Here is a 72,089-nt window from a genome sequence, read left to right on the forward strand (position 1 = left end):
TTGTATCCGTCGGCCTCTCGTTCAACGACGAGCACTGCGCTTACGACTTGATGCGTTGCAGCTATGTACAGCAGCATAGGTTCGTCGATATTCGGCGCTGTTAGTACTGGATTACTGGCCAATAAGGTCTTTATTTCATCCAGTCCGGCCGCGGCTGCATCCGTCCATACGAAGTGTTCGGTGCGCCGAAGAAGGCGGTAAAGCGGTAATGCCTTTTCTCCTAACCTGGAGATAAAGCGGCTGAGAGCAGCCACGCATCCGGCTAGTTTTTGGATGTGCTTGAGGTCTGTTGGTATGGCCAACTGTGACAGAGCTCGGATCTTTGCCGGATTCGTTTCAATTCCTTTGTTGGAAACGATGAAGCCGAGTAGCTTCCCCGAGGGGACGCCAAAATCGCATTTTTCCGGATTCAGCTTGATGTCGTATGTCCGGAGATTGTCGAATGTAAGCCTCAAGTCATCTATTAGGGTTTCGACGTGTCTTGTTTTTATGACCACCTCATCCACGTATGCCTCCACTGTTTTGCTGATTTGTTTTTCCAGGCATGTTTGAATCATGCGTTGATAGGTTGCGCGGACATTCTTGAGCCCGAAGGGCATAGTGTTGAAACAAAAAGGGCCATATGGCGTTATAAAAGCTGTTGCAGCTTGGTCAGACTCTGCCATCTTTATTTGATGGTATCCAGAGTATGCGTCGAGAAAACACAGCGAGTCGTGTCCAGCTGTGGCATCGATGATTTGATCGATGCGAGGGAGGGGAAAGGGATCCTTGGGGCAAGCCTTGTTGAGGTCTTTGAAGTCGACGCATAGGCACCAGGATTTGTCCTTCTTTGGCACCATCACCAAATTTGCCAGCCAATCCGGGTGTTTGATATCTCTGATGAATCCGGCCTCGAGTAACTTGGCTAACTCTTCCCCCATTGCCTGTCGTTTGGGCTCTGAGAATCGCCTTAGGGTCTGCTTGACTGGTTTATATCCTTTTAGAATATTGAGGCTGTGTTCGGCCAGTCTGCGTGGGATGCCTGGCATGTCCGATGGGTGCCAGGCGAAAATGTCCCAATTCTCGCATAAGAAATCTCGTAGTGCGGCATCAATCGCGGGGCTCAGCTGTGTCCCGATGGAAGCTGTCTTCGCGGGGTCCGTTGGATGGACCTAGAATTTGACTATCTCGTTTGTAGGTTTGAATGAGGTGGACTTGGGTCGCTTGTCGAGTATCACATCGTCCCTGTCCATGGTGGCCCGCAGTGTTGTTAATTCTTCGGCTGCTAGGGCCTCGGATAATGCCTCCAGGGCTAGTGCTGCGGTTTTGTTTTCGGCGCGAAGTGCGACGTCCGGATCACTGGCTAGAGTGATGATTCCATTAGGTCCAGGCATTTTAAGCTTCATGTACCCATAATGGGGTACAACTTGAAAGCTTGTAAACGCGTCCCGCCCTAGAAGGGCGTGGTATCCGCTGCTAAAAGGAGCCACCTGGAATGTGATTTCTTCGGACCTATAATTCTCCGGGGTGCCGAATACCACGTCAAGTGTGATTTTTCCCGCAGACCGTGCTTCCCTACTAGGGATAATTCCCCTGAAGGTTGTGCCGCTTTGTTCAATGCGGCCTTTGTCAATTTCCATCTTGTTGAGTGTCTCTTCATAGATCAGATTTAATCCACTTCCACCATCCATGAGCACTTTGGTGAGCCGAAATGCGTCCACGATTGGGCTAAGAACCAGAGCGGCTGGTGCACAGTCCGGGATCGAGGTTCGTCACTGGCATTAAAAGTTATATCAGTGTCGTTCCAAGGGTTTATTTTTGCCACATGGTAAATTTCAGCGGAGCTCCGACGAGCTCGCTTGCGCCTATTGTTCGAGGCAAAAGTCTCAAAGACTGTTAGTACCGTATTGTGTTCACTGGCAGGATGTTGTTCCGCTTTATGGCCCATAAGAAGATCCTCGCCACTTTTTGCCACCTGCCGGAGTATCCAACATGCCTTAAGGCTATGAGTAGGTGTTGTATCCGGAGTACTGTGGAGCTTACATGGCCCGTCGAGCCATCCTTCCAATACGGATCTCCGCCCTGGAGTGGGCTTTGGTTTCTTGGGGGTTGGGTCGGACGACTTACGAGAGTTCGTCCGTTTAGTTTGGACAAAGGTTTTGGTGAGAGCAGTACTATCCCAAAATTCTGTTTGGGTCTTCCAAGCGCTCTCCATCGCACAGTACTTCCGTACTATGGTCGCCAAGTCCGCGAAGCGTACTATGTCGTGGCGGCTTATAGCATTGAGGAGTCCTTCGTCCGTGCAGTTTTTGCAGAAAAGTGAGACCATGTTCTCTTCGCGGCAGTCCCTGACCTTGTTAAGCGCAAGGAGGAATCTGGCCCAGTAGCGATGTACGGTTTCCTGGGGCTCTTGCCTGATGCGGGAGAGACAGTTTAGGTCCAGTTTAGAGTCCGGATTTTGATCCGATCTAACGCCCAAGGGCACGGGCGGTCCCGAGCTAAACAGCTCAGAATCCGGAGTGCCCAATTTCTTCGGCCCAATGCCCGATTCTAAGTCCGGGACCTGGGTCAGGTTTTCCTTTGAGCAGGTCTTTGGCTCAAGGAGTTTGGTGATCCGAACACAACTTGTCCTCAAAGTTGAGGGGCAATCCGCGTGTGGTTCCTCCACTATCGCTATCTCATAGGTGGCCGGCGGGGACCTGATGTCCCTTTGGTCGGGTTTAAGCCCAATCCGGTTGTAGTCTGTAGCGACTCCCAGAGCGGCGATGCGATCCAAGAGTTCGTTAAGGGAGGAGAGCTCCATTCGATCCATCTGTTCGGCGAGTTCCGAACTGACGCGAAGGTTATGATTGATGACCCGAGAAGTCATCGTCGGCGCCACCGCCGATGGGGCGGCCATGATAAAGCCGCCGAGCTGGAGCGTCTGGCCTACCGCCAGAGCCCCCTCCAAGGTAATGTCGTCCTTGACAATGAGGCGAGCCATCGAGCCTGACGGCGACGACACAGAGGAACTCTCAATGAAAGCACCAATATCGGTGTCAAAATCGGCGGATCTCGGGTAGGGGGTCCCGATCTGTGCATCAAGGCTGATGGTATTAGGAAGCAAGGGACACAGATGTTTACCCAGGTTCGGGCCCTCTCGATGGAGGTAAAACCCTACTTCCTGCTTGATTAATATTGATGATATGGGTAGTACAAGAGTAGATCTACCACGAGATAGTAGAGGCTAAACCCTAAGAGCTAGCCTATGATGGTATGATTGTGATTGTGATCGGCCTTCTAAGGACCAACCTCTCCGGTTTATATAGACACCGGAGAGGGCTAGGGTTTACATGGAGTCGGTTACAAGGAAGGAAATATAATATCCGGATCGCCAAGCTTGCCTTCCACGCCAAGGAAAGTCCCATCTGGACACTGGCCGAAGTCTTGAGTCTTGTATCTCCACGCTTCAATACTGCGGACGTTATACACAGTCCGGCTGTCCGGATACCCCCTAATCCAGGACTCCCTCACCAGCCATAGCCAAAGACCCACACTTATTCTCCTCCGGTCCCTTCCTTCTGTCGGCACCACTTCAACCATGGCCTCCTGGCGCTCCGAAGCTCTCTTGGACGTACTGTTGCAGGAGCAGATGAGGGACATCGGCGGCTCCGCTCCGGGCGCGCTCCAAAGCTCTCTTCGACGTACTGTCGCAGGAGCAAACGAAGGAGATCACCGGCACCCCCCCGGCCGCCCTCCGCCGCCACGGCCACGAAGCCGGCGCGCGTGCGCGGGCGCAGCCGGCAGCGAGGAAGAGTAGTACACGGTAGGTCGCTGCCGCTCTGGTCCCGGGAAGGCCACCGCTACTCCACTCAGTCGACGCCAAGCTTGGTGGGGTAAACATCGGCGGCCGATTAGCCGCTTGACGGCGACGTGGAGGCGGAAATCTTTAGAACCTTGTGCTCCAGAGGAGGAGGTTATCGAGGCGGATGAGGAGGAGGCAAAGGCAATGGCCGGCTTTCTCAGGTTCATGGCCGGACATGGCGGTCGGGCGCCGGCGATCGTTTAGATTAGGTTTACAGTAGGTTTTAGTACGGTTTGTGCGAAATATGTAATGAATTTCGTCCAGTTTGTAGGAAAAGTTTTCGAAATGTAATGAATTTCATCCAGTTAATTTGAAATTTGCTTTGTTTGCACGAATTTCGTCCGGTTTGTTCATATAGTTGTCGAAAGGTATGCAGGCAGCATCGGATGGCATCCATCAGTGTCCTCGGACAGATGCCGGTGTAAATTTGTGGGCCAGCGCTGGAGATGCCCTAACTATCATGCTATAATCGCTAACAATCCTCCAATATTTGGCAGGGAACAGTTATCCCTCGATCAAAATCAGATCCGCGGTGTTTCGCACTCCTCCCGCGTAAGAGTGTAAACTCTTGCTTACATAAAAAGGGAGCAAGTGGACGGCACTGTAGCACGTCATATCACTCGAACTAGCCCGCCTAACGAGCGGGAAAGCACCGCCCTCGTCATTTTGTTCTAGATTTCTATCGATCGATCGCGCGAAAATGTTACGCTTCGCAAGTTCTAAAGGAAAAGGCGGCACACTTATGACTCGTACGCGTCGCAACCCCGACAGTCCAGCTCGCACGCCGCTCACCAGAGGGGACACGCGTTGTCTTGCAATTTCACTGACATGTGGGACCGTAATTGAATAAACCGTCGATAGCCGAAATCTAATCGCTCGGCGGGCGTCGGCTGAGAAGAGAGAAACGGGGGAGGGAGAAGAGATCGCTGGCCTGCCGCGCACGGACTCCAAGAAATATATGGTGATAATGTGAGGTGGGCCATGCTGGAGTCCGGACCGCTTCCGGAGCCCGCTCTCACCGCCCTGGCCCCTCAAGACGCCAGCTGCCCGCCGCATGCATGCATAGCAAGTAGTGCTCCTTATGTGGAGGAGAGAGAGGCATTGACAAAGTCAAGGAGTGGGCTCTGCAAGAGCCCGTCTCTACACGTGCTCCTAGGTATAAAAAAATAATTCTAAAAAAGGCATAAAAACAATTGTGTCTTAAAAAAAGAAAGGTAAAAAACATTTGAGAGGAAATAGATAGAGAGAAAGTGAGAAAAAGCTGTAACCTGGGCATTACATGAGGAAGGAGGGAGTGGTGCACATGACAAGTTCACTGGGCTGCCGTGTTTCACACTCCTCCGTCGTAACAGTGGAGACAATAGCTTTCATCAAAAATAAACAATGAATACTCGTTGCTCGTCCTCTATATCGGAAAGAATACTTTCATTCGCCGACATGTGGGACGTCGACCATCCTGGTCCACCTGCCATGCACAAAATTATCCTGGTCTACCCCGGTCGTATCGCAGGCCCAACCTTTCCCACTGTAAGTTGTTCGGACGAAGGAACCATCATGACTTCGTTGAATTCCGCTTCTTCAAGAAAACTTACTGTACCCGCAATACTGCTACCACACGCAAAGACTGGACGACACTGTACCACGTCATATCACAGAAACCCACTAGGCCAAACTAGCCCGCCTAGGTCATCTATTTTGGAACGGAGGGAGTACGTCTCTGCACTGCTATGATTTTGTGTTGCACGTTCTCTGTACTTTTGCTACGATTTTCCTACCCTATGAACCAAATGAGGCTTGAATGTATGTCGACTATTGTCTGATCGATCGCTAAGCCTACAATTTTAGGAGCTAGGGCTATTGGTCAATCGACGAGGGATAAGTATAAGCGTACCACGAGCTCATCAGCCCCAACGTTTCTCTTCGATGAGTGTTTTGCAAGTACTATAGCTCGCAAAGTGGCTAGCCTACTAACACCAAGAATCATCAAACAAGCCCTGCTGATATGATAAACAGTTCAAACTTACATCTAAGCATGCCATATATTACATCAAAAGCTGGTGATGATACATCTGTTTCCATAACTCGGAGAGGGTTCGCATGATCATCGCATGATTCACTATCAAACAAAAGTAGCAAGATCCGCCCACACAAGACAGTGCACTAGCCCTAAGATGGTTTGATAACATGCATCGTTCTGGTAATTAAACACAGGGCAATGCAAACTACCCTGAAGGGTTAGCGCGACCAACTATTTCTTTTCATCGATCTCTCGGGCAATGACCACAGCACGGACAGCGGCATGGGAATCGATTTCTGGGGCGATGTCCACATGACTGACCATGACATTGGAATCGATCTCCAGGGCGATGTCCACAGGATGGACAACGGCATCGGAATCGATCTCCAGGGTGATGCCAACAGGACGGGCCACAACATCGGAATCATCAAGGACGTCCACCGGCACCTGCACAACCCTAACATATTAGCAAGCACATTGCAAATAATCAAAAACCACAACTATGGTAATAAGCTATTATTTTTTACCTTGTGCAGCTCACCGGGGGATCTCATCCCTCCGAGGGCCATCTCTTCGTCCTCGATGGGGGCCATCACCTTGCCAGGGGAATACTGCTTCTCAACGGCGACTATCTCCTCAAACTCGGTCTTGAGCCTCACATAGGTGGCAATCAGAGTTCCTGGGGTAGGCATGGTGGGGCCCTTGCTGTTCTTCCAACTATATTAAGGAGTTCGTCCGCCAACGTCCTCAACTCTTTGGCCAGTGCTTGTTTCTTGGAGTTCTTCGTCTCCATGGGTTGGCCCGCCAACATGGTCAACTCGTTGGTCGGTGCTCGCTTCCTGGAGATCGCTGTCTCCAGTGGGTTGTCCGCCGGCAACTCTTTGCCTAGTGCTCCAGGATCCATCAATGAACTGACAAACAAAAAGCAATTGAAAGGAAACCACAATCGCAATGAAAACGGGAAAAGAATAGGATGTGAGAATCGGTCGGTGCTTCGCAAAAAGAAGATTCTTGGAATGAAAATATAGCAGCATAACTGATTCGCCCACCTTTCCTTCGTCGGTACAGAAGAAAAATGGCAGAAGTGAGTAGCCTGGAGTGAGGTTTTCTTCAAGGAAGGGAAGAAAGGGCTTGAACGAGCGTTCCAGTGAAATGATGGTTGCTTCGTCCAGTCCAACTTGGAGGCCACCTTACCACTGCTGGTAAAGGTGTGGGTTTTGTGATATGACGGGTCATGACGGCCACACCGGGGTGACAGGTGAGTCTCGACTGTAGCACCTCGTTGTGATTTGGTGGATGGCACGCGGGCCCGGATGCTTTGAAATGTCCCGCATGTAGATAGAGCGGCTAGTCATATAGGAGTGCTCAATATTGTGCACCGCGACCAAGGCAGAGAGGAAAACGTAATTAATGCATGAGTTTAATTAGGGTAGTTTTGTAAAGTACGAGATACATTCCTCCAATCGCAAAATGCCTTGGTTCATGAGATTTGAGATTTGAGCCCTATAAACCGGAAGGGAGGGAGTACTGCACATGGTGTAGTCTAGTCACTTGTCGAAATCTCTAGAAAGGCAAATACTCCTTTCCGGTTTACAGGGCTATACTACTCCATCCGTCTAGGTGTGTAAGTCATCTTACAAAAACCAAATAGTCGCAAAACACTTAGGCGCGGTGCATTAACTTCTACCTTGTTTCTTGTTTCTTGACATATCAACCAATAAGAGATGAGAGGTGTGGATGCTTTTAATGACTTGCAATGGCTAGTTCATTGCATGCAATGCTATTAATTAGCAAATAAACATTGGTGACCCCAGGAGGAAACGGTGCTAAGCGCGTGGAACTATGCAGAATAAGTATCAACCAATGGATAATGGAGTTTAATTGTTAAACAATAGCAATTTTGTCTCATGCAAGAGCCTGGCTAGTACTCCAAGGAACCGCACCACGCGAGCGTTCGCAACTGCCACGTTCGGGTTGCGCTTGGCTCTTCGCCTCTTCGAGAAGACGAACAATGATGTTACTCCTACTTCTACAGTATCGAATCCACTGCTGCATGTCCGTCCACCTCGTGTGGGAGGGATAGCGTGTAGCGAAAGCTTCTACTTACTGCTCCTGCCTTTGCGTCTATGACAGGTGGGCCCAACAGGTGGTTCGCCCTCCTATCATGCAGCCAAAGGCAGGTGCAGTGAAGGCACCGGAGCTCAGTCCGCGAGGGAGAGGGCGTTGTAGTAATCAAATTTCTCGGTCTTGTACGAGTTGACACGACACATCAAAGCACTGCACTCGATATAAGTCTTTTTACACATTTCAAATGGGCTACTTCGTATGTAGGAGTAGACATATTCTGCTTCGTATGTAGTCACTTGTTGCAATCTCTAAAAAGACTTATATTTGGAAACGGAGGGAGTACAACGCATGCATGCATGCCATGACTTTCCTTTTGATACTTGCATGTGTTGATTGATGCACCTTGCCAAATTTTGACTATAAATTTAACTAACCAAATTTTCATGCATGTCACAAAAAATTACGGGGCTGTTTGGATTGTGACTATGTTTGTCTTATGTTGCCACATTATTTTTCCCACACTTGCCACACTTGCCTAACCTGAGTTGCTCAAATTGTTAGACACACTTTGGCTTGCCTAAGGGAATCTTGCCACAATTTTTGTGTCTATGACATGTGGGGTTCACTGCTAATAAAAACAATTCTTGTCTTAGGTGTGGCTAATAAAAAAGACTTATATTTAGGAACGGAGGGAGTAGAAAATATAAATAATAATGCATGTTGGGGCAACCCACGTTTCCGCTAATTTTAGCCGTGGGCTTGTTCACAATTTTTACGAGGGGGTGGTTGTTCATTTAATGGAGGGACTTGTAGTACCAGACTTGAACGATACAAAGTGCGACCTGGCACACCGTAACACCACTTGGAACAAGCGGGTAGCTATCTCAAAAAACAATCAACAACTAAAAAAACCGCGACCTGGCATGTAGTAGTACACAATTTTAAACGATTGTTTTGATGGAGTGAAAAAGGAAAACTACCCCACTACGTATATATAGGCCGGAGCCTCCGTGCTTGCTTGCTAGGGTTGCTCTATTCACACACTCTCATCCTCTCCAGATCTAAACAAGATAGGGGTAGTTGTTGGGGAACGTAGTAATTTCAAAAAAATTCTACGCACACGCAAGATCATGGTGATGCATAGTAACGAGAGGGGAGAGTGTTGTCCATGTACCCTCGTAGACCGATAGCGGAAGCGTTTAACACAACGCGGTTGATGTAGTCGTACGTCTTCACGATCCGACCGATCAAGTACCGAACGCACGGCACCTCTGAGTTCAGCACACGTTCAGCTCGATGACGTTCCTCGAACTCCGATCCAGCCGAGTGTTGAGGGAGAGTTTCGTCAGCACGACGACGTGGTGACGATTATGATGTTCTACCGACGCAGGGCTTCGCCTAAGCACCGCTACGATATTATCGAGGTGTAATATGGTGGAGGGGGCACCGCACACGGCTAAGAGATCAATGATCAATTGTTGTGTCTATGGGGCGCCCCCCTGCCCCCGTATATAAAGGAGCAAGGGGGGAGGCGGCTGGCCTAGGAGGAGGGCGCGCCAAGGGGGGAGTCCTACTCCCACCGGGAGTAGGACTCCTCCTTTCCTTGTTGGAGTAGGAAAAGGGAAGGGAGAAGGAGAAAGAAGGAAGGGGGCGCCCCCCCTCCCTAGTCCAATTCGGACTAGTCCATGGGGAGGGGTGCGGCCACCCTTTGGGGCCTTTCTCTCCTTTCCCGTATGGCCCATTAAGGCCCAATACGAATTCCCGTAACTCTCCGGTACTCCGAAAAATACCCGAATCACTCGGAACCTTTCCGATGTCCGAATATAGTCGTCCAATATATCGATCTTTACATCTCGACCATTTCGAGACTCCTCGTCAAGTCCCTGATCTCATCCGGGACTCCGAACTCCTTCAGTACATCAAAACACATAAACTCATAATATAACTGTCATCGAACTTTAAGCGTGCGGACCCTACGGGTTCGAGAACTATGTAGACATGACCGAGACACGTCTCCGGTCAATAACCAATAGCGGAACCTGGATGCTCATATTGGCTCCCACATATTCTACGAAGATCTTTATCGGTCAAACCGCATAACAACATACGTTGTTCCCTTTGTCATCGGTATGTTACTTGCCCGAGATTCGATCGTCGGTATCTCAATACCTAGTTCAATCTCGTTACCGGCAAGTCTCTTTACTCGTTCCGTAATACATCATCCCGCAACTAACTCTTTAGTTACAATGCTTGCAAGGCTTATAGTGATGTGCATTACCGAGTGGGCCCAGAGATACCTCTCCGACAATCGGAGTGACAAATCCTAATCTCGAAATACGCCAACCCAACAAGTACCTTTGGAGACACCTGTAGAGCACCTTTATAATCACCCATTTACGTTGTGACGTTTGGTAGCACACAAAGTGTTCCTCCGGTAAACGGGAGTTGCATAATCTCATAGTCATAGGAACATGTATAAGTGATGAAGAAAGCAATAGCAACATACTAAACGATCGAGTGCTAAGCTAACGGAATGGGTCAAGTCAATCATATCATTCTCCTAATGATGTGATCTCGTTAATCAAATGACAACCCATGTCAATGGCTAGGAAACTTAACCATCTTTGATCAACGAGCTAGTCAAGTAGAGTCATACTAGTGACACTCTGTTTGTCTATGTATTCACACATGTATTATGTTTCCGGTTAATACAATTCTAGCATGAATAATAAACATTTATCATGATATAAGGAAATAAATAATAACTTTATTATTGCCTCTAGGGCATATTTCCTTCAGTCTCCCACTTGCACTAGAGTCAATAATCTAGTTCACATCGCCATGTGATTTAACATCAATAATTCACATCACCATGTGATTAACACCCATAGTTCACATTGTCATGTGACCAACACCCAAAGGGTTTACTAGAGTCAATAATCTAGTTCACATCGCTATGTGATTAACACCCAAAGAGTACTAAGGTGTGATCATGTTTTGCTTGTGAGATAATTTTAGTCAACGGGTCTGTCACATTTAGATCCGTAAGTATTTTGCAAATTTCTATGTCTACAATGCTCTGCACGGAGCTACTCTAGCTAATTGCTCCCACTTTCAATATATATCTAGACCGAGACTTAGAGTCATCTAGATTAGTGTCAAAACTTGCATCGACGTAACCCTTTACGACGAACCTTTTGTCACTTCCATAATCGAGAAACATATCCTTATTCCACTAAGGATAATTTTGACCGCTGTCCAGTGATCTACTCCTAGATCACTATTGTAATCCCTTGCCAAAATCAGTGTAGGGTATACAATAGATCTGGTACACAGCATGGCATACTTTATAGAACCTATGGCCAAGGCATAGGGAATGACTTTCATTCTCTTTCTATCTTCTGCCGTGGTCGGGCTTTGAGTCTTACTCAATTTCACACCTTGTAACACAGGCAAGAACTCTTTCTTTGGCTGTTCTATTTTGAACTACTTCAAAATCTTGTTAAGGTATGTACTCATTGAAAAAACTTATCAAGCGTCTTGATCTATCTCTATAGATCTTGATGCTCAATATGTAAGCAGCTTCACCGAGGTCTTTCTTTGAAAAACTCCTTTCAGACACTCCTTTATGCTTTGCAGAATAATTCTACATTATTTCCGATCAACAATATGTCATTCACATATACTTATCAGAAATGCTGTAGTGCTCCCACTCACTTTCTTGTAAATACAGGCTTCACCGCAAGTCTGTATAAAACTATATCCTTTGATCAACTTATCAAAGCGTATATTCCAACTCCGAGATGCTTGCACCAGTCCATAGATGGATCGCTGGAGCTTGCATATTTTGTTAGCACTTTTAGGATTGACAAAACCTTCTGGTTGCATCATATACAACTCTTCTTTAATAAATCCATTAAGGAATGTAGTTTTGTTTATCCATTTGCCATATTTCATAAAATGCGGCAATTGCTATTATGATTCAGACAGACTTAAGCATAGATATGAGTGAGAAACTCTCATCGTAGTCAACACCTTGAACTTGTCGAAAACCTTTTTGCGACAATTCTAGCTTTGTAGACAGTAACACTACTATCACTGTCTGTCTTCCTCTTGAAGATCCATTTAATCTCAATGGCTCGCCGATCATTGGACAAGTCAATCAAAGTCCATACTTTGTTCTCATATATGGATCTCATCTCAGATTTCATGGCCTCAAGCCATTTCGCGGAATCTGGGCTCATCATCGCTTCCTCATAGTTCGTAGGTTCGTCATGGTCAAATAACATGACCTCCAGAACAGGATTACCGTACCACTCTGGTGTGGATCTCACTCTGGTTTACCTACGAGGTTTGGTAGTAACTTGATCTGAAGTTACATGATCATCATCATTAACTTCCTCACTAATTGGTGTAGGAGTCACAGGAACAGATTTCTGTGATAAACTACTTTCCAATAAGGGAGCAGGTACAGTTACCTCATCAAGTTCTACTTTCCTCCCACTCACTTCTTTCGAGAGAAACTCCTTCTCTAGAAAGGATCCATTCTTAGCAACGAATGTCTTGCCTTCGGATCTGTGATAGAAGGTGTACCCAACTGTCTCCTTTGGGTATCCTATGAAGACACATTTCTCCGATTTGGGTTTGAGATTATCAGGATGAAACCTTTTCACATAAGCATCGCAACCCCAAACTTTAAGAAACGACAACTTTGGTTTCTTGCCAAACCATAGTTCATAAGATGTCGTCTCAACGGATTTAGATGGTACCCTATTTAACGTGAATGCAGCTGTCTCTAATGCATAACCCCAAAACGATAGTGGTAGATCGGTAAGAGACATCATATATCGCACCATATCTAATAAAGTACGGTTACAATGTTCGGACACACCATTACACCGTGGTGTTCGAGGTGGCGTGAGTAGTGAAACTATTTTACATTGTTTTAACTGAAGGCCAAACTCGTAACTCAAATACTCTTCTCCACGATCAGATCGTAGAAACTTTATTTTCTTGTTACGATGATTTTCCGCTTCACTCTGAAATTATATGAACTTTTCAAATGTTTCAGACTTCTGTTTCATTAAGTAGATATACCCATATCTGCTCAAATCATCTGTGAAGGTCAGAAAATAATGATACCTGCTACAAGCCTCAATATTCATTGGACCACATACATCTGTATGTATGATTTCCATCAAATCTGTTGCTCTCTCCATAGTTCCGGAGAACGGCGTTTTAGTCATCTTGCCCATGAGGCATGGTTCGCAAGCATCAAGTGATTCATAATCAAGTGTTTCCAAAATCCCATCAGTATGGAGTTTCTTCATGCGCTTTACGTCAATATGACCTAAACGGCAGTGCCACAAATAAGTTGCACTCTCATTATTAACTTTGCATCTTTTGGCTTCATTATTATGAATATGTGTATCACTACGATCGAGATCCAACAAACCATTTTATTGGGTGTATGACCATAGAAGGTTTTATTCATGTAAACAGAACAACAATTATTCTCTAATTTAAATGAATAACCGTATTGCAACAAACATGATCAAATCATATTCATGCTCAACACAAACACCAAATAACACTTATTTAGTTTCAACACTAATCCCGAAAGTATAGGGAGTGTCCGATGATGATCATATCAATCTTGGAACTACTTCCAACACATATCGTCACCTCGCCTTTTACTAGTCTCTGTTTATTCTGCAACTCCCGTTTCGAGTTACTACTCTTAGCAACTGAACCAGTATCAAATACCGAGGGGTTGCTATAAACACTAGTAAAGTACACATCAATAACATGTATATCCAACATACCTTTGTTCACTTTGCCATCCTTCTTGTCCACCAAATAGTTGGGGTAGTTCCACTTCCAGTGACCAGTCCCTTTGCAGTAGAAGCACTTAGTCTCAGGCTTAGGACCAGACTTAGGCTTCTTCACTTGAGCAGCAACTTGCTTGCCGTTCTTCTTGAAGTTTCCCTTCTTCCCTTTGCCCTCTACTTGAAACTAGTGGTCTCGTCAACCATCAACACTTGATGTTTTTCTTGATTTCTACCTTCGTCGATTTCAGCATCACGAAGAGCTCGGGAATTACTTTCGTCATCCCTTGCATACTATAGTTCATCATGAAGTTCTACTAACTTGGTGATGGTGACTAGAGAATTCTGTCAATCACTATTTTATCTGGAAGATTAACTCCCACTTGATTCAAGCGATTGTAGTACCCAGACAATCTAAGCACATGCTCACTGCTTGAGCTATTCTCCTCCATCTTTTAGCTATAGAACTTGTTGGAGACTTCATATCTCTCAACTCGGGTATTTGCTTGAAATATTAACTTCAACTCCTGGAACATCTCATATGGTCCATGACGTTCAAAACGTCTTTGAAGTCCCGATTCTAAGCCATTAAGCATGGTGCACTAAACTATCAAGTAGTCATCATATTGAGCTAGCCAAACGTTCATAACGTCTGCATCTGCTCCTGCAATAGGTCTGTCACCTAGCGGTGCATCAAGGACATAATTTTTCTGTGCAGCAATGAGGATAATCCTCAGATCACGGATCCAATCCGCATCTTTGCTACTAACATTTTTCAACATAACTTTTCTCTAGGAACATATCAAAAATAAACACAGGGAAGCAACAACGCGAGCTATTGATCTACAACATAATTTGCAAAATACTATCAGGACTAAGTTCATGATAAATTTAAGTTCAATTAATCATATTTACTTAAGAACTCCCACTTAGATAGACATCCCTCTAATCATCTAAGTGATTACGTGATCCAAATCAACTAAACCATAACCGATCATCACGTGAAATGGAGTAGTTTTCAATGGTGAACATCACTATGTTGATCATATCTACTATATGATTCACGCTCGACCTTTCGGTCTCAGTGTTCCGAGGCCATATCTGCATATGCTAGGCTCGTCAAGTTTAACCTGAGTATTCTGCGTGTGCAAAAACTGGCTTGCACCCTTTGTAGATGGACGTAGAGCTTATCACACCCGATCATCACGTGGTGTCTGGGCACGACAAACTTTGGCAACGGTGCATACTCAGGGAGAACACTTTTATCTTGAAATTTTGGTGAGAGATCATCTTATAATGCTACCGTCAATCAAAGCAAGATAAGATGCATAAAAGATAAACATCACATGCAATCAATATAAGTGATATGATATGGCCATCATCATCTTGTGCTTGTGATCTCCATCTCCGAAGCACCGTTATGATCACCATCGTCACCGGCGCGACACCTTGATCTCCATCGTAGCATCATTGTCGTCTCGCCAACTATTGCTTTTACGACTATCGCTACCGCTTAGTGATAAAGTAAATCAATTACATGGCGATTGCATTGCATACAATAAAGCGACAACCATATGGCTCCTGCCAGTTGCCGATAACTCGGTTACAAAACATGATCATCTCATACAATAAAATATAGCATCATGTCTTGACCATATCACATCACATCATGCCCTGCAAAAACAAGTTAGACGTCCTCTACTTTGTTGTTGCAAGTTTTACGTGGCTGCTACGGGCTTAGAAAGAACCATTCTTACCTACGCATCAAAACCACAACGATAGTTTGTCAAGTTGGTGCTGTTTTAACCTTCGCAAGGACCGGGCGTAGCCATACTCGGTTCAACTAAAGTGAGAGAGACAGACACCCGCCAGTCACCTTTAAGCAACGAGTGCTCGCAACGGTGAAACCAGTCTCGCGTAAGCGTACGCGTAATGTCGGTCCGGGCCGCTTCATCTCACAATACCGCTGAACCAAAATATGACATGTTGGTAAGCAGTATGACTTATATCGCCCACAACTCACTTGTGTTCTACTCGTGCATAAGATCAACGCATAAAACCAGGCTTGGATGCCACTGTTCGGGAACGTAGTAATTTCAAAAAAATTCTACGCACACGCAAGATCATGGTGATGCATAGCAACGAGAGGGGAGAGTGTTGTCCACGTACCCTCGTAGCCCGATAGCGGAAGCGTTTAACACAACGCGGTTGATGTAGTCGTACGTCTTCACGATCCGACCGATCAAGTACCGAACGCACAGCACCTCCGAGTTCAGCACACGTTCAGCTCGATGCCTCGAACTCCGATCCAGCCGAGTGTTGAGGGAGAGTTTCGTCAGCACGACGGCGTGGTGACGATGATGATGTTCTACCGACGCAGGGCTTCGCCTAAGCACCGCTACGATATTATCGAGGTGTAATATGGTGGAGGGGGCACTGCACACGGCTAAGAGATCAATGATCAATTGTTGTGTCTATGGGGTGCCCCCCTGCCCCCGTATATAAAGGAGCAAGGGGGGAGGCGGCCGGCCTAGGAGGAGGGCGCGCCAAGGGGGGAGTCCTACTCCCACCGGGAGTAGGACTCCTCCTTTCCTTGTTGGAGTAGGAAAAGGGAAGGGAGAAGGAGAAAGAAGGAAGGGGGTGCCCCCTCCCTAGTCCAATTCGGACTAGTCCATGGGGAGGGGTGCGGCCACCCTTTGGGGCCTTTCTCTCCTTTCCCGTATGGCTCATTAAGGCCCAAACGAATTCCCGTAACTCTCCGGTACTCCGAAAAATACCCGAATCACTCGGAACCTTTCCGATGTCCGAATATAGTCGTCCAATATATCGATCTCTACGTCTCGACCATTTCGAGACTCCTCGTCAAGTCCCTGATCTCATCCGGGAATCCGAACTCCTTCGGTGCATCAAAACACATAAACTCATAATATAACTGTCATCGAACTTTAAGCGTGCGGACCCTACGGGTTCGAGAACTATGTAGACATGACCGAGACACGTCTCCGGTCAATAACCAATAGCGGAACCTGGATGCTCATATTGGCTCCCACATATTCTACGAAGATCTTTATCGGTCAAACCGCATAACAACATACGTTGTTCCCTTTGTCATCGGTATGTTACTTGCCCGAGATTCGATCGTCGGTATCTCAATACCTAGTTCAATCTCGTTACCGGCAAGTCTCTTTACTCGTTCCGTTATACATCATCCCGCAACTAACTCTTTAGTTACAATGCTTGCAAGGCTTATAGTGATGTGCATTACCGAGTGGGCCCAGAGATACCTCTCCGACAATCGGAGTGACAAATCCTAATCTCGAAATACGCCAACCCAACAAGTACCTTTGGAGACACCTGTAGAGCACCTTTATAATCACCCAGTTACGTTGTGACGTTTGGTAGCACACAAAGTGTTCCTCCAGTAAACGGGAGTTGCATAATCTCATGGTCATAGGAACATGTATAAGTCATGAAGAAAGCAATAGCAACATACTAAACGATCGTGTGCTAAGCTAATGGAATGGGTCAAGTCAATCACATCATTCTCCTAATGATGTGATCTCGTTAATCAAATGACAACCCATGTCAATGGCTAGGAAACTTAACCATCTTTGATCAACGAGCTAGTCAAGTAGAGGCATACTAGTGACACTCTGTTTGTCTATGTATTCACACATGTATTATGTTTCCGGTTAATACAATTCTAGCATGAATAATAAACATTTATCATGATATAAGGAAATAAATAATAACTTTATTATTGCCTCTAGGGCATATTTCATTCAGTAGTAACACTGTCTTTCTCCCTTCGAAAAACACTGGCTTTCTATCCTCACCGCTGGTTACAGATCCGGACGTATCCCCCTCCGCCGGTGAAGGGGAGGAGGGGCATCATTTAGGCCGTCGTCGACAGCGAGGGAGGAGAGCCACTGCCGGCCGCACCGTTATCTCTGGCCGAGCGCCGGCGCGTGAGGTCCTCCGATCCCTTCGTCGTTGCCTGTGGGCGGATCTGGCCTCCCGCCGCCCACCTATCCACATCCCGACGACCTTCAGGTATATCTTCGTTCGAAACTGCCTTAGCTCTACTTCCCCAGCTCGCCACGTCGCTGCATGTGCATCATTTTCTACCTCTCAGCCCCTCTCGATCGGATGGTCCAACGTCACATATTTTTTCTTCTTCTATTGTTAGAGGTAAAGCTACTTCACGGAGTCGAATCTTGTACTCCCTCCGTCCGAAAATACTTGTCATTGAAATGGATGTATCTAGATGTATTTTAGTTCTAGACACATCCATTTTGATGACAAGTAATTCCGGACGGAGGGAGTACTTGGTTCAAACAAGAAATAAAGTGGGGGTGGGGGAATTTAGTATGTACATCTGACTTGGTACAAACAAGAAGGAAAGGGGGTGAAAGTAGTACAGACTGGTCATCCAACCGGTCTCTTGGTCGAAAAGGGAAATATAGGGGTAACGCTGTACGCAGTGGTATGACCAGGACTAGATTTGCTATCCACACATAGGAGTAGGTGGCTAGAGTGAACAAAAATGGGACCAACCCAGATATGTTTCTTGGATGTTTGTTTCTCGGGGCAACAAACTATGAATCACCACTTTATGCCCCTGTTTACGTACATGGTGCTGGACTGCTGGTGCACCCACTGTCCCATGCCCTTATACCAAATATTTAGGCTCCGTTCGGAATAAAGGGGCAGAAAACATAGGTCTTGATGAAAATAGAGGAATAGGAAAGGAATGTAGGTATAAAATTATGGAACAGCGAACCGGAGGAAACTCTGAAGAGAATGTGTTCGGATGGACTACGAAATGTACAGATTTGTTTTTTTAGAGTTGCATGCTTGGCAGTATGAGATGCTATTTGTTTATTCAGCTGCACAGTGACTACTCTTGTCCTCACGTCACGTACCACACATAGGTTGATTTTTTTATTCTGGCAACACAGGACAACAACCTGTCTAACGCATGGCAGCGAGCACCTGCCTCGGGCTTCCGCCCAAAAAATGAGCAGCGCGTGGATGTTTCTAATCCTATGGAATCAGTACTACCAGACCAGCTTTCCTATGAAACACTATTCACCTTTCCCGTGTTCCGAACGGTTGGAAGGGAAAGAATACCGTAGGAATTGTGTTCCTACGAAAATCCTGCACCAAACCTGTGAACCGAACGCAGCCTTAGCTGTTCTTAATCTAATGTCCCTATTAAAAATGAAGCCATGCCACTGTTATAAGCCATGACAAGTTTAGCCAAATGTTTTTGCCTGTAATTATTTGAGACTCTGACTGTTTCCTCTGTGCCTTTTTGTGCAAACAGGGATATCCAATTCACCTGGTTGCTGTTGTGACCTTTTGGTTCACTGCACAAAACTCTTCTTAAAAGAAGTGACTTTTGTGATGTTTAACTAGAATGTCAGAATGGAACAGTTGGTTCATTTTGGTGGAACTGCCAATCCTCATCATCCATATTGGCGTCATAACCTTCCTTTAGGTAAGAATGATATTTAATGCATGTGTTCATCTCTATTTTTCGACTGCCATGAGAAAATAATGTTGTTTTTTACTAGTACACTTGTACTCCCTCACTGACAAAACCAATTCTGAATTAGAAGGCCAATCATGTACTTGGTTTCACCAACTGGTGAGCAGAAAGAGAAATAGAGCATGAAGAGGAAGAAGAAGAAGAATAAATAGTGCCAAGGCGATCTTGCTGAAGCCAGAGGCCTCAGTCGAGGCCATTCAAGGGCTCCGGCAACGACTACCTTACATGTGAGACGATCCTCCAGGGAGCCCTTCCACTTCTGCTGTCTCACTTAATTAATTAGGAGTACTTAAGTACCACTAATTTATTACTGCCTAATTTTCCTGTTGGAGTTAAACAAATCTTTAGTAGGACCCTATGTTGAATCATGTACGTGTGTATGTTTGTCTATGGAGGTGAATGATGTGGTGGAGCAGGGAGGGAATATTATTAGTGTCATGACATAATAGTGCTATTGTTTTGCATGTCAATTTATTGTCATTGGTTCAATGAGGCAATGTTTTGCGTATTGTCCATCATGAATTTGATGCTACTGTTTGAGTAATATGCTAATGTCTTCCTATCCTTTCTCACTAAGCTAATGAAGGTTTCACCTTGTTCCTACTTGTGCAAACAGGGATCATGTTGTGCCAATCATACATTTTAGTGGAACTACACAAGACAATACAATGAACTATATCCCAGCCAGTGCTTTAACTCTGCTGGAAGTTCTTGATAATCTTTCGATATAATCTCAGCACTGGTAAACAAGAGTGATTTCAACCATACATTTGAAGTGCACAAAAATATATACTATTGTGTGATTCCAGTGAGTGCTTTATCATCTCTTATGGGACTACATGAATAAGCTTTTTTTCTCAGGTTGGTACGGGCCTAAGGCCTTCATCCATATTAGTTTGTTGTCATCTCTATTTGTATCGTGCTACTGTCATGAGAAACTCCTTTATCTTTGCATGTTAAAGTTTTGCAACCTATGATAAATGGCAATGCTTTGAGTGTTGAGTTGAGCTAATTGGCACTGATTAAATAAACTAATACCTCTCTTTAAGCAAGACTACTATATTGCTAACTTTACCCATTAAGATAATGAGGGTGCTTCTATTTGTTAGTGTATGTTTCATCAACTAGTCCCACTATTACAGTAATCTCACTCTCACAATATATGTGCCAACAGGGATGCTCGATTTTGGTGGAACTGCACAAAAACTTTGGGTGCTTCATTGCCTCGACAGCTTCCGTCCTTTCCTGTCAGTCGCTAATCTCCGCTTGCTTTCTTCCTTTGCTGTCAGTCGCTTGGCTTATCTCGGCTTCCAGTCAAAGGAAATAGTAATTGATATGCTACCTCACACAGGTTGGTACTGGTCTTTATCCTGATTATTGTGCCTGTCATATGTATTGGTAATTTGGTATTGCGCTACTATTTGCCGATTTCATAAAGAGTAATTTGGAGCCTGAACTCGCAGGCAAATCATTACATCAGGTGATTTCAGTAGAACTGCACAAAATGATCAGATGGACAGGTACTTATGCTGCTGCTATGTACTCCAAAGTTCACTCAGACAAGCATCGATGTTGACAAGAAGTGCCTATATTCATTCGAGTATCAACCAGCGTCAACCAATTGTCAAACTCCAAGTATTAGGAGAGTGAACGCCAAAAATATTGCTTGGTGCATAGCCCAGAAAAACACAGTCCAGTCTTTGGTCCCAACTTGTGCCTTTTGGTTATCGGCCCATATGGTAGCGAACTATATGGCAGGGAGTCTAAAGATTCCAGACAAGTTGGTTGACGCGTCTATTCATCTGGCACTTAATCAGTCTGCACGCCAAGGATGCTCCATTTCATTTGAAGTGCACAAAAAAATTGGGTGGTTCATTTTCTCAACCGCCTCCTTTCTCGTCTGCAATGTAGAATTTTGGCGAGATACAGGACCAAGATGAGCCAGTAAACTAGTTGGATGAAAGTAGCGGCCAAGTTGCTCAAACCTCCCTCAGCACGAGGCCACTATTTGAGGATAAACCTACAAGCAAAGTTCAGATTGTCTGTGCTGCCTCTTATGTACTCGAAAGTTTACTCATACAAGAACTAATTTTAGCAAGAAGTACCTCCGATTGAACACCATTTACCAGTCTGTACCCTAGGTAATTAAAGTTCGTCCATGGATCATATTGGCTGTGATCTCAATCATTTGGATGCATAAACATACTGAACATGTGTATATCTGAATCTTTTTGTGAATTATGTATGAATATTGTCGTGTGATCTATCAATCATTTGGATGCATAGATATGCTGAGCTTATGTATATACGAATCTTTTGAGTTGTTGATGGTGAATGTTGGCTATGAATATGAACGTGTCCTGTGAACCTGAGTTTGATATGAATGTTTACCTTTTCTGTTGTATTTATGTGTGAACTTGTTAGTATGCCTACCGTGGGGTATAAAACGCAGGTCTCTTATAAAAGTATTGCTGTGTACAATTTATGTTTTCCCTTCTAACCACATTAAATATATTTATATTATTACTATTATCGTATATTTTATAGAGACTTATATATACATTATAAAAACATCCCACGTGTTATTAACTTATAAAAGTAAATGTTTAACGGAAGTTGGAAAGGAAAATCCTGGTTGTTTTTGACTCACAGGCAAGGAAAATCCTGGTGATTGCGTACAAAAGCTTGCGAAGATTTTAAGGACCAATTTAATAATAACGCGCTCATTTTTATTTTGAGCAATAACTCGCTAATTTCTTCATTATATATATATATATAATGTGCCTCTCTGGTTTATTCTTTGATATTAATTGCTCCTTCTAACATAACATTATATATATATATATATATAACGAGCCCACATAATACGTGTATTTCAAGGAAGTGCAAATGGGCTGGGATTTCTTAGAAAATATAAATGGGCCTGATTGACGCGAAATTATTTGTTCACCCAGCCCAGCAAATGGACTGTACATTCTAGAAAACATGGGTTAAATATATGCCACATTTTTGCAGGCTGACATGTGGGCCAATAGGTCGAAGCCTACGCAGGGCGTTGTCAACTTGGTCAACAAATGATTGTGTCATCCACAGCCATTGGATTTATATCCAACGGCCGGCATGCACCTTCAATCTCTTGTCTTCTTCCTCCAGCGTCGTCGGGACCGCCTGGTCCGGCCTCCGGCGGCTAGCGGCTCTGCTTAGCACGCATCGCTGCGAAGCGCTACCCCACCGCCGGCCAGGCTATCCCTCCACCCCTCGACACCTCCTGTTATTCTCCACAGACTACAGCCCCACGCCGCAATAGAACCAGTTATAACCCTTCTCCTCCTCTCAATCTGCGACTCCACTGCCGCGTTTTCCCATCTCCGAGTCATTCCCGTCCGGGGCCTCGCCGTCGTCCACCGCCTCGCTGCATTCGGTGCGGCGTGGTCAACAAACGAGAGTCATCGGAAGAGGACTGTACGTGGAGAGCCTGACGGCTGGGACCCACGAGGACCATGGTCGCACGCAAGGAAAGTTCCTCCTTATTAAGCTAAAAAAAATGTTTCCTCCACCTGACAGCTGGGACCCACCGGCTGTATCTTCGCACAGAAGGAAGTGCCTCCTTGTTTTGCGAAAAAATTATTCATCCCGTTGACAGCTGGGACCCGTCAGATTTGGTGACTGACTTGTGGGCCTACTAAGCGGACGTGTACGCACGGCTTTGTCAACTTAATCAACAAATGATTCTAGCAGCTGGACCGTTGGATGTTAATCCAATAGCCGTGCTCCTTCTTCAACCTCTGTTCTTGCTCCTGTCTCCCGTGGGCGGCACCGCGGCTGTGCTGCCGCGCACCCGAACCAGTGAAGTTTCCCACTCCTCTCCATCTGCGACTCCACTACCCCGTCTTCCCCATCTCCGGGTCGTTCCAGTCTGGGTGCGCTCGGCACGGTGTGGTCAACATGGTAAACAACGTTTCGATGACTGTACGTGAGAGGCTGACAGTGGGGACGCACCACGCCCATGGACGCATGCATGCACCGGAACGCGGCGAGGTCAACGTGGTCAAGGAACGACTTCCATCGGAAGTGTACTGTACGTGGAGAGTCTCAGCTGGGTCCACGGCCGCAACAAGTAAGTGCCTCCTTATTACGCGGAAAATAATGATTCCTCCAACTGACAGCAGGGACCCACTGGACGGGCCACCGTATTTTGCGAAAAAAACGTTTGCCCCCTGACTACTGGGACCCACCTGACGGGCCACCGTATTTCACGAAAAAAACGTTCCCCCCGCTCTCAGCTCGGACCCACCGGAAGTGCCTCCTTATTACCACAAAAAAATGAATACTCCCCCGGCTAGCTGGGACCCACCTTGGTGGGAGGCTGACTTGTGAGCCTACTAAGTTGACGGGGACGAAGGGCTTTGTCAACTTAGTCAATATGAACAATTCTAGCTCCAGTGACCGTACGATGTCCATCCAACGGCCGTAGTGCTTCTTCAACCTCTGGTCTTCTTGCTCCAGCCGCCCAAAGCAGCGCCGGTCGTGCCGCATGCTCCTGCCTCCCGTGGCCGGCTGTGCTGCCGCGGAGGCCTCATCGCTCCCTACTATTCCCACCGCTGGCCAGGCCCTGCGGCGACGGCAGCCTCACACCGCAGCCGAACCAGCGAACCCTCGTACTCCTCTCCGTGCGGGCTTCCACTGCCGCGTCTTCCCCGGCTCCGTGTCGCCCCCTTCCTAGGCCTCGCTGTCATCCACCGCCGTGGTGCTCTCCGCGTGGCGTGGTCAACGTGGTCAAGGAACGACTTCCATCGGAAGAGTACTGTACGTGGAGAGGCTGACAGCTGGGTCCACGGCCACAGCCCAGTTTTTTGTGATTTGCCAAGTAAGTCGCTTTGTCAGGCCTGTTGGGGTGCAAATATTTCAAGACGAGGAGAGCTTTCATTCGGCTGGCCGAGAAAATGGCCCATCAGTAATGAGAAATGGGCTGTACATTTTTAAAACACATCAAACCGGCAATTAGTTTCAAATATCTTTTTTTTCATTTCGAGATTTTAAATTACATTAATTTTTATGCATGGAGAATTTGTTGGATTTTATATTGATATACATTTATTTTTAAAATCAGTTTGAATGTGAGTCGAAATTTCGGGATTAAAAACAGTTCGGACCGCACCGAAATATGCAAAATTTCGTATAATTTTTTAACCGTGGCCACAATATGGGATGTAATGATAACAAAAAGAATATGGGCTCCAAAAAAACCTTAATAATTAGCAATTGGGCTGTAAATTATTAGAAATAATGGCATGGGTTGTATGCTGTTTTCCACAGATTTGAGGCTTTCCTAAAAAAAGGTTGACGCACAAGTAGTGACTGTTGGATGGCCATCCAACGGCCGTCGTGCTTCTTCAATCTCTGCTCTTCCTGCTCCAGCCGCTCAAACAGGCGGGACTGCCTGCTCCCTCCTCCCCGCGGCCGGCTCTGCTGCCGCGCAGGCCTCACCGCCCCAGCGTACTCCCATCGCTGGCCTAGCCATCCCTCTACTCACCCACACCTGCTATTATTCTCCGGCGACGGCAGACGAACCAGTAAACCCTCGTACAGTCGTACTCCCCTCCACGTGGGAAACAACTGCCGAGTATTCCCTGCCTCCGTGTCGTTCCCTTCCTAGGCCTCGCCGTCATCCACCGCCCTGGTGCTCTCGGCATGGCCTGGTCAACGTGGTCAACGACTGACATGCATCTGAAGTGGACTGTTCGTGGTGAGGCCGACAGCTGGGTCCACGGCCGCACGCAAGGAAATGCCTCCTTATTACGCGCAAAATAATGATTCCTCCACCTGACATCACGGACCCACCGAAAGGGCCTCTGTATTTCGCGAAAGAAACGTTACCGCCGCTGATAGCTCGGACCCACCAGCTATATCTTCGCACGCAAGGAAGTGCCTCCTTATTACGCACACAAAAAATGAATACTCCCCCTGTTAGCTGGGACCCAGTATAGTGGCAGGCTGACTTGTGGGCCTACTAAGTTGACGGGGACAGAGGGCTTTGTCAACTTAGTCAATATGCACGATTCTAGCTCCAGTGACCGTACGATGTCCATCCAATGGCCGTAGTGCTTCTTCAACCTCTGGTCTTCTTGCTCCAACCGCCCAAACCAGCGCCAGTCGTGCCTCGTGCTCCTACCTCCCGTGGCCGGCTGCGATGCGGCGGAGGCCTCACCGCCCACTACTACTCCCACCGCTGGCCAGGTGATATGTCTCCAACGTATCTATAATTTTTTATTGTTCCATGCTATTATATTACCCCTTTTGGATGTTTATGGGCTTTATTTTACACATTTATATCATTTTTGGGACTAACCTACTAACCGGAGGCCCAGCCCATACTGCTGTTTTTTTGCCTATTTCAGTATTTCGAAGAAAAGGAATATCAAACGGAGTCCAAACGGAATGAAACCTTCGGGAGCGTGATTTTTGGAACAAACGTGATCCAGAGGACTTGGAGTGCAAGTCAAGAAGCAGACGAGGCCTCCACGAGATAGGAGGGCGCCTCCCCCTGTCTCATGGGCCCCTCGGGCGGCCACCGACGTACTTCTTCCTCCTATATATACCTACGTACCCCGAAAACATCCAGGGGCACCACGAAACACAATTTCCACCGCCGTAACCTTCTGTATCCGCGAGATCTCATCTTGGAGCCTCCGCCGGCACTCTGCCGGAGGGGGAATCAAGCACGGAGGGCCTCTACATCAACATCCTTGCCCCTCCGATGAGTTGTGAGTAGTTTACCATACACCTACGGGTCCATAGTTATTAGCTAGATGGCTTCTTCTCTCTTTTTGGATCTCAATACAATGTTCTCCCCCTCTCTTGTGGAGATCTATTCGATGTAAACTCTTTTTTCGGTGTGTTTGTCGAGATCCGATGAATTGTGGGTTTAGGATCAAGTTTATCTATGAATAATATTTGAATCTTCTCTGAATTCTTTTATGTATGATTAAGTTATCTTTGCAAGTCTCTTCGAATTATCAGTTTGGTTTGGCCTACTAGATTGATCTTTCTTGCCATGGGAGAAGTGCTTAGCTTTGGGTTCAATCTTGCGGTGTCCTTACCCAGTGACAGAAAGGGTTGCAAGGCACGTATTGTATTGTTGCCATCGAGGATAACAAGATGGGGTTTATATCATATTGCATGAGTTTATCCCTCTACATCATGTCATCTTGCTTAATGCGTTACTCTGTTCTTATGAACTTAATACTCTAGATGCATGCTGGATAGCGGTCGATGTGTGGAGTAATAGTAGTAGATGCAGGCAGGAGTCGGTCTACTTGTTATGGACGTGATGCCTATATACATGATCATGCCTAGATAATCTCATAACTATGCGCTTTTCTATCAATTGCTCGGCAGTAATTTATTCACCCACCGTAATACTTATGCTATCTTGAGAGAAGCCACTAGTGAAACCTATGGCCCCCGGGTCTATCTCTTATCATATTTCCTTTCAATCTACTTTTATTTGCATCTTTACTTTTTGCATCTATATTATAAAATACCAAAAATATATTTATCTTATCATACTATCTTTATTAGATCTCACTTTCGCAAGTGGCCGTGAAGGGATTGACAACCCCTTTATTGCGTTGGTTGTGAGTTCTCAGTTTGTTTGTGTAGGTGTGTGGGACTTTTGAGGAGCCTCCTACTGGATTGATACCTTGGTTCTCAAAACTGAGGGAAATACTTACGCTACACTTGCTGCATCACCCTCTCCTCTTCGAGGAAAACCAACGCAAGCTCAAGACGTAGCACCAGGCCATCCCTCTACACCCACACCCCTGTTATTCTGCAGCGACGACAGCCTCACACCGCAGCGAACCCGTGAACCCTCGTACTCCTCTACGCGTGGGCATCCACTGCCGCGTCTTCCCCTTCCTAGGCCTCGCCGTCGTCCACCGCCCTGGTTCTCTCGGCGTGGCGTGGTCAACGTGGTCAAGGAACGGCTTCCATCGGACGTGGACTGTACGTGGAGAGGCTGACAGCTGGGTCCACGGCCGCAGCAAGGAAGTGCCTCCTTATTACGTGCAAAATAATTATTCCTCCACCTGACAGCGGGGACCCACCGGACAGGCCACCGTATTTCGCGAAAACAACGTTTGCCCCTGACTGCTGGGACCCACCAGCTACATCTTCGCACGCAAGGAAGTGCGTCTGGGCAAAAAAAAAACGATTCGCCCCCCTGACTGTTGGGACCCACCAGCTAAATCTTTGCACGCAAGGAAGTGCCTGATAGTCGGGACCCACCTGGTCGAAGCGTACGTAGCGTTGTCATTCTGGTCGCGAACATCTACGTACATATATACTGGTGGATGTAGAGGCGCGCACGTGTCGTAGTAGAGGCGCGTATGTGTCGTAGTAGAGGCGCGCACGTAGCATGTACACGTACGTACAGCGGCCAGGGTGCAAGAACGAAAATACGGCCACGTATGTGTACATACGGGCGGGGTCTCGAACGCCTACTCGCGCATACGTACGGCCAGGGCTCGTGTACATGGCTGGGTCGGAACGGAGAAATAGCGTCGTCGTCGTGTTCATGGGGAGGCAACGGAATGCGCTGTGTCCATGGGGAGGCAACGGAATGCGTCGTGTTCATTGGGAGGCAATGGAACGCGTGGGAGCCAACCGGCTGGGTCGGAACGGAATGCGTGGTCGTGTTCATCGGGAGGGCTTGGACGGAACAGGCGATGGAAACGAGGCTTGGCGTACCGCACAATGGAGGAAACGGACCTCCTACGTTTGGAACGGGGTCCTGTTGATTGGGAGGGGTCTGGCATACCGCAAAACGGAGGAAACGGACCTCCTACGGTCGAAACGGGGGTCCTGTTGATCGGGAGGGGTGTGGCGTACCGCAAAACGGAGGAAACGGACTTGTGTTGGAGCGCTACGGTCGAAACGGGGGTCCTGTTGATCGGGAGGGGTGTGGCGTACCGCAAAACGGGACTCCACGGGATACTGTTCATCTCCACCGTCGACCTCCTCCAGCCTCCACGGGCTACCGTCGACCTCCTCCAGCCTCCACGGGCTCCTGTTCATCCAGCCTCCACCGCGCGCTACTCCCCCGGCTACTGTTCAACCACCCCTCCACCGTCTACTGTTCATCCAGCCATCCACACCATGGGGTCCTGTTCAACCACCCCTCCACGGGCACCCCTCCACCGTCTACTGTTCATCCGGCCCTCCACACCACGGGGTCCTGTTCAACCACCCCTCCACGGGCACCCCTCCACCGTCTACTGTTCATCCAGCCCTCCACCACACCACGGGGTCCTGTTCATCCAGAGGCAACGCCACCGCTCACTATTCATCCAACCCCCCCCCCCCCACAACGCTCACTGTTCATCCCAGAGGCAGCATCGATCGGCTTCAGTTAGCAGCAGTAGCGAAGGAATAGCTCGATCGGGTTCAGTTAACAGCCATCGATCGATCGCTCGGGTTCAGTAACGCGTAGCCTGCAGTGCAATCGCTCGGGTTCAGTTAGAGCCAACGCCTCGCACACACGCGCGTACGTGTACGAGAGAAACGTGCATCGCTCGGCCCCCGACCTCCCACCGTAACCGGGAACTCCCCAAAATTTTCCTCGCCCTCGCTTCTAGCACGGTTTTTTCTGTCATGGACGACCCAAAGAATGTCATGGACGGCCCATAGAATGTCATGCAGCTGCGTCTCCGGCCCGCCCAGGACGAAAAGCCCATTTTCTGTCACGATTTTTTGTCATAGAAGTAGGAGCCCACCACATCTATGATGATACCGGGTTTTGTCACAATTATCGTCATAGAAGTGTCATATGTATGACAAAAAAAATTCGTTCGGCCCAAAATGTCACGGATGTGTCTTTTTTTTGTAGTGCATGCATCCTCACAGGTACAACTGGCAAAACCACCCCCAACCACCCCCCCCCCCCAAAACTCAGTTCTATTGGTATATATGCACCACCATTTGCTGACCACTCCACGTCTCTTTTCTCATTACCAGACCAGTGCCCGCAATGGCTTTGGCGATCCCAGATGCTTTCAAGAACACGGTACACAAGCTGTGCCGCTGGCACATTATGAAGAAGTACATGGAACACCTCGCATACCTGTACAATCTGCACGAAGACTTTAAGGATGAATTCACATCAATCCTAAACTGGCCCCTCATGCCAACTGAGTTTGAGGCTGCCTGGAAAGGACTCATTGATAATTACAACCTCCATGATGATGCCACGATGATGGGCATGTGGAACGAGCGTGAGAGATGGATATCAGTCTACTTCAAAGAAATTTTCTGCGCCAAAATGACATCCACCCAACGAAGTGAGAGCATGAACTATGTGCTCAAGAAGAACTTCATAAGTGAGAGACAAAACCTCCACCGGTTTGTCAGCCAGGTAAACTCCTGCGTCAAAACCAGGAGGCAGACAGAGAACCAGGAGACAATGGGTAACCGAGTATAGCTCTATCACCTGTCGTAAGACAAAATAACATTCTTACTAAAGTAAAACTTTATTAGTTAGACAAGTTTTTGCTGCAAGAAAACTAATAATTTGGTCATCACTCTTGCATGTGCAGAAGGCACAAAACACGCTGACCTTCTATGGGTTTGACACCCACATGGCAAAGCTTTACTCATGAACTGTGTACAGCGAGCTCAGAAAAAGGCTAAAACTGAGCACACTCTTCACGGCGACAGAGACGGAAGAGCCCACAAAGTACCTCGTGCGCTACAACAACCCGCAAAAACTGTCTGCATGGGCTCAACACACGTTCCAGGTGGTTGCAGACCCCGTGGGAGAAACATATGAGTGCGAGTGCAAGCTATGGGACCACACATGTGAGGACTAAAAAAAGATGTTACATATTGTACTACTTTTTTTGCAAAGTTTTTGTTCTTAAGAAATGACAAAAAAACATGCACCTCTTCCAAAAAATACAGGTCTTTTCTGCGTGCATTTCCTGTGCATGATGCAGACAATTAAGGCTGCCAATGTTCCAGAGAAATACATCCTCAGGAGATACACCAAATGCCTGAACATCCAGCCAACATTCAACAGAAATGACTTGAGGACAGTAGCATCAAACAACGCATCCCAATACTGCATTGAAAGCTCACTCCTGACGCTGAACATGAGGGTGCACAGAAAAAGCTTGAGAAGCCAAGAGCAAATGGCGAGGGCACGGGTCGTCATGGACAAACTTGAACAAGAACTCGACGCCATGCATTCTGCTGAAAATAGAGGTGTCGCGGACAATGAGGTCATTGAGCAGGATATTGCTACAATGTTATCCGAGATGAACCATCTGGGAGCTATTGACCCATTCGACAACGAGGAAGAGGAGCAACAGCAACCAGAGCTTGCCCATGTGCACACTCAAGAGCACCAACATGCTCACATGCAAGATCATGAGCTTGATGGTGCTGTAGGCGAACGACATGACAACAGGACATCCTACCAGCAGCAGCAAGAAAGGGTGATTAAACCACCCATATTCTCAAACACAAAGGGGAGGAAGAGTAAGACGCAAGCAGCGAAAGCAGTGAAAGCAGCAGCCAAAAAGCCGCCACGCCCCATCAGGCGCGTGGAATTGGGCCCGGACGGCAGCCTCTCGGGATAAGGGCATGCGGATTCTGCAACGTCGTGACCAATCATAATTACCGCACATGCCCACTCCGCACAGATGCCACTGTCAACAAGCAAAAGCTGCAGAAGCAGATTGGAGCCGCCCAGGTATCTACCAATGGAGACGACACACGTAACAGCTACACTTGCCGCAAGTGTGGGGGAACTGACGAACATAATGCCCACACATGCAAAGTGGGCAAGGAGGTCAGTGGCGCTGAACAGAAACATGGCAGGGTACAGAGTTCCAAAAAATCAAAAAAAGAGGATGAAGAAGAAGAGTTTGACAAGAATGATGACCAATCAGACGAAGACAATGAAGTTTACAGTGTTGGGGACGACGAAACTGAAACTGACAAGGAAGCTGCCAAGGGTCAACAAGGAAAGGGCGTCGGCAAGGGACAACATTCGGGGCCAGTTAGGAGGAGCTCAAGACTGAAGAATCCATAGTGGTTATGCTGCTGCGTCAACTAAAAAATAAGCTTGTACTCTCAATTGCCTGAGTACACAATGAGGAAACATATCAGAAACAATGTCGTTACCAAAACTTATTTAGCTTTATCATCGATTTCTCAATCAGTCTATAGTTAAGATATAATTTGTGATTTGTGCCCGCTGGACAATTGACATTATTATGTAAACCATTTGATAATCCTTTTGAATGCAGTCACAAAAACATTTCAAAAAATTATCTGGATTTATGTAACGCCAACACTACTGTCGACGAGTAACTCAGCAAAAAAATGTTAAGGAAAATTTAAACTCTTATAGTACATCAGTACTGATAATTCTCACTCGTTAGTTCAAAAAGGCATAGTAACCAAACACACCCGTGAACACCTCAAAAAACATCGTTTGAAAAAACAAGCTATGTCTGCTTCTGCCAGTCCTAGTTCAGAAAGACCATCAGTACATAAAAATAATTACCTCAAGCAAAATGCAAATATAATACACCTGTACTGATGAAAATCTAATTTATCTGTAAAAAATACTTTCAAAGATTATCTTGATATAAACAATCCTTTAAAAAACAAAAAAAATTAAAAAACATTAGCATGACACACATAGTCTAACTGGTATTTGGTAAGTTCAATTACACTTCAATCACCAGTCCAAGTACCAACAGTAGAGGAGTACAAACCTCCATCATCACCAACCCTGACACGTGCAAGTGGGATAAGCAACTGATAAGTACAGCTTGACAAGACAGATCAGTGCGACAGTAAAAATGCCATCATCACCGACCCTGAGACATGCAAGTGGGATTCAGCAGCTGATAAGTACAGCTTGACAAGACTACTCAGTACGACCAGATTAATAACTTGGCAATTAAATTGGCTTGGACGGTTGGTTCTTCCAGGCCATCGCCCGCGTCATCCACTGGGTGGTTGCCACAAGGGACTGCAAACGGCGACCCCACGGCACTACACCCACTACGCCCACGCCCCCGACGAACCGCCTCCCACACATCCCCGCCGACGCACTGCAAAAATACCCCATTGTCTTCCATCTCTGCCTCATTCACAGAAACCACCATTGCCGCTTCCATCTCCACTACACACAAACCACAAACTTCTCTCTCCCAATCCCACAATCGCCGGAGGAAGGCGATGGCCGAGGAACAGTCCGCCAAGCGTGATCATGGCGAGATGTCGGACAAGAGCAGCAACCTCGTCGATGTTCACATCCCCGACGAAAAGCGCGAGTACACCAAAACCCTCACAGGGGTTGAGCTCCACGGCAAGGAGACGCTGGAGATCGTCTGCACCAGCGAACCATACAAGGTCGACGAAATGATCTCCAGGCTCTGGATGAAGGTTGGCGGCAGGCTTCGTCGGATCGTCGGCGTTGGTGTGCACTACACCAGCGAAGATGAACCTCCCCAGATGGTAGCAGTCCTGCAGTTGTGCTTCGAGGAGCTCTGCTTGGTGTACCACATCGCAGCGGCCACAAAATGGTGACCCATCCTACTCATTTGCCCTGCTTCTTTTATCTGTTTTATTAGTACTGTATCCTGAAAATTTCATCAGACTTGTTTCCCAACTAGATGTACTAGTGTGGTTTGTGAAAAGTGGATGCACTACTGCATTTTCTCAAGTAGATACACTATAAATGTATTTTTGAACCTGATGCACTGGATTACTATTTGGAAAAAATCTTGCGGAAGATTAATTTCTGAAGTTGATCGACTAGTGTAGTTTCTGAACTTGATCCAATAGTGTAGTTTATGTACTCGATGTACTAAAAAGATGTTTCTGAACTTGGTGTAGTGAATTATTTTCTAAATTTGGTCTAATGTTATTTTCATAAGCAAAAAAACTAAAAACTTGGTGAAGCACTGGTTATGTGTTGTCCAATTCAACAAAAGTAAACTAAACTAGTACTAAAGCAGCACATACAACATTGACTCGAACTATGTATAATCCAAAAAGAAAAATAACATGATGTACTTGAATTTAATTTCAGAACTTTGTTTACTAGTTTTTGAAGTACATTCATCCATTATTTATGCTACATAAAGATCTACTTCATGGATTCATCGCTTGTAAAACAAAAAAAATGAATAATTCAAACATCAAAGTAATGCTAATTTTTAAAATGTCTCTCCCCTTGCAGGCCCAAGCGCCTGAACGACATGCTGCAGCATGAGAGCTTGTTCACGTTTGCCAATTTTAGCATTGAAAGCGACAAAGAGAAGCTGAAGATGTCCGGTTTGGAGATCAACCCCAACAAGTTCATCGACATTCAACGCCTCTAGAGAGTTCCATACACTGGAAAAGAGTACGACTCATTGACTGATGTTGCAGCCAGCGTCATCCACCCATTCTACAAAGGCATGAAGAAGAACATCGACACGCAGGAAGACCACAAACTGTGGGGGATCAGCCCGCTGCCAGACAACCTCATTGAGTACACAGGAGTAGATGCGTACGCCGCGTACAAGTCATGGGACATGATCGACCTCATCACAAATGGTTCGGAACTTGCAAAAGAGCGGGAGGATGAGAACTTCTACGACCGCCCCTATTGCCCATTTTAGGGATGAAGATACATCAGAGCTTGCCTTCGTTTTCCTTCCGCTTGTGCTTGCCTTTTATCTTGTTGTTTCAAATTAGTAGTTTGCTCTTGTTGGGTTGAACCAGTATGAGTATGTCGTGCTTGTCATGGTTGAACAAGTTTACTTATGTCATCAAGTACAATGTTTTGCTTATTTCATTATATAAGTTTGGTAGCTTCGTATGTTGTTAATCCATCATTTCAAATTCAAAGTAGCTTCTGAATGGAACTTTGTGGCTGCTCTAAAGTACTAGTTATGAAGCAACTAATCACACAACGTTGTATCCATGTGTAGTTTCGATTCAGTATTGTATAGAAAACATAACGTTGAAAACAATCAGCGCAATTTGAGTTGTTTAACAACGCTTCAAAAGTTGATGCAGAAATTCTTAGTACTTCTTGTAGTGTTCTCATTCATATGTAGCTGCTAGAAAATTAACAAGTACTACAAACAGAAAAAGTTAAGAAGCATCAGCACACACTTATGTTGGTCACTTGCATATTAAGAATGACAGTACTAGTACACTTGATCGGACAGTACATACTTACTACAGTAAAAAGTACAAAGAAGCATCAGTCCGTAATCCCCCCAAAAAAATGTCAAACTAAGAACATAAGTGCTACTATGAACGGACTATCAGTACAACTTAGTCCACATGCAAGTACCATAGTTCTGAAAATGACACCAGAAGACCCTTGCGAATAATCACAAAAACAAACACAAAAAAGAAGGCAAAAAACTCAAATGTAAAAGATTACACTTACACAAAACTCACAAGAACTAGGACAAAAAGAATCTGTCCAAATTGCTGGTGGAGTCAAGTACTACATTCAAACAAACAAAAATGGAAAAAATTGATCGCCTAAGGTCAGGCGCAGGCCCTGACGCCGCTAGATGCTTGAACTCGAGCCCGTGGGTGAATCCCTAGTAATCCGCATAGCGCAGGGCCCGCTGACCAGGGCCCATAGGTCATGAGAGAGAGAGCGTCGTGTATAAGCGCTCAGGTAAGTATTCAGAGGAGTTCGACCAGTGAGCCTCGGCCGCGCTTATAAACAGGTCTAGAGCCCCCTCGACTAGCGAGGTGGGACTAAACCCAGAGTGCATGCGCATACCGCACTGCACAGCCGCGCGGGCCATTTGGGCCGGAAAACGGCCCAATAGCCTCCATCGACTACAAAAACCCCACCAATAAAGCCCAGTTAAACAAACCAGAGGGCGGGGCAAAGAAATATAAACTACAAGAAAAATGTTCGAAACTGAAAATATATAAATTCAAATACTAGTTCGCAGGCAATAACTTTAAATACGAAAAATAAAAATAAAAACAATTTTAGCTCTGCACCACGGATGATGAAAAAAAGGAAAAAATATGATACAAAAACAATGATCCTCTAAAAAGAAGAGAACTTAATAGGCTATCTGTTAAATGTACATAATTTAAAAAACCGAATTAAATATTACTTTCAAGTTCAATTAATAAAATGCAAGAAGTTCAAATACATAATGTTTGTCAATTATGCTAAATTTCTTATTTATATAAAATCTGACAAGTTCAACTAATAAAATGCAAGAAGTTCAAATACATAATGTTTGTCAATTATGCTAAATTTCTTATTTATATAAAATCTGACAAGTTCAACTACTAAAATGCAAGAAGTTCAAATACATAATGTTTGTCAATTATGCTAAATTTCTTATTTATATAAAATCTGACAATTTCAACTACTAAAATGCAAGAAGTTCAAATACATAATATTTGTCAATTATGCTAAATTTCTTATTTATAGAAAATCTGACAAGTTCAACTACTAAAATGCAAGAAGTTCAAATACATATTGTTTATCAATTATGCTAAATTTCTTATTTATATAAAATCTGACAAGTTCAACTACAAAAATGCAAGAAGTTCAAGTACCAGTTTTGAGCAACAACTCCCAGGGCACTGAAAAATGTTTTTGAGATAAACTAGTGTATAAGACTTTAGTGGAAAAACAATACTTAAGATCCACACGGAAAAACATCACAAAGCATATGTCACCTAACAGTGCAAAATGCCATCATCACCACCAATGAGACGTGCAAGTGGGATAAGGAGATCATAAGTACAGCTTGACAAGACTAATCAGTGCGACAGTAAAAACCCTTGGCTTGGATAATTAGTTCTTCTAGGCCACCACCCGCGCCACCCACTAGGTGGTTGCCACAAGGGACTGCAGACGGGGACCCCCACGACCACTACGCCCACGTCCCCGGCGAACCGCCTCCCACACATCCCCGCCGATGCACTGCAAATTACCCCATTGTCTTCCATCTCTGCCTCATTCACAGAAACCACCATTGTCGCTTCCATCTCAGCTGCACACAAACCACAAACTTCTCTCTCCCAAGCCCACAGTCGCCAGAGGAAGGCGATGGCCGAGGAACCGTCCGCCAAGCGTCATCATGGCGAGACGTCGGACAAGAGCAGCAACCTCGTCGATGTTCACGTCCCCGGCGAGAAGCACGAGTACACGAGAACCCTCACAGCGGTTGAGATCCACGGCAAGGAGACGCTGGAGATCGTCTGCACCAGCGAACCAGACAAGGCCGAGGTGATGATCAGGCTCAGGATGAAGGGCGGCGGCTTGTATCCAAGCTTCATCGGAGTTGATGTGGAGTACACCAGCGAAGAGGGGCCTACACAGATGGCAGCAGTCCTGCAGTTGTGCGTCAAGCAACTCTGCTTGGTGTACCACATCGCAGCGGCCACAAAATGGTAACCCATATTACTGTTCATTCATCTGTTGTACTAGTACTACTCCCTAAAAACTTCATTAAACTTGTTTCCCAACTAGGTGAACTACTATAGTTTGTGAAGTGGATACACGAGTACATGTTTCTCAAGTTACATGCATTTCTGAAACTCTGAAGTGGATTGTTTCACCAGATTATAGCATCTGAAAACTGATGAACTGGATTAGCATCTGAAAAATGTTTATAGAATTCTGAACTTGATGCACCAAATTAATTTCTGAACTCGATGTACTAGCATAGATTCTCATCTTGATGCACTAGTATAGTTTATATAATTGATGTATTAAAAGATGTTTGGTGAAGTGGTATAGGTCCATATCTTGATGCACATGTTTCTCAAATTAATTTCTAAACTTGATATAGAATTGATGCACAAAGATGTATCAAGCACTGGTATAGGTCTTTTATTCAACAAAAAAGAAAACTAAACTTGAATCAAGCAGCACATATATCATTGACTGGTAAATAGGTTCTTGAATTTGGTGAAGCACTGAAGATAGCAAAAAAGAAAAATAACATGGTGTAGTTGAATTTAATTTCAGGACTTTGTGTACTAGTTTCTGAACTACATTCATCCATGACTTATACTATATAAGCATCTACCTCATGGATTATCACTTGTAAAACCAAAAAGCAGAAGAATTAAATGTTCAAAAAAGAACACTAACCTTCAATATATGTCTCCCCCCTTGCAGGCCCAAGCGCCTCAAAGACTTCCTGTAGGAGGAGAAATTGTACACATTTGTCGGTTTCAGCATTGGAGGTGACAAGCGGATGCTGAACTGGTCTGGTTTGGAGATCAACCCCAACAACTTCATCGACATGCAGCGCAAGTGAAAAGTTCCAACCACCAACGAATACTACGACTCCTTGGCCGATGTTGCAGGCAGCGTCATCCACCCATTCTACAAAGACATGAAGAAGAAGGTGGACAAGAAGGAAGACCACAAACTTTGCGGGACCAGCCCGCTGCTAGACAAGCTCATCAAGTACGCAGGAATAGGTGCGTACGCCACGTACAAGTCATGGAAGACAATCGACAACATCGTGACAGGTTCGGATATTTCAAAAGAGCAGGAGGCTGATCCCTACTACCACTACAACTTCGCGGGATGAAGAGGCATGAAAGTCTGCCTTCGTGTTGCTCGCGCTTCTACTTGTCCTTAATCTTGTTGTTTCGGATTTGGAGTTTGCTTTCGTTATGTTGAACCAGCTACCTTATGTTATGTGTGTCAGGGTTTGAACAAGTTTGCCTATGTCTATCAAGTACATCGTTTGCTTATGTCGTTCAACAAGTTTGCTAGCTTCCTATTTTGTTGATCCATCATTTGAAGTTGAAGTAGGTTGTGAATGAAACTTGATGGCTGCTATGCAGCACTAGTCATGGAGCAACAAATCACACATGGATATTTTTCACAAAAAAAACAGTGGCAGACTAACTAAGGACAACACCAAATAGTAGCCTTGGACACTCAGTACAGCTTAGACATGTATGATAGTGCTATCACACTAAAAAAATAAGTTTTTAGTAGTTCCAGAAGAACACTAAAAAAGACTAAGTTTCAGCCGAAGACAACATTCAGTACTAGCAGCATCATGCTAAAAAAAGTAGTTAGAAATTTACTAAGTACTGCAACAGGAAAAGCAAAGAACCATAAGTACATATTTCCTAGTCACTAGCATGCTAGGATTGAAAAGTACTGGTACACTTCAACACACGGTACATTCATTCTACAAAAATAAAAAAGAACGGGAAGTTTCAGTTCGCATTCCCTAAAACAGTGACACACTAAGAATAACAGTAATAGTACAACTGAAATCTCAGTACAACTTAGTCTATACGGCAAGTACTATGATCATACCAAACATTGCCTTGAGAAGAACCACATCCTAGAAAAAAGAAGGCCAAAACTAAATCAAAAAGATATCAGTTTGACCAAGGAGAAAAATCACAACAAAGAAAACAGAAGCATCAGCCACATTGACCAGTGAGGTTCTAGTTTCAAACAACACAAAAAAAATAAAATGATCAAAGTACTAGCATAATTGAAATCTCAGTACAACTTACTCTATACGGCAAGTACTACGATGATACCAAATATTGCCTTGATAAAGAAGCCCAAGACTCAACCAAGTAGATTACAGTCCAACAATGGACAAAAATTCACAAAAACAAACAACAGAAGCATCAGTCCACATTGACTAGTGAAGTAATTATGAACTTAATAGGGCTATCTGGTAAATGTAGCTAATTTAAACTAGTGGTTTAACTTTTACTACGAAGTTCAACTATTAAAATTCAAGAAGTTCAAAAAAAATGGCTCTCAAATTTTGCTAAATTTCTTATACTTAAATAAAATCTGGCTAGAGATCACGTAGCAACTTCGTCGTAAATAATTTCAATCCCAAAAAAAAATCCAGTTCTAATAATTATATAACATCAGTTCTACATAACAAGGAAGCGTCACTCCACTCACTCTAGATCCACGAGTGCTATCGTGACACCGAATTTTAAAAGCCTTACGCTGAATGAGATTACAATTCAGTACTCACGGGACTATACCATACGTACAAGAAACGAGGGTGCAGAAACTATAAAGGTCCAACTTAGGTTGGGACGGATGAAAATAAGATAAATCTCACTTTGTCAGCAACAACTCGTAATGCACTTGAAAAAGGGTGTTTTCAGTTCAACTAGTTTATAAGACTTCAGTACAAAAAATAAAACTTAACCAAAAACGAGTTCCCGATGAAACATACACAAGTGAAACAGCTATTCAACCACACTATCATCATGGAAAAAAATTGTTAAACATTGTGCCACATTTAAACACATCACAAAAATACCAGTTATTACATAGTAGTTCACAAGATGTCACTACAAACAAAGCCTACAATGCTATCAAGAGATATAGCACACAAGTATCCCATTCACTACGCAAACGATGACCATTTCTTCTAAGCATCAGGAGCCAAAGCCTGAACCTCCTTGGGAAGCTCCGTCACCAGAATCTAGTTATTCCGGTTGAACACAACCGTATACAGATCCTCAACGTTCCAACCAACAATACGAGGCTGCAAAACAATAAAACAAATTATCAAAAATCATGACAAATAAAAAAAGAATACACGATCAGCCAAACACAGAAAGTGAAAAGCTAAACTACAACCAACGTTATTATTTCGAATGTTCTCAATGATCTTTTCACCATCATAGTTTCCCGCATACTTCAAAGTATAATGCCCACATTCATTCGCCCCTTGAAGTGGAACCTTCACAAACGTAGGTTTCTTTGCAAAAACCTCCCATTTGGGCTGCTTGCTCGCATTGTACTGAGCATCACCATACACAGCCTTCATTACTTGGACCAATCTGGAGATCTGTAAAAAAAGAAAAGAAACCACACATTTTCAGGTCTCAGAAAAAGCAGAAACAAAGATGCGGAAAAATTAATCCAGTACAGATAATAAATGTCACTCACAACCTTCTCGCAGTCTTTATGATAGGTGTTCTTTGAAGGACGGTGGTTCTTCGGATAAGGTAAAGAGCCAAGGATGTCGACGCTACTTCGGTACCGATTCATGACATATAAGGAAAAGTGGTTCACTTTCTTATCCTTTGGTAAAATCATAGGCTTGAATAGAGGCATCATGATCTAAAAACAAATGACCAAAAAAGAGATGTTAAATAACCAAAATAAAAACCAGCATGACAACAAACAAATAAAACCAAAAATCAACTAGTAGATCTCACAAGGTCGGCACTGAACAAGTCTTCCTCATCTTTAACATAGCTCTTGAAATCTCTCGCTGCACTCTCAACATTAAACTCTTTATCTTCATCACGCTAAAACGTACAGTCAAGCACAACCTGCAAAAAGGCAAAAATAAATAGATAGTGGAAAAGGATCAACAAGCAAAGCATCATTAAAACTCATAAAAACAATAGGCAGTCTTGTTTAACAGAAACAACTTTTTGATTGATTACCGTGATGAAATATGGACTCAGCAATACCTTTTTTCCAGATCTGAAATCAGCATTTCTCTCGGGATCTTGCTTCCAATCATCAATGAGGAGGTCCATTACATCACCCTCCATCATTTGCCCAGGCGCAAAAACTACCCAAATGCGTTTCCCAGTGAAGCTAGTTACGCTATCATCAAGCTGAGGTATCATTGAGAATGTATTCCTGCAGCACACACAAGAAAAAAAAGCAGGGGAAGCAAGATAAGGCATTGACAGAAGTTCAAGTTGTATAAAAAGGAACAGTTCAGGTCATATTTATCTAGCAGTTAGAAACAAGAGAAGAAAAGAATAGGAAAACAAAATGAGAGATACTCACTCGGCATACTTGTCACGCCCTTCATCACTAAGCAGCAGATTATACAACTTGCGAGCCTTGTCCAGGTGAGGGAATTTATGAGGGTGAAGCTGCTGCACAGGGGAGCAAAACTGTATAGGAGCTCTGGGTGCATGCTTCATGCTTGTAACATTGCCAGAATCCAAAGTAGGATCCTTCCTAGCAGCACCAGCTCTACGGGCCACTATTCCGGCAAGGGGGGACAAACCCTTGGCAGCAGCGCTCCTGGTGACTCTTCCCACACCATCAATCTTGTCAAACGCATCATCATCGCTATCTATCAATTCCACAATGGGATTCTTGGGTGTAGAGGGGCTCTCTGCACAAGCAGCCGCAGAACCTTTCAGAGCTCCCAACCGCCCCTTCATAACACCAGATCTCGTCTTTTCGGGAGAACGCCACTGGCTAAAATCAATAGCTGCACGCTCGAGCTCCGAGAACTGGCTGCCAAAGATCCTGTAGTCATGCTCACCAAGATCCAGCCACTCACCTGTAAAAATAAAAAAATAAAACACCGCATCAAGGGTAAGTTCGAAAACATAATTCATGATAGTACTAATCAAGAAGTACAAGCTGTAAAAAATTACAAAAGGTCATGCATACGTACAGGGTTCGATGCCAAAAAAACCCAGAAGTCAACATCAAAAACATCGCTAGTTGCGCAGGTATACAACAAAGTCTTCCTAATGTCAAGAATGTCTTCGTGGCTGTAATCCAACATTTCAATCACACCATCCTCCCGACAATGATAGGTCTTGCAGTTTTGTAGCATAAAGAACCCACAATCATGCCTATTAACAAAAGAAAATACAAAAGGGTACATCACAAATCTGAAAAATTAGGAACACCATCCTCCCAGCAACAAAAACAACTAATAAAACATTAAAAACGGATACTCACGTGTTTTTCTGCTGCGGCACCCGCACAAACTCGCAGGAGAAACCATCAATTTGCGCCAGCGAGAACGGTTTGGCCTTGTCTACGCTTGACTCCCTCCAAAGCTTCTTTATGTTATCTGTCTACGCTTTTCATCGCAGAGTGAATCAAGACACTCGAAACGACGGAACCTCAAATTCAGAACAATCAAGCACCAATGCCCAGATTCATCAGTAGGCTTCATGGCAGCCATGAATGACGGCGGATCAAAAGTAGGGAAAAGAAGCTGACAAAAAAATCGCGGAGGAAAAATGAATTTAACAAATCATAAATGAAACAAAAAATTCAGCCACCAAACAATGAAATAAATGAGAGAAATTCAAATTCAAAAGTACAAACAAAAATTAGATAATCATAAGTTGTAATTTAGTAAGCAACCCACTACAAAAAATAAATGCTACTCAAGTTTATATCCACCGCCCAAACTTGCAAGAAACATATCAGTTCAATTTCCTTACGACAATAAGTGCAGCTTTAAAAAAAGAAGCACACATCATTCATAAGCACAGGGGTAAAAAGCAGGCTACTCAAGTTCATTCCCACCTCCCAAACTTGCAAGAAAACATGACAGTTCTAGTTCATGAGTACAATAAGTTCAAGTTCACCTACTTGGTCAAAACGATCAGCCCCTGATCTCGTGAACCACTGTAGCACATTGCCATCAATATTTCCATCACGATCTTGGTTTGTTGTACAAAAAGAACAACAACAGTTAGAAAATTGCAAAAATAACTTATCATCCTATGTAGAAAGTCAAATACTGACCGTCACCCATCTGGGAACTATCAACTTGTCAGTGTCTCGGTACTTCTGACATAGAGAATATAAAACAACATCAGCACTGTCTGAGTTGAGCATGCCAGTGGGGACAAACGCTTTAGTAATAGAACCAACACTGGCATTACATTCTCTATTTTGAAACATCGGCTTGTCACTAGGAAAACACAAAAGATGACATGAATTAAAACTATTGCAATAACAACAATATTCATATAAGAGAAAGAAAAAGAGAAGAAAATGATGCGGGCAAAATCCCAAACTAACCATTTCCGACGGTTCGTGCGCAACCTCGTAACAGCGAAGAAAAACAAATCAACGTTAACAACATTAGCACCTTCTGCTTGCAGAAAAAGAAGAAAAAATAATAAGTTCAAGCACTACAAAGTGAACATGTCCAAAATGCCATAAATGATAAGTACGGCTCATTTACAGGTCCTTACCTTCACTATCTGCATTTGACGACGGGAGTTCCTGTGATGACACCAATATGCCTGCAGTCTCTGGGTTTGACGATGGAAGATCTTGTGAGGACAGCAATATGGCTGCGCTTTCAGGGTCTGAAGAAAGAAAATCCTGGGACGACAGGAGCGCCTCCTGCATCAAGGGGCCAGAAGAAATCGATAGGAGTAAATCATCATCCTCGGATGGCACCTCCTCCACGCTAGAGGCATCTTGCAATGCATCACCGTAATCAAGCCCTCCGGGCAGGAAATTTTCCGGCGGCAAATCTTCACAATCAGAAAGATTTTCATTCCCAACAACACCAACACCAAACGTATTGGCATCAAGTATGTTGGCAGCACCAACATCCTCATCAGCAACTTTGGTACCAGCATCGTGCCCACTACTCAATGGAACACCACAAGCATCATCTCCACCACTAACGATAGCCTCACGCTCGACATCAGTCATCTGAAAAAATAAAAATTCAGAAAAAGTGAATAATATAAGCAAAACTAACAATAAAAAATAAGCTAGCAAGAGGTGCACAGAAAAACAAACCTTAGCAGCATCCACAACAACATCATCGATCTTGCTGCTGCTAACATTCAAAGGAACATCACCAATGGTCGAACAAGGCTCGTCGCCAACAACAGGACCCTGATTCATAGTAATGAGCAAAAAAACATTGATATTATTAGCAACAATAAACACAAGGAATTAAACCACACTAACACAAAGGTAGGTATAAAAAGGTAGGTATCACCTACAAACTCTTAACAGTGTGGGATAGAAAAATGAACACATAAGGCACATTGGTGCGCATGAAAATTCAAGAATATATATAATCTTGCACTTATCAGTAGATGATCATTAACTCCATGGTCAACAGCAGCCTCAACACTATGACTGGTCTCCTGCATGAAAGAAAAATTAATAAACAGATGAAGATGAGGAAGTTCAACTACAATACTCACAGCAGAACAACATAGTAATAATTGCGGACAACAAGGACTGACTCACATCAACAACAGGGGGCTCCAAGCCAACATTATTCTTATGGTGATCAGAAACATTAGCATCAGTACAACCACCATCCCTGCTGTCGGTGACAGCAGCCTCATCATGCATGAAAGAAAAAATTAATAAACAGATGAAGATGAGGAAGTTCAACTACAATACTGACAGCAGAACAACATAGTAAAAATTGCAAACGCCGAGGACTGACTCACATCAACAACAGGGCACTCCAAGCCAACATCATTCGTATGGTGATCAGAAACATTAGCCTCAGTACGATCACCAGCCCTGCTGTCGGTGGCAGCAGCCTCATCCTGCTCAATCTGCCTGATAACAACATTTGCACTTTTTTCATATGGCTTGCAGCGAGAGTCTTGCATAGTTTTGAAACGCTTCATGATGTTCAACAGACGAAGCGAGCTCTGAACTAGATGAGCAGTACCGTCACGCATATCACCAATTAAAATTCTCTCCATCTCAATATAGTCCGATGCTTCCTCAGCGTTAAATTGATGACCTTCAGGAAGGATACCATTGATACAGCTCAGACGCCCAACTGTAATTGGGACCTTTTGCAGCTCAGAACACACATTACTAAAAATATGCTCAGCGCGCTCCAACGCAGAAACAGCAACATCAATACCAAAACCCTGCCTCTGTGAAGTACTAGCATTACTAGGGCCAGGGGGAACATAACCAGCACCCTCAACACCATGGCCATCTCTCAACTCATCGTGCAGAGATGAAATCTTTGGAACCTAAGACGACGGCATCTCCAAGACTGGCCGCTTATACACTCGGAAAAAACAACCTCCTCATGAGTTTTCCACTATAAACAAGGGGGGAAAGAGTTAATTAATCAATGCAACACACAGGGAAAAATAAAACATGATATTAACATATTTAAATCAACAGCATTATCAATCTTTAACTGTCAGTGCCAATTTGTTAGTATTTACCAACAGACCAGTTGAACAAAGATATTCAGTTCAACCACACATGAAACAACAATACTAAATATCGTACATAAACCTCACAAAGCTTAAAGAAATGACAAAATCTAAACAGGTAACTCTGCAGTACACATGTTCACTCCAGCAAAAAAGCTATACCTAAATAAAAAAAGGTCTGCAAGACACGAAAGAAATAAAACTCACCGGAAGCTTCCCAAACACCCAAGTCTTTGGATCTGCGTTGCCTTTTTTATCAAATCAGCATCAGCCAGATCGGAAAGCTTGTCAGGATCCATGAAACATATGCGGGGAACTCGCATGTCAGGTTCTGGAGTCTTGCCACGGATAAAGCACTCAAGGTACATTAGTACAAGCCCTATAGCACAACCTGTGATTGCCTTCCCCATGGTAACACCATCTTGGTACCTGACAACAGCCCTTCTAAGCTCATCAACCATCAGCTGGCAATAATCCATATTAGCCATGTCCTCAATGACGAGATCATCAAACATTGTTGCCTCTCTGGAAACACGCGGGGTGGCACCAGGCAACACAACCTTCATAAACACAATAATGAAGAACACTTTGAGAGCAAGGTCATATTTGGTAGGATCCTTGACAAGCACCCTGAGCCTATCCGTCAAATCCTTCATCTTGATATCTTTGTTCCTGCTAATATCAAGCTCCGATCTTAACTTCATCAGAGCGTCGTCATATCCGTCCTCTGACGGCCTTGGTGCAGAACGACCACCATGAGGGAACCCAAATAGTTGTTGTATACCATCGCTAGTGATGGGAAACTTCTTATTAGCCTCACCCATGTGAAGAGTCATCGTATCAGGATCTATCCTCAGGTACAAAACTCCCATCATAGGGCGCGAAATGTTAGACTTCACCTTCCACCTGAAGATAGAACCAAAACCAGCTGCATGAACCCTAGCCACATGGCGACTCTCAAGCAATTTAGCACAAGCTTCAATCTCTCTCAACGAACATCACACAGTCATGTTCAATCGCTGTAGGTCACCTTCATCCAAAGCAACTTTTCCGGCATTGCCTCCCACCGGCTTGACCGGACCCATAACTCTAACAGGCTGTAAATGAAAATAAAGAAGGCACAACTTAATTAAATGAATATAGAAAACAAAACAAGCATATGAAGGCAAGAAAAAAACAAAGATTGCACAAGTTCAACTCTTAAGAAAACTTCAGTACCACCCTCAATTGATGCAAACAATGACCAGCCCTCACCTGGCAGCATACCAGCCCAGACACAATTAAATCATTGCAAGTACAACTAGTAAGTCACATACAGTACAAACACGTACAACTGTGTATTCATCTTCAGGATTAACTTCAATATCATCTTCTTCAGATAAAGGATCTTCAGCTTCGACATGAGCACGCTTCTTCACACCTTTGTTCACCTTCGCAGGAGGAACTTTACGCTTCTTATTTTGCTTCAACAAAGAGCGCTCTGGAAGAGGAGACGAAGAAGGCTTTTTATTTGTCAAAACTCGTGGACTCCGACGAACAGGAGAGCCACCAAGTGTGCTTGGACCAATCTTCATAGCAACACTATCTCCATCAGCTTTGCTATTACCAGGTTGGGAACCAGCTTTCACACGTGGGCTACGCCTCTCTGTGCCATCAGGATTTGGATCTGACATCTTCCTCTTCAAAACAACTTTCTTCTCCTTAACTGCATCACCAGTAAACACTTGCGTCAAACGGCTCTGCATCAGGTTTGTCTTCACAGGCATGCCAGTTCCATGAGATTCAGCATCAACAGTTGAAAAGGCCGCATCACCACCTTCATCGCCTACACCTTTAGGAGCTTCAGCAACATCCTCATCGCTTTGTTGCACGCAAGCAGCCTTTTGACGCCGTTCCAACTCCTTTCTCCTCTGAAAATCACACTTCTTCTTTCTTATCCTTTCATCCTCGAGCTATAACTACATAGGAACATCCTCAGCCTGAGTAACAGGCTCAGTGCCATCAACAGTCTGTGACTGAGTAACAGACAACTGCAAGCTCCCATCGCCATCATCAAAGTTAAGAGAATACATTCCATCATTGATATCTTTGACAACATCACCAATGTCCTTAGCAGCAGCATGACTGTCATTAACTGGATAAACCAATAACATAAGAACACACATATAAAATTAAACCACAATTAACATTGCAGAGACAATATAAATAAAGCGCATAGCATCAGACACAAACAAAAGGAACAACTGATGTAGCTAAGCATATTTATGTATTCAAGGCTGATAAAAAAAGAGCAAATATAAGGGAAACACCAGCAACATTCGCATGTTCTTCTAGAGGATTTGGTGTCTCAAAAATAACATTCACAAGATCTTGAAAGCATTCTGATTTGTCAGAATCAGGAGGCACCGGCACTCCAACATCTGCAACAACATCATAATTAGCAAAGAAGTACATGAACAAGCAATCAGTTCAACTATGTGAACACTACAGGTGCACCCAATAAAACAATATCAACCCACCACTGGCACAACAAACTTCAAAATGACAACTCTTTCAACATCATAGTAGTTCTTCACTGACTACCACAACATATTCAAATGCCAGGACAACAGTTCAAACTACACATGGTGATCAGTACAGCAACCTATCTGCAGTTCACAGCAACCTAAAAACTAGAAACACCACACATTCCAGGGCAAATATTAACACCAGTCAAATCCATACAATTTGTAAAGTCCATACGACAACACCTATACAACTAAAAACCTATTAAGCACCAGATCTGATAAAACATTATCCGAATTACAGGGGAAATTACATGCATTCAACTTGTCTGGACTGGATGATGTACCCATTGAGATCTACAGACCTAAAATCTGCCAAACCAGATGTGCAACACACATGAACAAAAATTAGGGCTCTTACCTATTTCAGAAACGAAGCACGCCAAACTAAGCAAAACTCTTACAAGCAAACACAAAGTCCACCACCGAATACAGTATCACTGATGCGAACCGCTCGTTCAAGAGCAAAGGAAACCCTAGCGAATCCACCCTGAGACAGCACGAGAGCAATAACTTAGAAATATAGGGAAAATCTGTAGATAAGGGGACGCAAGGGGAGCCGATGGCAGAGCAAAAAGAGGAAACAAAGCACCCAGACCTCCACCCCTGGAGTTCAACCGGCCAGCCGACGCTCCCGCGGCGAAGCAGGAGAAGCAACTTCTATGCGAGAAGAGGAGAGGAGGGGAAAGAAGGAGTCGATTTGTGGAGGGGAGCAGAGCGGAACGGGGGAGAGCAGAGGTTAAAGGTGAGTGGGAAAAAACCGACGGCTAAAGCCCACAATCGTGGCGAAGCCCACTACCTCTGGGTAGTTACTAAAGATAAAAGTAAAAATTAAATACAATAAAAATTAATGTTGAGGGAGAAAACAAAATAGCTAAAGTACAAATAATAATCCACAACAGTACAATAAAAATTATCAAAAAAGTACAAATGAAATAATACTTCATAATGATGATCATTTTTCCCTAAAAAAGATAAGATAATGGGGAGCAAGTCATGTCACGGTCTCGCCTCCGCATGCGATGCTGCGGCACGCCGCGTCGTCGCCTGCTATGGCTCGTTCCTGGCTCGGCCTCGCCAGGATGGGGGAGGGGGGTCCCGACCCCCCTCCCCCCGGCTCGACCTCGCTCTAACGCGACAGTGCGCTCGTTTGTCAGGCGCAGTGCGGTTATTCTGTCCCCCCCACACGCACCCACACACCCCTAAGATAGATAATGGGGGCAAGTCCATACAAGGAAGATGTGTCAGTACAACTATGCCCCTCGCTGCGGTGCAGGGGCAAGTCATGTTACGGACTCGCCTCCGCATGCGACGCCGCGGCACGCCGCGTCATCGCCTGCTACGGCTCGTTCCTGGCTCGGCCTCGCCGAGATGGGGGAGAGGGGGTCCCGACCCCCCTCCCCCCTGGCTCGGCCTCGCGTTAACGCGGCAGTGCGCTCGTTTGACAGGCGCAGTGCGCACATTCTGCCCCCCCCACACGCACCCACACACCCCTAAGATAGATAATGGGGGCAAGTCCATACAAGGAAGCACTACAAGAAATATGTCAACTTGTGACCTTGACTATTGGTCACTGAAAGGTCATTGTTTTTCATTTGCGACCTTTTTGTGACCAAAAACAGAAGGTCAAAAGCTGGCAGTCGTAAACTGAAATTAACGACCTTCTCTATGAGAAGGTCGTAGATGTTTACGACCAAAACAGAAGGTCGTTGAACCCATGACCTTTTGTTTTTGGTCACTGGCTGTCTGCCCAGGCCACGTCGGATCCGACGTGGCAATCTGACGTGGCAAAATTGCGACCAATTGAAAAGGTCACTCACAAGATTCAGCCTAGTCCGATTAGTTGTTTTACATGGGCCGAGCCCAACAATTCAGCACATTTAGTATATTTATTTCTGTTAATTTTTGTCAGCTACATGGGCCAAGCCCTACTGTTCAGCCCATCAACTTCTATGCACGTTTGGCCTTTCAAGAATATAGGTACTATTTTGTGCAGCCCATTTTCTGGTTTACATTCAGCCTTTTTATACAGTCAAATAATAATTCAATCTTGGAGTTGGTCCAGTACACTTTTCAGCCCATTCACATATATGCGGCCCATATTCATACAAATGATTCTCATTTTCAATAAATTTTGCAAATAATTTCATAATTCATCACTAAATATGTTTACATCACATGCCATAAAGCCCTACAAAATAGTATCACGTATTCCTATACAAAACTATCAAATCATACGTACAACAAAACAGAATACAAAAAATGTAGTTCAACAAAAATGAATTTTCCAATACACTTTTCAGCCCATTCACATATATGCGGCCCATATTCATACAAATGATTCTCCTTTTCAATAAATTTTGCAAATAATTTCATAATTCATCACTAAATATGTTTACATCACAGGCCATAAAGCCCTACAAAATAGTATCACATGTTCCTATACAAAACTATCAAATCATACGTACAACAAAACAGAATACAAAAAATTTAGTTCAACAAAAATAAATTTTCTTCCTCTTCCATCTTCCAGAACACAACACCTGGCATTGAAAGGATAGACCATTAGAAGAATATAGAATACAAGGGAAACAATCAAAATAAAGAAATGAAAGGCACACACAATGAAAATTACGACATCATCAATATTTTTTTATATTACCATACAAACAAAAATGTAATCTGATTGCTTAGGACATATGGCATTATCAACAAGACAGCAAAATTTACAGTGCCAGCTCAGGAAGAAGGCAAAGCATATTTTACAGTGCGAGCTCAGGATGCCACCATGCACACTCCAACAAAAACTAAACGGAGGGCAAGAGAGCAGGACGCAACTCTACCTGGAAATGCTGCTAGCCAGCGACAAAAGTAAGTTGGTCGGAGCCAAAGAGGGGTCTGCCAAAGGAGCCAAGCATGCCGACGAGGATGAGGTAACCGGAGATCGTCTCCTGGTTCTCCTTGATATTGCCCTCGAAGTTCTTCCGCTCCAGGTTGTCCTGCTGCAGCTCGTCCTACACCGCCCAGAAACAAACAATTCAGATGAACAACTGCATAGATCATACCTTGTTTGCTTATCTAGACCAGACACTACTACTATTTGTGAATATAGCAAATGTAAAAGCAATGTAAATGGTAAACAACACTTGAGAATATATCAACATATTAAGAGCATATTGTTTATCATCCACATATAGTAGCACAATGCTACATGCAACTGTTAGGATAAAGTAGAGCTTCTACATTACATAGTTAGATATGAAAGACCAAGCAAACTGTTCCGGAAAAGACAAGTTACAGAGCAATCATGTATAGACCATTCTACTGGTAGCAAGGGCATAAAGATAATCACTTAACAAGCAGTACCAACATGAGTAAATCACATAAAGAAGTGCAATCTAATATCACAGCTGCCAAAACACCATATCAAGATTCCGTACAGACCAAAAAAGAGCATGCGCTGCAGGACATATAAATATACCATGAGCATTATTTCTACAAGTAAAATGCCTATAAATATTAAAAAATGCCACTGGGTACTAATCGGCCAGAGTAGTGTCATGGCTACCCGAGGAATCACCTAAACACAGCCTCGAAGAGGATGGCCAACGCTGCCTGCACTAGAGTCACCATGTTGCCTGTAATTCCATCAAGAAAAATACAATCAGTATCAGGATCAGAGGTTCAGAGCAAGAATAGTGAAGGCGTTTATGCTATGAATGACAAGGAGGTGATGCTAACTCTAACGAAGTAGGCATAGAGTAACAAAACAACTCCATTACACTTAAGCTGCTGCTACCTGCATACACTAAATGGAACCAGAAGTATGTCGACTACTAGACAGCCATGAATGATGCCCAGGAGTATTGATTTGGAAACAATCAATCCTCCAATACTGATAAATTTTGGAGTATTAATTCAAAGATGACCTATACTACAGTACAGTGCAGTGCGTAAGAAGGAGTGAATCCATTTTCAGTCGACACTAGCAGTAGTACACTGAAGAAATCGGCACTGGATAGAGTCAATTAATATGTATAGCTAGCACTCATTTGCATATATTCTGCACTTGAATTCGAACCAATCACTCTTTTTCAGAAGATGCATGTACATGCATGCAACTAGCGGACATGTGCCTGAGTGTAGGCATGTGCCTGAGTGTAGAAAACCTATTCGATCTGTGTTTATCCAGTGCATTCCATTTGCCTTAATTTTAAATCGCGGTTTTGTAATGCAGATGCTTTGCAGCTTGGTCATAGCAAATATGTTGTGCATTACTGAAACACAGACTGGAGTTGGGCATAAAGACCGAAACACAAGCCCATTTTCCGGTATTTTTTGGAATAGGTCATTCCTGGTTTCTAGTTTATACGTATGTAGGTGCCATCTCCACTGAAGATGGTTCAAACTACTACTCCAGTACATACTAATAAAACTTGACACAGGCTAGTTCAAACTACATACTAATAAAACTAGATCAAGTTGCTGATAGACATCAGATGCTTCTAAACAAGCAAGAGGCATCGCTTCGTACTCCTAAAATGAAGAGAACACACATGTGGCGCTATGATTGATGCAGCAAAAATAAAGCATCCGTGCAGTCTGTTTCATCCTACTGATTGTGCCGCTTTTGAGGCACCGATTTCAATTTGTAGGCACAATGGTGTTCTGCAGTTTGCGAAACCAGAGGAGGAGGCCGAACAGAGCACCTTGTTGTCTCCGGCATTGACATTCACGCGAAGCTTTGCTACCTCTTGAGCTTGCGTTGGATTTCCCCAAAGAGGAGAGGATAATGCAGCAGAGTAGCGTAAGTATTTCCGCCAGTTTTTGAGAACCAAGGTATCAATCCAGTAGGAGGCCACGCGCAAGTCCCTCGTACCTACACAAAAACAATAGCTCAACGCAACCAACGCGATTAGGGGTTGTCAATCCCTTCACAGTCACTTACGAGAGTGAGATCTGATAGATAATTTTTTTGGTATTTTTGATATAGAGATGCAAAGTAAAAAAAAAGTTAAAGTAAAAGCAAAGCAATAATAATGTGATGGAAGATTGATATGATGAGAATAGACCCGGGGCCATAGGTTTCACTAGTGGCTTCTCTCAAGAGCATAAGTATTCTACGGTGGGTGAACAAATTACTGTTGAGCAATTGACAGAATTGAGCATAGTTATGAGAATATCTAGGTATGATCATGTATATAGGCATCACGTCCGAGACAAGTAGACCGACTCCTGCCTGCATCTACTACTATTACTCCACTCATCGACCGCTATCCAGCATGCATCCAGAGTATTAAGTTCAAGAAAACAGAGTAACGCCTTAAGCAAGATGACATGATGTAGAGGGATAGATTCATGCAATATGATAAAACCCCCATCTTGTTATCCTCGATGGCAACAATACAATACGTGCCTTGCTGCCCCTTCTGTCACTGGGAAAGGACACCGCAAGATTGAACCCAAAGCTAAGCACTTCTCCCATTGCAAGAAAAACCAATCTAGCTGGCCAAACTAAACTGACAATTCGAAGAGACTTGCAAAGATAACCAATCATACATAAAAAATTCAGAGAAGATTCAAATATTGCTCATAGATAATCTTGATCATAAACCCACAATTCATCGGTCTCAACAAACACACCGCAAAAAGAAGATTACATCGAATAGATCTCCACGAGAGAGGGGGAGAACATTGTATTGAGATCCGAAAAGAGAGAAGAAGCCATCTAGCTACTAGCTATGGACCCGAAGGTCTGAAGTAAACTACTCACACTTCATCGGAGAGGCTATGGTGTTGATGTAGAAGCCCTCCGTGGTGGGTTCCCCTTCCGGCGGAGCTCCGGAACAGGCCCCAAGATGGGATCTCGTGGATACAGAAAGTTGCTGTGGTGGAATTAGGTTTTTGGCTCCATATCTGATCGTTTGGGGGTACGTAGGTATATATAGGAGGAAGGAGTACGTCGGTGGAGCTCCGAGGGGCCCACGAGGCAGGGGGCGCGCCCTAGGGGGGCGCCCTCCACCCTCGTGACCGCCTCGTGGCTTTCTTGACGGAGGGTCCAAGTCTCCTGGGTCTTATCTGATGAGAAAATCACGTTCCCGAAGGTTTCATTCCGTTTGGAGTCCGTTTGATATTCCGTTTCTTCGAAACACTGAAATAGGCAAAAACAGCAATTCTGGGCTGGGCCTCCAGTTAATAGGTTAGTCCCAAAAGTAATATAAAAGTGTAAAATAAAGCCCAATATAGTCCAAAATAGTAGATAAAGTAGCATGGAGCAATCAAAAATTATAGATACGTTGGAGACGTATCAGGCATCCCCAAGCTTAATTCCTGCTCGTCCTCGAGTAGGTAAATGATAAAAAGAGAATTTTTGATGCGGAGTGCTACTTGGCTGTAGCGACCAGACCTCAAATGGCCTGTGCTGCTGTGCACCAGTGTCATCCCTGGATCAGTAATGCTGACACGCACAGTACAAATGGAGGATTTATAGCAGAGTAGCAATGACACACTTATTACATCGAATATCTCCAAAGAGATTAAGTATGATAAACATGGCTTAAGGCCATCTAATAACGATAACAGCGGAAGACTTGGAAGATAAGTGAGTCCATCAACTCCAGCGGCATCACTGAGTATAAGACCACGACCTAAGGCACCTTACTCGTCGTCTGAAAAGTCTGCAACATGAAACGTTGCAGCCCGAAACGGGTCAGCACATAGAATATGCTGGCAAAGTAACACATAGAGAGCAATGAACAATGATAAGGCTATACTATATGCATATATGGCTGGTGGAAAGCCCTATGGTTACAGTTTTGCGAAAAGCCAATTTTATCCTACTGCAAAGGAATAAATTTTATTTAACTATCATGGTGGTTGAAACATTGAGAAGGTACCTCCAACTCAATCCCAATTAAGTAACATTATTAACCCAACAAAATTAATTATAAGTATCACGGTGATGAGATTCAAATGATAATCCAGGTACTAGATACTCAAGTTGTCCATAACCGGGGACACAGCTAATCATGATCAGTTTGTACACTCTGCAGAGGTTTGTGCACTTTTCCCCACAAGACTCGATCGCCTCCGCTTGATTCTCGCACTGCATGATGTTTGAGAAACGGATGACCGAGTCACAGTCTTTCAGAAACAATCACTCTTTACTCTGGATGGACCGGTACACCTACTTTCCCCTACATCTGCTAGTCCACCTCTTCAAGAGATCCTGTAACCTACTCAGCTATGCTAGAGCCCATAATAGCTTGCGGCTGCACACGGAAGTTTCTAGCATGAATAATCTTATGATCCCTTTGAGCCTGGGTGGCGGTCCTTATACATACAGACAACACTGGGTTCTCCAGGTGCCTCAATCCACCCAGATGTGAGTTTTAGTTGCCACCATAAGTTGAACCATTATTAAACAACTCACATCTGTCATGAGTATCTCTCAAACCCAATCCACGTCTACGCATAGCATGGCAATAATAAAAGCAACGTAGAAGTAACTCCCAAGGGTTTGATAAAGAACAGGTAATAGGTACTACCTCAACTACTTCCCAAAACCCACAGTTTAATTAGATCCTAATAATGCAATGTGTTTGAGGAAATAGATCTAATGCAATAAAACTGGGTATGAACGGGGTATGATCAAAGTGTTACTTGCCTTGCTGATGATCCGCAAAACCTAGCGAGTCGAAGTAACAAGCGGCACACTCCGGGTACTCTATCGCAAACAAACAAGCATACAATCAGTACTCATCTAATGCACAGGTAAAACTCGAAAGAAAGATCCAACCAGAAAGTTCAACTTAAGAACTCCGGTTTGCAAAAAGAATCAACTCGAAAGAAGCAACGAAAGTCAAACGGCGAAAGAAAGAAACTTCGTTTGCTAATCTGGATCTAGGTCAAATTTTACTGTAGCAAAAACTTGTTTGAGTAGGTTAAACGGAAAGAGAATTTCGAGACGAAACTCTAGGCGCTTGAATCACCTGATTCCGATAAACGAGCGAAAAGTAAAACAGATTCGAAAATTCGATCAGAAATCGAATCTGAGAAAATAACGAGAAAATCCGACGAAAAGAAAAACGGAAGAACGGTTAAAGAACGGACGTTCGTTAACAGAGAAAAACCGACGAACGCGTTCGTTAAAACGAACGGTTCGGTGAACGCTCGTGAAATAAGAAAACCGAAAAAAAAACCGATCTAGGGTTTTTTTTTAAACAAAAGGTTTTTTTTCAGAAAACCGGCCACAACGGACGGGCAGTACCTCGTCGGGCTTTTCCGGCGTGGGGCTCCGGCGGGGCTCCGGACTCGGCGCGAGGGGCGGCAGGGTGCGGGCTCGGGGGGGGGGGGGGGGGCGGCTCCGGCGGCGAGGGGGCGGGCTCCGGCGGCGAGGGGGCGGGCTCCGGCGACGGCGGCGAGGCAAAAGGCGGGCGGCGGCGGGCGGCTAGATGCGTGCGGCGGCGGGCGGCTCCTCCGGCGGCGATGGTGGCGAAAACGGAGGGGGGTATATATGGAGGGGGGCTAGGGGGGCTTGGGGAAGGGGCTACCGAGGCGGCGGCAGCGTCGTGGCGCTCCCGGACTCCGGCGGCGTCGTGGGGAGGAAGGAGAGGTCGCGAGGCGGGCCGTCGGCTGGGCTCGGCCCAGTCGGCGCGGGCACGTATTTTTTTATTTTTTTAAATAAGTTCCGCGGAGAATATTGCGTAGAAAAATAAATAAAAGTCAGAAAAATATGAAATAAATTTTCTCCGTCTAGTTAGAAAATCTAGAATAGGGTGAACATTTTTAAAATCAAAAATAAATATTTTTAAAACATGCATATTTTTTAAATGCAATAAAATTGCAAATAAAATCCCAATAAATTCCAAATAATGATTTTAACATTTTTTTCCTCCAGTATTTCAATATTTGGAGAAGTCATATTTTCTCCTCTCGTTTATTTAAATGAAATATTTTTTCCGGAGAGAAAATAATTAAAACCAAAAATCCTCGTTTGAAAAATCAAATAAGAAAATTCGAGAAAATCCCCAACTCTCTCCGAGGGTCCTTGAGTTGCTTAGGATTTATCGAGGATTTGTCAAAATGCACAAAACATGATATGCAAATGATGATCTATGTATAACATTCCAAATTGAAAATTTGGGATGTTACAAACCTACCCCCCTTAAGATGAATCTCGCCCTCGAGATTCGGGTTGGCTAGAAAACAGGTGGGAGTGGTTTTTCCGTAGATCTTCCTCTCGCTCCCAGGTGGCCTCATCTTCTGTGTGGTGACTCCACTGAACTTTGCAAAACTTGATAACCTTGTTGCGGGTAACTCGGCTGGCATACTCGAGAATCTTAACTGGCTTCTCCTCATAGGTCAAATCACTTTCCAACTGAATCGCTTCAAGTGGCACAGTATCTCTCAGTGGTATCTCAGCCATCTCTGCGTGGCACTTCTTCAACTGTGAAACATGGAATACATCATGAACTTCAGACAATCCTTCGAGCAATTCCAGCTTGTAGGCAACTTCTCCCATACGTTCCAACACTCTGTATGGTCCGATAAAACGAGGCGCTAACTTTCCCTTAACTCCAAAGCGCTTTACTCCTCGTAGTGGTGATACTCGAAGATACACTCTGTCTCCGATTTCGTGAACTGTCTCCTTGCGTTTAGAATCAGCATAACTCTTCTGCCTGGACTGGGCTACCTTGAGCCTATCGCGAATCAACTTTACTTTCTGTTCAGACTCCTTAATCAAATCTGGTCCAAACAACTGACGGTCTCCAACTTCGTCCCATAACAACGGTGTTCTACACCTCCTTCCGTACAAAGCTTCGAAAGGGGCCATCTTCAAACTGGTTTGATAACTGTTGTTATATGAAAACTCCGCATATGGCAAATTGTCGTCCCAACTTGATCCATAATCTAGCGCACATGCTCTCAACATGTCCTCCAAAATCTGGTTGACTCTCTCGGTCTATCCATCTGTCTGCGGGTGAAATGCTGTACTAAATTCCAGCCTGGTTCCCAATGTTTCATGTAACTGCTTCCAAAACTTCAAGGTAAATTAGGTTCCTCTGTCTGATACAATGGTCCTCGGAACTCCATGCAAACATACTATCCTGGTCATGTATATCTTTGCCAATTTAGCACTGGTGTAAGTGGTCTTCACTGGAATGAAATGAGCCACTTTCGTCAAACGGTCGACTACAACCCATATCGAGTCATAGCCTGAACGAGTCCTGGGTAATCCTGTGATAAAATCCATGCCTATTTTATCCCACTTCCATTCGGGTATCGGCAATGGCTGTAGCAATCCTGCTGGCTTCTGATGCTCTGCCTTCACTCTCTGACATACATCACAAACTGCTACAAACTCCGCAATATCCTTCTTCATTCCGGTCCACCAGAAAGTATTCTTCAAATCCAAATACATCTTGGTATTCCCTGGGTGAATCGAGTACGGTGAATCATGGGCTTCTTGCAAAATCAACTTCCTGATCTCCGGATCATTTGGCACATATACGCGGTCCTCGAACCATAAGGTATCGTGCTCATCCTCACGAAATCCCTTGGCTTTTCCTTTGCTCATCTTCTCCTTTATCTCTTCAATCTCCTTGTCTGTCTTCTGAGCTTCTCTGATCCTTTCCATCAAGGTAGACTGAATCTCCAATGTCGCTAAATAGCCTCTAGGGACTATCTCCAAACATAGCTCGCGAAGGTCCTCGGCTAACTTCTGAGGTAACTCTCCTGTCATGATGGTGTTGACATGACTCTTGCGGCTCAACGCGTCTGCTACTACGTTAGCCTTTCCGGGGTGATAATGCAATCTCATATCATAGTCTTTGATGAGCTCCAACCATCTTCTCTGTCTGAGATTTAACTCCTTCTGCGTGAAAATGTACTTCAAACTCTTGTGATCCGTGTACACCTCACAATGGTTTCCGATGAGAAAATGTCTCCATGTCTTCAATGCATGCACCACGGCTGCTAATTCCAAATCATGCATAGCATAATTCTTCTCATGGGGTTTAAGTTGTCGTGAAGCATACGAAACAACTCTTCCTTCCTGCATAAGCACTGCTCCAAGTCCTCGACGAGAAGCATCGCAATAAACTTCATAGTCCTTGCGTTGATCTGGCAGAATCAACACGGGTGAGGTAACCAATCATTGCTTCAACTCCTGGAAACTAGCTTCACACTCCTCAGTCCAATTAAATTTGGTGTCCTTCTTCAATAGCTCAGTCATGGGCTTAGCAATCCTTGAGAAATTCTCGATAAATCTCCGGTAGTATCCTGCGAGTCCAAGAAAACTCCGGATTTCTCCAACTGTAGTGGGCGATTCCCAACTTGTCACTGTGTCAACCTTGGCAGGGTCTACTGCTATTCCTTCTCCAGAAATAACATGTCCAAGGAATCCAACTTTCTTCAACCAAAACTCACATTTGCTGAACTTGGCATATAACTGATGTTCCCTGAGCTTCTCAAGTACCAATCGTAAATGCTCCTCATGCTCTTCTCCATCCTTGGAAAAGATTAAAATATCATCAATGAACACCACGACGAACTTATCCAAAAACTCCATAAACACTTTGTTCATCAGGTTCATGAAATAGGCCGGTGCGTTAGTCAGTCCAAATGACATAACGGTATACTCATACAATCCATATCTGGTGGTAAATGCTGTCTTGGGTATATCCTGCTCTCGAATCTTTAACTGATGGTATCCTGATCGTAGATCGATCTTGGAAAATACTTTAGCTCCTTGCAGGAGGTCAAACAAATCATTGATCATCGGCAGTGGGTACTTGTTTTTGATGGTCACTTCATTCAATCCTCGGTAATCAACAACCATCCTTAGTGATCCATCTTTCTTCTCTACTAGAAGTACTGGTGATCCCCAAGGTGACGAACTTGGGCGAATATAGCCTTTATCCAGTAACTCCTTGATCTGCTTCTTAATTTCCTCCAAATCCTTTGCGGGCATCCTGTACGGTCTCTTAGATATTGGCCCTGTGCCTGGCAAAAGTTCAATCAAAAACTCAATGTCTCTATCTGGTGGCATGCCTGGCAACTCTTCTGGAAATACATCCGGATAATCCTTCACCACTGGTACTTCCTCCTGTACAACTCCTGATAAGGAATTCACTTGAGTCCTCTTCGGCATATGCCTGGATACATACTTGATCCTCTTTCCTTCCGGGGTGGTAAGCAAAATAGTCTTGCTGGCACAATCGATGTTTCCTCCATACAACGATAGCCAATCCATTCCCAAAATCACATCCAAACCTTGCGATTCCAAAACAATGAGGTCTGAGGGGAAAACATGCCTTCCAATGGCCAACGGTATCTTAAAACATCCTTGGGTGGCCATATACTCTGCTCCTGGCGAGGTTACTAACATGGGGCTTTTGAGAACTTGGGTGGACATCTTAAACTTGTTTACGAATCCCCTTGATATGTATGAATGCGATGCACCAGTATCGAAAAGAACAGTTGCAGTAAATGACTTAACCAAAAACTTACCTATTACTGCATCAGGTTGAGCTTCAATCTCCTCCACGCTCACGTGGTTCACATGTCCTTTGTTGAACGGGTTCGGCTTCTTCCCAGAGCTTCCATAGCCGTTTCCATTTTGGGCTTCGGGACAATCAGTTGCATAATGTCCAGTCTTCTGGCACTTGAAACAAGTAATGTGACTTAGATCTCTCTTGGTTGGGGTAGATGGGTTGGTGCGGTTCTGTCCGTTTCCTCCTCCATTCCCATTTCCATTCTTGGAGCCATTATGGTTGTGCGAACTACCTCCTCCATGGGTATGCTGAAACTGTCCTCCCGGCTTCGGGGTAAATCGTGGCTTCTGCTGGGCTCCAGAATTATACTTCCCTTGTCCATACTTCCTCTTGCGGTTTTCAATCTGCTGTTGCTTCCCTTCTATCATGAGAGCTCTATCTACCAGCTCTTGGTAGTTGTTGAAAGTTGCTACCATCAACTGCATACTCAGCTCATCATTCAATCCTTCCAGAAACTTCTCCTGCTTGGCTGCATCCGTAGCAATGTCATCTGGTGCATAACGTGCTAACTTACTGAAATCTTCCACATACTGGCCTACGGTGCGTCCTCCTTGGTGTAGGTTGCGAAACTCATGCTTCTTCATAGCCATAGCTCCTGCTGAAACATGAGCTGTACGGAAAGCTTGTTGAAACTGGTCCCATGTGACAGTGTCAATAGGGTGCGTGGCTGTATAATTCTCCCACCATGATGCTGCGGGTCCATCAAGCTGATGTGCGGCAAAACGCACTCTTTCCGCATCTGTGCATCCTGCAGTGGTTAACTCCCTTCCAACTTTGCGGAGCCAATCATCTGCTACAATCGGCTCGGTGCTACTGGAAAACACCGGCGGGTTTAGCCTTAAGAAACGGGCTAAGTGGTCAACAGGTGGTGGTGGCGGTGGGTTGTTGTTGTTGTTGTTGCCTTGGTTCTGAACTAACACTTGCATCAGGGCATTCTGTTGCTGAATCAACTGGGTGATCTCTGGCGGGAAAACAAATCCGGGGTCGCGTCTCGGAGGCATCTGATAGGTTTAGAAAAGATGAGAATTAAGAATAGAATGAGGTCTAGAGAGAAAACACTACCCATATGCTCATGAGACAAATTCAATCAATATCACTCAATCAATCCAAACAAGGCAAAACAATCGATCTAACTAGCGTTGCAAAGTGCTTGAGCTATACTACTAAATGGGGGGGGGGGAACTACTACTGATATGGTAGTCTACTAAAAATTCTGATCCGTTGAAGACTCCATGATGTCTGCTCCAGCTTCATCAACCCATTCCTCTTCACTTGGTTCCGAGTCGGTGTCGTCGATAATGATGTAGTTATCCGGGCAAGTGCATTTGTAGACTTCTGCTTTTGGCACTGGATTCCCCACGAATGATCCAATCTTATTCTCCAGGTCGTCAACCTTCCCGACTAGTGCGTTGATTTCCTCCAGATAATCTTCGCGTGTAGTCTTGAGTTCTTCTTGGAGTTACTTGATCTTCGTGAATGCCTTCTTCAGTTCTTCCTTGTCCATGCACATCTGGTTCTCCTGGCGTCGAATATGTAGGTTCTGCTCCTGGATGAAAGCTGCAATTGATCCATCCTTCTTGGTCTTGATCATCTCCCATTGCGCGTCTCGACGTCCACAAATTTGATAAATTGTATCCTTAAGCTCCTGGTGATAGACTTCTCCAATGCGTCCCATGGCGATGTGTGCGGCCATGCTCTTCCCTAAACTCCAAGTTGGTGCTTCGAAAACCAATCTTATGGGTTCCGTAATTGGCGCAAACGTTCTTCCTGGAATGATAACTTGAATCTTCCAGCTCTCCTCTTCAGGTAATGTAGCGTTGTAGGTTCCGGTGACACTTGGTATTCCTATATTCAAGTACTTGGTGACTTCCTTCAAGTGTCGTCCAAACGGCGTGTCTTCATCTGGTTGCATGAACTTGCTCCTTGCATTTGCCATTCCTAAAAGAGTAGAAGTGGAGAGGAGTCAGAAATGAGAAGAGAGAAGTTTTCTAGGGCTTAAGCTTAGTGGTCGTGTCCTATAGTCAGCGTGTGCTCTGATACCAACTTTGTAGCGACCAGACCTCAAATGGCCTGTGCTGCTGTGCACCAGTGTCATCCCTGGATCAGTAATGCTGACACGCACAGTACAAATGGAGGATTTATAGCAGAGTAGCAATCACACACTTATTACATCGAATATCTCCAAAGAGATTAAGTATGATAAACATGGCTTAAGGCCATCTAATAACGATAACAGCGGAAGACTTGGAAGATAAGTGAGTCCATCAACTCCAGCGGCATCACTGAGTATAAGACCACGACCTAAGGCACCTTACTCGTCGTCTGAAAAGTCTGCAACATGAAACGTTGCAGCCCGAAACGGGTCAGCACATAGAATATGCTGGCAAAGTAACACATAGAGAGCAATGAACAATGATAAGGCTATACTATATGCATATATGGCTGGTGGAAAGCCCTATGGTTACAGTTTTGCGAAAAGCCAATTTTATCCTACTGCAAAGGAATAAATTTTATTTAACTATCATGGTGGTTGAAACATTGAGAAGGTACCTCCAACTCAATCCCAATTAAGTAACATTATTAACCCAACAAAATTAATTATAAGTATCACGGTGATGAGATTCAAATGATAATCCAGGTACTAGATACTCAAGTTGTCCATAACCGGGGACACGGCTAATCATGATCAGTTTGTACACTCTGCAGAGGTTTGTGCACTTTTCCCCACAAGACTCGATCGCCTCCGCTTGATTCTCGCACTGCATGATGTTTGAGAAACGGATGACCGAGTCACAGTCTTTCAGAAACAATCACTCTTTACTCTGGATGGACCGGTACACCTACTTTCCCCTACATCTGCTAGTCCACCTCTTCAAGAGATCCTGTAACCTACTCAGCTATGCTAGAGCCCATAATAGCTTGCGGCTGCACACGGAAGTTTCTAGCATGAATAATCTTATGATCCCTTTGAGCCTGGGTGGCGGTCCTTATACATACAGACAACACTGGGTTCTCCAGGTGCCTCAATCCACCCAGATGTGAGTTTTAGTTGCCACCTTAAGTTGAACCATTATTAAACAACTCACATCTGTCATGAATATCTCTCAAACCCAATCCACGTCTACGCATAGCATGGCAATAATAAAAGCAACGTAGAAGTAACTCCCAAGGGTTTGATAAAGAACAGGTAATAGGTACTACCTCAACTACTTCCCAAAACCCACAGTTTAATTAGATCCTAATAATGCAATGTGTTTGAGGAAATAGATCTAATGCAATAAAACTGGGTATGAACGGGGTATGATCAAAGTGTTACTTGCCTTGCTGATGATCCGCAAAACCTAGCGAGTCGAAGTAACAAGCGGCACACTCCGGGTACTCTATCGCAAACAAACAAGCATACAATCAGTACTCATCTAATGCACAGGTAAAACTCGAAAGAAAGATCCAACCAGAAAGTTCAACTTAAGAACTCCGGTTTGCAAAAAGAATCAACTCGAAAGAAGCAACGAAAGTCAAACGGCGAAAGAAAGAAACTTCGTTTGCTAATCTGGATCTAGGTCAAATTTTACTGTAGCAAAAACTTGTTTGAGTAGGTTAAACGGAAAGAGAATTTCGAGACGAAACTCTAGGCGCTTGAATCACCTGATTCCGATAAACGAGCGAAAAGTTAAACAGATTCGAAAATTCGATCAGAAATCGAATCTGAGAAAATAACGAGAAAATCCGACGAAAAGAAAAACGGACGAACGGTTAAAGAACGGACGTTCGTTAACAGAGAAAAACCGACGAACGCGTTCGTTAAAACGAACGGTTCGGTGAACGCTTGTGAAATAAGAAAACCGAAAAAAAACCGATCTAGGGTTTTTTTTAAAACAAAAGGTTTTTTTTTCAGAAAACCGGTCACAACGGATGGGCAGTACCTCGTCGGGCTTCTCCGGCGAGGGGCTCCGGCGGGGCTCCGGGCTAGGCGCGAGGGGCGGCGGGGTGCGGGCTCGGGGGGGGGGGGGGCTCCGGCGGCGAGGGGGCGGGCTCCGGCGACGGCGGCGAGGCAAAAGGCGGGCGGCGGCGGGCGGCTAGATGCGGGCGGCGGCGGGCGGCTCCTCCGGCGGCGATGGTGGCGAAAACGGAGGGGGGGTATATATGGAGGGGGGCTAGGGGGGCTTGGGGAAGGGGCTACCGAGGCGTCGGCGGCGTCGTGGCGCTCCCGGACTCCGGCGGCGTCGTGGGGAGGAAGGAGAGGTCGCGAGGCGGGCCGTCGGCTGGGCTCGGCCCAGTCGGCGCGGGCGCGTATTTTTTTTTAAATAAGTTCCGCGGAGAATATTGCGTAGAAAAATAAATAAAAGTCAGAAAAATATGAAATAAATTTTCCCCGTCTAGTTAGAAAATCTAGAATAGGGTGAACATTTTTAAAATCAAAAATAAATATTTTGAAAACATGCATATTTTTTTAAATGCAATAAAATTGCAAATAAAATCCCAATAAATTCCAAATAATGATTTTAACATTTTTTTCCTCCAGTATTTCAATATTTGGAGAAGTCATATTTTTTCCGGAGAGAAAATAATTAAAACCAAAAATCCTCGTTTGAAAAATCAAATTAGAAAATTCGAGAAAATCCCCAACTCTCTCCGAGGGTCCTTGAGTTGCTTAGGATTTATCGAGGATTTGTCAAAATGCACAAAACATGATATGCAAATGATGATCTATGTATAACATTCCAAATTGAAAATTTGGGATGTTACATTGGCATAATTTCAATGTAATTCTTCTTAATTGTGGTATGAATATTCAGATCCGAAAGATTCTGGACAAAAGGTCATATTGACATAAAAATAATAATACTTCAAGCATACTAATAAAGCAATCATGTCTTCTCAAAATAACATGGCCAAAGAAAGTTATCCCTACAAAATCATATAGTCTGGCTATGCCCCATCTTCCCCACACAAAATATTTAAATCATGCACAACCCCGATGACAAGCCAAGAAATTGTTTCATACTTATGACATTCTCAAAACCTTTTCAATCTTCACGCAATACATGAGCGTGAGCCATGGATATAGCACTATATGTGGAATAGAATGGTGGTTGTGGAGAAGACAAAAAGAGGGAAGATAGTCTCACATCAACTAGGCGTATCAACGGGCTATGGAGATGCCCACCAATAGATATCAATGTGAGTGAGTAGGGATTGCCATGCAACGGATGCACTAGAGCTATAAGTATATGAAAGCTGAACAAAAGAAACTAAGCGGGTGTGCATGCAACTCGCTTGCTCACGGAGACCTAGGGCATTTTGAGGAAGCCCATCATTGGAATATACAAGCCAAGTTCTATAATGAAAAATTCCCACTAGCATATGAAAGTGACAAAATGAGAGACTCTCTATCATGAAGATCTTGGTGCTACTTTGAAGCACAAGTGTGGTAAAAGGATAGTAACATTGTCCCTTCTCTCTTTTTCTCTCATTTTTTTTATTTGGGCCTTTTCTCTTTTTTTATGGCCTCTTTTTTTTCGTCCAGAGTCTCATCCCGACTTGTGGGGGAATCATAGTCTTCATCATCCTTTCCTCACTTGGGACAATGCTCTAAAAATGATGATCATCACACTTTTATTTACTTACAACTCAACAATTACAACTCGATACTTAGAACAAATATGACTCTATATGAATGCCTCCGGCGGTGTACCGGGATATGCAATGAATCAAGAGTGACATGTATGAAAGAATTATGAATGGTGGCTTTGCCACAAATACAATGTCAACTACATGATCATGCTAGCAATATGACAATGATGGAGCGTGTCATAATAAACGGAACGGTGGAAAGTTGCATGGCAATATATCTCGGAATGGCTATGGAAATACCATGATAGGTAGGTATGGTAGCTGTTTTGAGGAAGGTATATGGTGGGTGTATGATACCGGCGAAAAGTGCGCGGTATTAGAGAGGCTAGCAATGGTGGAAGGATGGGAAAGTGCGTATAATCCATGGACTCAACATTAGTCATAAAGAACTCATATACTTATTGCAAAAATCTAGAAGTTATCAAAGCAAAGTATTACGCGCATGCTCCTAGGGGGATAGATTGGTAGGAAAAGACCATCGCTCGTCCCCGACCGCCACTCATAAGGAAGACAATCAATAAATAAATCATGCTCCGACTTCATCACATAACGGTTCACCATACGTGCATGCTACGGGAATCACAAACTTTAACACAAGTATTTCTCAAATTCACAACTACTCAACTAGCATAACTCTAATATCACCATCTTCATATCTCAAAACAATTATCAAGCATCAAACTTTTCTTAGTATTCAACGCACTCAAAAGAAAGTTTTACAAATCTTTAATACCAAGCATATTATTATTATTAAGCAAATTACCATGCTATTTATGACTCTCAAAATAATCTAAGTGAAGCATGAGAGATCAATAGTTTCTATAAAAAAATCCACCACCGTGCTCTAAAAGATATAAGTGAAGTACTAGAGCAAAACTATAAAGCTCAAAAGATATAAGTGAAGCACTATGAGTATTCTAATAAATTCCAATTCATGTATGGCTCTCTCAAAAGGTGTGTACAGCAAGGACGATTGTGGTAAACTAAAAAGCAAAGACTCTAATCATACAAGACGCTCCAAGCAAAACACATATCATGTGGTGAATAAAAATATAGCTCCAAGTAAAGTTACCGATGGAAGTAGAAGAAAGAGGGGATGCCTTCCGGGGCATCCCCAAGCTTTGACTTTTTGGTGTCCTTGGATTATCTTGGGGGTGCCATGGGCATCCCCAAGCTTAGGCTCTTGCCACTCCTTGTTCCATAATCCATCAAAAAAATTCACCCAAAACTTGAAAACTTCACAACACAAAACTCAACAGAAATCTCGTGAGCTCCGTTAGCGAAAGAAAACAAAATACCACTTCAAGGTACTGTAATGAACTCATTCTTTATTTATATTGGTGTTAAACCTACTGTATTACAACTTCTCTATGGATTATAAACTATTTTACTAGCCATAGATTCATTAAAATAAGCAAACAACACACGAAAAACAGAATCTGTCAAAAACAGAACAGTCTGTAGTAATCTGTAACTAACGCAAACTTCTGGAACTCCAAAACTTAAGCCAAAATAGTAAGACCTAGGCAATTTGTTTATTGATCAGCAGCAATTGGAATCAGTATTTTATCACGTTCTGATGATTTTTAATAATTGTTTTCGTGAACAGAAAGTTTCTGGAAATTACAGCAAGATCAAATAACTATCATCCAAGAAGATCTTATAGGTTTAACTTGGCACAAACACTAATTAAAAGATAAAACCACATCCAAAAAGAAAGTAGATGGATTATTTATTACTAAGCAGCAAGGAAAAATATTGGGTTGTCTCCCAACAAGCGCTTTTCTTTAAAGCCTTTTTAGCTAGGCATTGAGATTTCAATGATGCTCACAGGAAAGACAAGAATTGAGGCACAAAGAGAGCATCATAAAACATGTGACAAACACACTTAAGGCTAAAATACTTCCTATGCATAGGCATATTATAGGCAAACAAATTATCGTAGCAAGCAAAAACTAGCATATGCAAGGAAGTGGAAAGGAACAATAGCAATCTCAACATAACGAGAGGTAATTTAGTAACATGAAAATTTCTATAACCATATTTTCCTCTCTCATAATAATTACATGTAGGATCATAAGAAAATTCAACAATATAGCTATCACATAACATATTCTCAACACGATCCACATGCATGCGAAGTTGACACTCTTCCAAAATAGTGGGATTATCATTAACTAAAGTCATGATTTCTCCAAACCCACTTTTATCAAAAATTTCATAAGATTGAATGTTATCCAAATATGTGGGATCTAAAGTTGACACTCTTCCAAACCCACTTTCAATATTATTGCAAACACTATTATCAATCTTATATTCATCATGGGGCTTAAATAAATTTTCAAGATCATAAGAAGAATCTCCCCAATCATGACTATTGGACATAGCAAAACTAGCATCCCCAAGCTTAGGGTTTTGCATATTATTAGCATAATTTACATCAGAATTTATAATAAAATTATTGCAATCATGCTTTTATTCAAAGATCTATCGTGAAGCACTTCATCACAATTTTCAGATTTACGGATCTCAGGCAAAAGCTTATAAAGATAATCTAGTGCATCCAAATCACTATGAATTGGTTCATCATAATTGGATCTCTTAAAAAGATTGGCAAGCGGATGAGGATCCATAGATATTAGCTTCTCTGTTTAGGAATAAATACTCAACTATTTCAACCAAGCGAGAAAACAAGCCAAGAAAGACATAAAGGCGAACGGAAAAGAGAGGGCGAATAAAACGGCAAGGGTGAAGTGGGGGAGAGGAAAACGAGAGGCAAATGGCAAATAATATAATGAGGGAGATAAGGAATTGTGATGGGTACTTGGTATGTTGACTTTTGCGTAGACTCCCCGGCAACGGCGCCAGAAATTCTTCTTGCTACCTCTTGAGCTTGCGTTGGATTTCCCCGAAGAGGAGAGGATAATGCAGCAGAGTAGCGTAAGTATTTCCCTCAGTTTTTGAGAACCAAGGTATCAATCCAGTAGGAGGCCACGCGCAAGTCCCTCATACCTACACAAAAACAATAGCTCAACGCAACCAACGCGATTAGGGGTTGTCAATCCCTTCACGGTCACTTACGGGAGTGAGATCTGATAGATAATATTTTTGGTATTTTTGATATAAAGATGCAAAGTAAAAATAAAAAGGTAAAGTAAAAGCAAAGCAATAATAAAGTGATGGAAGATTGATATGATGAGAATAGACCCGGGGGCCATAGGTTTCACTAGTGGCTTCTCTCAAGAGCATAAGTATTCTACGGTGGGTGAACAAATTACTGTTGAGCAATTGACAGAATTGAGCATAGTTATGAGAATATCTAGGTATGATCATGTATATAGGCATCACGTCCGAGACAAGTAGACCGACTCCTGCCTGCATCTACTACTATTACTCCACTCATCGACCGCTATCCAGCATGCATCTAGAGTATTAAGTTCAAGAAAACAGAGTAACGCCTTAAGTAAGATGACATGATGTAGAGGGATAGATTCATGCAATATGATAAAAACCCCATCTTGTTATCCTCGATGGCAACAATACAATACGTGCCTTGCTGCCCCTTCTGTCACTGGGAAAGGACACCGCAAGATTGAACCCAAAGCTAAGCACTTCTCCTATAGCAAGAAAAACCAATCTAGCTGGCCAAACTAAACTGACAATTCAAAGAGACTTGCAAAGATAACCAATCATACATAAAAGAATTCAGAGAAGATTCAAATATTGTTCATAGATAATCTTGATCATAAACCCACAATTCATCGGTCTCAACAAACACACCGCAAAAAGAAGATTAAATCGAATAGATCTCCACGAGAGAGGGGGAAAACATTGTATTGAGATCCGAAAAGAGAGAAGAAGCCATCTAGCTACTAGCTATGGACCCGAAGGTCTGAAGTAAACTACTCACACTTCATCGAAGAGGCTATGGTGTTGATGTAGAAGCCCTCTGTGGTGGATTCCCCTTCCGGCGGAGCTCCAGAACAGGCCCCAAGATGGGATCTCGTGGATACAGAAAGTTGCGGCGGTGGAATTAGGTTTTTGGCTCTGTATCTGATCGTTTGGGGGTATGTTGGTATATAGGAGGAAGGAGTACATCGGTGGAGCTCTGAGGGGCCCACGAGGTAGGGGGCGCGCCCTCCACCCTCGTGACCGCCTCGTGGCTTTCTTGACGGAGGGTCCAAGTCTCCTGGGTCTTATCTGATGAGAAAATTACGTTCCCGAAGGTTTCATTCCGTTTGGACTCCGTTTGATATTCCGTTTCTTCGAAACATTGAAATAGGCAAAAAACAGCAATTTTGGGCTGGGCCTCCGGTTAATAGGTTAGTCCCAAAAGTAATATAAAAGTGGAAAATAAAGCCCAATATAGTCCAAAACAGTAGATAAAGTAGCATGGAGCAATCAAAAATTATAGATACGTTGGAGACGTATCAAGCTTCTCGACCAGGTAGACGCACACCGGCATCCTCCCGTGGCCGGCGGCGGCGTGCAGCGCCCTGGATCCTCCGTCCCTGGAGGCCTCCACCGCCTCCTTGATGCGGCCCTTCTCGCCGTCCAGCGCGCTCGCAATGCCTGACGGGAAAAAAATCGCGCCCAAATCAGGATCGAGCACAAACAAACACCGAAGCAGAAAACCAGCACGGGGAGAGGGAGGCGCGGGCGTACTCTTGAAGTGGCCGAGGTCGCCATCGGCCGCCGCCTTGAGGAGCCGGCGCTGCTGCTGGCCTGTAGCTGTAGGGGGAGGAAAGGGGACGGGGTTCGGGCCAGTGCAGGGTAGGAGGATGGGTCGGGGGGAGGGGGTGCTTACCGGAGGTGGGGTGCGGCGCCATGGCTGGCGGGGTGGAGGTGGGTAGGGTTTTGGAGGCCGTCCACCTGTTGGCCGCCCTCTGGACGCCAGCGCCGCCGCCCTCCGTGTCGGAGCCGGTGGCCCCGGCGACAGCGGCAGCCTCCTCCTCCTGGACGTGGCCGTCGTCCGTGTCGAGCGACGGGTGCGGGCGCTTCTGCGCGGGCATTCCGACCGCCTAGCTGCCCTCCCCGCTCCTTAGCGCGGCGCTCGTCGCGGGGGAGAGGACGGTCGGGTGCGTGCGGGCGGGCAGAGGAGTGAGAAGGAGGAGGCAGGAGCTGGGTGGAGGCGGCTCGATTTGAAGGAGAGGCGGATCAAGACGGATCTGGGGAGCGCATGGGAGAGGCCATGGATGGCGGGGAGCTCCGCCGGAGGGAGGTGGCGGCCGCGATCTGGAAGGGAGGAGGTGGCGGCTGCGATCTGGAAGGGACGAGCGCGGATCCGACCGCGGTCGTGGGAGAGAAAGGGAGGGGATGGGTTGTCGGCGACCGGGGTTGGGGGAGAGGACGGAGGACGGCGGCGGCTGGGTGGTTGGGGATCGAGTGATTGAGACGGAGGAGGAGCGAGAGGGTTGGGGGTGGCGGTTGTGGGACGAGAGGGGGAGAGTGGATCGGGGGAGAGGAGTGGATCGGGGAAGTTAGGGTTTGGGTGAGAGGGTGAGGGGGTGAGGGCTGCCGTTGGATCCAGAAGCATCCAACGGTGGTTGAGGCACGATCCGCGTGATATGCCTATGGACCAATCAGAGCGCACCAAACAATTTGAAGATTTTTTGACCATATAAATTGGTCATGATTGATTACATACAAATTTTTCATTTCATTTTTCAATGCTCAAAATGAGTTTTTTTGTGAAAGACCTATCAAATATTTGTTCAAATGATGTCATATTTTGCACAAGTTTACATCTTAGATTGGCAAACAACATTGACAAAGGGAGTTTTTATTTCTTTTGCATGAAAAAACAATTTTCCATTTTTTGACTGCCCAAAATAAGTTTTTTTGTGAAGGACTTACCATATATTTGTTGCAAAATTGTACCAAATCAAATTTCTAAAATACTAGGTCATATATAATGCACAATTGACCAAATGGTTAGGTGTCAAAAGTTTCGATGCACCTCTCATGGAAAAGACAAATTTCCGCCGATTCGTGTAGAAAGCGGGTAAATTTGTACTGCAGCTGCCTCATAGTTTGCTCTTTATTTTTTCCAAAAATCATTT

General features: G+C 44.4%; 2 protein-coding genes and 1 long non-coding RNA gene across 3 annotated transcripts; 2 read left to right on the plus strand and 1 right to left on the minus strand.

The window, feature by feature from the left end:
• Positions 1–32,543: 32,543 nt before the first annotated feature.
• Positions 32,544–33,973, plus strand: LOC141022952 (uncharacterized). The gene is made up of 3 exons (XM_073499244.1): positions 32,544–32,890; positions 33,550–33,644; positions 33,741–33,973. The coding sequence occupies exons 1-3, from the start codon at positions 32,544–32,546 to the stop codon at positions 33,971–33,973; spliced, it is 675 nt and encodes a 224-aa protein (XP_073355345.1).
• A 2,429-nt stretch (positions 33,974–36,402) lies between these two features.
• On the plus strand, positions 36,403–37,900 carry LOC141022953 (uncharacterized). Its single transcript, XM_073499245.1, has 3 exons — positions 36,403–36,746; positions 37,540–37,613; positions 37,671–37,900. Exons 1-3 carry the CDS (start codon positions 36,403–36,405, stop codon positions 37,898–37,900), a joined length of 648 nt encoding a protein of 215 aa, XP_073355346.1.
• A 12,262-nt stretch (positions 37,901–50,162) lies between these two features.
• LOC123493890 (uncharacterized) lies at positions 50,163–51,533 on the minus strand. The gene is made up of 3 exons (XR_006663301.2): positions 51,417–51,533; positions 50,680–50,850; positions 50,163–50,379 (listed from the first exon to the last, which is right to left on the minus strand). It is a non-coding gene; the product is annotated as an uncharacterized lncRNA (long non-coding RNA).
• Positions 51,534–72,089: the final 20,556 nt, after the last annotated feature.

The sequence above is a fragment of the Aegilops tauschii genome, chromosome 5 (genome assembly GCF_002575655.3).
Source record: "Aegilops tauschii subsp. strangulata cultivar AL8/78 chromosome 5, Aet v6.0, whole genome shotgun sequence".
Classification (NCBI taxonomy): Eukaryota; Viridiplantae; Streptophyta; class Magnoliopsida; order Poales; family Poaceae; genus Aegilops; species Aegilops tauschii.

Excerpts from the sequence above, each read along its gene's own strand:
- LOC141022952 (XM_073499244.1), top strand. The coding sequence starts at position 32,544 with ATGGCCGAGGAACAGTCCGCCAAGCGTGATCATGGCGAGATGTCGGAC. Across the intron at positions 32,891-33,549 it reads ATCGCAGCGGCCACAAAATG|GCCCAAGCGCCTGAACGACA; the intron begins GTGACCCATCCT and ends CTCCCCTTGCAG. Across the intron at positions 33,645-33,740 it reads AGAGAAGCTGAAGATGTCCG|CCAGCGTCATCCACCCATTC; the intron begins GTTTGGAGATCA and ends CTGATGTTGCAG.
- LOC141022953 (XM_073499245.1), top strand. The coding sequence starts at position 36,403 with ATGGCCGAGGAACCGTCCGCCAAGCGTCATCATGGCGAGACGTCGGAC. Across the intron at positions 36,747-37,539 it reads ATCGCAGCGGCCACAAAATG|CATTGGAGGTGACAAGCGGA; the intron begins GTAACCCATATT and ends TGTCGGTTTCAG. Across the intron at positions 37,614-37,670 it reads CAACTTCATCGACATGCAGC|GCAGCGTCATCCACCCATTC; the intron begins GCAAGTGAAAAG and ends CCGATGTTGCAG.